Source organism: Aedes albopictus, chromosome 3 (genome assembly GCF_035046485.1).
Source record: "Aedes albopictus strain Foshan chromosome 3, AalbF5, whole genome shotgun sequence".
Lineage (NCBI taxonomy): Eukaryota > Metazoa > Arthropoda > Insecta > Diptera > Culicidae > Aedes > Aedes albopictus.
Genome location: NC_085138.1, coordinates 57420285 through 57492373, shown reverse-complemented (window position 1 = coordinate 57492373; position 72089 = coordinate 57420285). Strand labels below are relative to the sequence as shown.

The window sequence follows — 72089 nt, the reverse complement described above, 5'->3', positions numbered from 1 at the left end:
ATAATAATAATAATAATAATGCAGGGAGGGGTTCTCCTGGAATAATTCTTAATTAGGCACAAGTCATCTCCCAAGGGCGTTGATATGTAGAAACATTGAGTAACAAGCTCTGATTTTACCATGCCAGCGTTGAGCAAATCTGGCTGAGACATCAATTTTTGTGAATCGATTTGAATCAGATCAGCAGAATCGATTCACACATTTAATCAAATGCTTCAAATCGATGTTTTCACATCGATTCGATATATTAAAGTACCTATTACAAAACTATAAAATGATTCATTTGCTGCATGTAGTTCAAGTTCATGATATGTTTTACTTGTCTAAATAAATTCAATACAGTGATAGACATTCGTTTAACCGAGACCAAAAAAGTGTCAGAAAACTCATGCAAAAGATTTTATGATAAAACTTTTTTATAGTAGTGATAGTATATCTAGTACCGTAAAACGGGGTATCTTTGATAATGCGGGTAACTTTGATAGTGCGGCAGGCATTGTGTAATTTATCTTATAACTGTGATTCCTTCAACCAGTTAAGAAAAAGGTAAACGTTAATAAATTCTATACATATGAAAATTTATCTTACACGTATTTTCATTAAAATCTAGTTTATATACAACTTTTTGGACAAAAAATAGAAATTGTTGATATTTTTGTCATTTATCAATCAGTTCAAACATTCTGCAATACGACTTCGTTACAACTATTTTCTCAATGAAGGGACTCTTATTCTCGATAAATTCATCACAGTAGATTCCAAATCTGGCCTTGAATCTCTTAACGAGGTGTGTTTTTACGAAATAAAAACAATTTTGTAAATTGGGATATTAATCTCCATACATTGATAAACGCCTAAAAGTATGCAATGCCCTTGTAATTTCATGTAGATAAATATGTGTTGTTCAAAATTTGTTAATAAAACATTAAAAAACTACCCAAAAAACTAACAAACTAACCATAAATAGCATATATGTTGATGTACCGTTAAGCATTTGTTATTACAAAGATAATGATTTTTGATAGCTAAATTTATTGTGTTTTGCACTCAATACTCCACAAACTCATTTTTATATGTAGAATTTAGTAAAAAAAACAATGTTTTGATATAAAAATTCTATCTAATATATTCCACAAGCCTTCTCTCATCATGTTCATACCCCTAAGATTTCAATCTGTGATTATTTTTTTGAGATTTGATGTGTTTTAGGGCATTATCAAAGTTACCCTAAAATGAAAATCTGATTTTCGATAATATGAAAAACTAAAAGTTATCCAAAATATTTCAGATTATCGAATCTTTTAATTGCAATTGATAACTGATACCACAGTACTTGTTTTAAAAATATAAAATTCGGGGAAATATTGTTACTTGTAATAATATTGAGAAAATTCGCTGAAAAACTATCAAAGTTACCCCATTTTACGGTACTGCTTTATAAAAATGTGATACATTAAACTTACATATACCTTGAAACAAAACTGAGGGTAAAAACCCTATGTCATTTTTTTTCCTAGACATTCCTTTAGCCGAGGTAAATGAAAAATTGGTTTTCAATAGATTTTTTAAATTTCTTGAGTATATTTCGAGGATATACTCCAAGGCATTTAGTTTATGGCGTGTTAGCAAGATAATTGACCTTAAAAGTTTATTTATTTATGAAATTCAGAGAAATACTAGTATTGTAAAAAATGTCCCGATAAAGAGAAGCGACGATAAGCAAATTTATTTAAGAAAAATGATTTCTGTAAACACTCAAACGTAAGCTAGATTAGCAGTTTCGAAAATATTGCACAGAATTATTGTTAGAAATGTTCAAATTATTCTCTTCTCTTCTTGGCGTAACGTCCTCATTGGGACAAAGCCTGCTTCTCAGCTTAGTGTTCTATGAGCACTTCCACAGTTATTAACTGAGAGCTTCCTCTGCCAATGACCATTTTGCATGCGTATATCGTGTGGCAGGCACGAAGATACTCTATGCCCAAGGAAGTCAAGGAAATTTTCCTTTACGAAAAGATTCTGGACCGACCGGGAATCGAACCCGTCACCCTCAGCATGGTCATGCTGAATACCCGTGCGTTTACCGCATCGGCTATGAGGGTAAGTGTGATGTATCACATTTTTATAAAACAGTACTAGATATACTATCACTACAATAAAAAAGTTTGATCATAAAATCTTTTGTATGAGTTTCCTGACACTTTTTTGAAAATTTTTTAGCCTCGGCTAAACGAATGTCTATCACTGTATCAAAATTTGAGATTGCACATCGAACATTTCGCGATTTTGTTCGAAAATTGATATAACGTTAAGACATTGCATTCCAAAAAAAAAGAAATTTAATATTTTTGAATCGAAAGAAAAATCCTGTGGTCCTGATATTCCCTAGAACTCTGAGAAGGCTTAGTATTCCTATATAGTTCTGAGAGAAATTCCCCCAGAATCTTTAAAGAGACTCCTCCAGAATTCCGAAAGAAGTTCCTCTACAATTACGAGAGAGATTTCTTCAAAATGCTAAAAATGATTACACCAGAATCCTAAGTGACTTTATCTAGCAAAACTCTTCCGGTATCTTCGTAGAAATTCTCTCTGAATTCTTCCTATATTTCCTAGGTTTTAGTGGAAAGATTACTACATATCTATAAGACGGATTGTCTCAGACTCCCGAGAGGGATTCTCCCAAAATCATGTGATAGATTGTCTCAGAATCCTAAAAGAAGCTCCCCCTTGAAATTCTCCCAAAGTGTTCCAGAATCCTAAGATGAATTCTCCAGAATCCTGAGAGGAATTCCCAGAGCGGTTCTTTTACATTCTTGAGATAAATTCATTCATCTAGAATACTGTGGAAGATTTTCACAAAAAAAAAGATTTTCGGAGTTCTAAGATAAATTTCCCAAGACACTTAAAAGATATGACCCAGATTCCTGAAAAGAGGAGCTTAGAACCCTAAGAAGGATTACTCCAGAATCGTGAGAAAGGCTCCATTAAAATACTGGGCAGGATTTCCAAAGAAACCTGAAATAAACTCTCACAGAATTCTAGGAGATAGGATTCTCCCAATATCCTGAGAAAAATTCCTCCAGAATCCTTTTAAGTATTCTCCCAGAATTCCCTAAAATCCTGGGTAGAATCCTTCAAATGCTGAGAATAAATCTGCCAGAATCCCGAAAGGTATTCCCCAGAAGAAGGTAGTTGTAGTTAACAGCGGTCATTGAGCAAGTTGGGGGTAATTGGCATAATTGCCTCAACGGATGTCGATCACAGGTAACACATGAGACTACTATTAGAAAAATACATAGTTTGAAAAAAGCTATCTAAGCTTGAAAGTGTATTCACCGTGTACTCTGAGTTCAATACTGTGAGAGGTGCGCGATTGTTGTCGTGAGTCGGTCGGTTTTCTCGGTAGAGAGATGGGGACGCGAGTGTTGAATGCGGAATTAGAAGCGCACGATAGCTTTCGTGGGAAAGTCGGTTTTCACGGTTGTGTGGGCGATCAATGTCACCGCATTGGTATTGAACGATTGTTGACGTATGTGCATTACTCTTACTATCGCGACCAAATAAATCATAATCGGGATAAGGACCGTGTCGTCTATTTTCATATACAGGGGATAGACAAAATGATCGGGACAGTCAAAATTTCCCCTTCCAAAAAAAAATTTCAAATAGCTATAACTTTTCGAAAAGTGCATCGAATATTTTCAAATTTTTACTGTATGTTGATCAACTATTTGTGTATCAGTGAACAAAATTTGGAAAAGATCGAGCTATTCTTCACGAAATTATAAAAATTCTAAAAAAGGTATAATTATAAGACAGCCAACTTTGTGCTGTTATATCTCCGGATTCAATGAACCGAATGCAATGAAATTTTGACCATTCATGATTTATATAATGACCTTTGAAAAACATTTGACATAACTTAAAATTCTCAACACGGACGAAAATTATAACGATTAGATTATTTTTCTAATAACACACCAAATTTTTTAAAATTTCAACATCGTTTCAAAATTCAACATGCTAATTATAGTTCATTTAAATTCCCTCTGATTGTCTTGAATACAGATATGTTTTAAAGGAAAATAACAACATAGGCAGCAATTCATTGAAAAAGTAATGGGATGCATATTAAAAATAGACCAATTTACTAAAAAATCATATAATTAATGAAATCGCTATAACTTTTTCTCTTGTTAATGATTTAAAGTTGAGTCAAACGTTTTTCAGAGCTCATTATATAAGTCATAAATGGACAAAATTTCATTGCATTCGGTTCATTGAATCCGGAGATATATTGGCTCAAAGTTGGCTATCGGATAATTCTACCTTTTTCTAAAATGCTCATGGCTTAATGCAGAATAGTCCGATCTGTTCCTAATTTTGTCCACTGATACACAACTAGTTGATCAAATTACAGTGAAAATTTTAGTATATTTGATGCACTTTTTGAAAAGTTACAACTAATAGGACATTTTTTGAAAAGTGAAAATTTTGCCTGTCCCGATCATTGTGTCTATCCCCTGTGGGTGAATCATATCACCCACCAAAAATGGCTCCAAGATTCACGCCTTACCCTACCCTACTAACAAATACTCCTTCGTGAGACAACTGTGGGGATGCTGTGGATTCCACGGTTTCTAGTAACAACGGTTGTCGTAATAACATTCCTTCCCTTTCCCGATGACCGTAAGGAAGTGGCCGGCGTCGTTATTGACTTTAAATATTGAACTCTCGAATTGTGCATATTGAGAGTGTGTAGCTAGTCCCAAACACCATTCACTGGATCTCTGTGCAACTTCGATTGTTCTGGTCAATCACGGAGTAGCAACTACGATGTGTACGGTTATCTTTGCTTTGCTTTGTTTTGCTTTGCAGAATCCCGAAAGGTATTCCCCAGAATTAGACGAGAGACTTCCGCAGAATCCTGAGAGGGACCATATGAGGGTTTTCCAGATTCTTAAGACAACTATGTCTAGAAATCTAAGAAGAATTTATCCGAAAATCTAATATGGATTCTTCCAAGAACGGATTACGAAAACTTCTATAATGGACTTCCCCAGCATCCTTTGAAGGATTCTCTGGGATTCTGAGAGGCATACCCACTTAAAACAGAAAAAGTACCACAGATTCCTGAAAGACATTCCCCTACAATCTTTGAAAGGACTCCCCGAAACTCCTGAAAGAGATTGTTCCAGAACACTGAGAGTAATTCCTCCAGAATACTTTAAATTATTACACCAGAATCTCAAGAGAATCTTCCCATAATCTTGTCAGGGATTTTCCCTGATTACTAAGTGGGGCTCTCCCAGAATCCCGGGTTCTTTTAGAACCCTGAGAATTCTGATTCACTTAGTCTTCTGGGAGGGATTGACCAAGAAAACTGATATAGAGGTATGCCTCGATTTAGTGGACTTTAGATTATATAGACCCTCGATTTTATGTACTTCGATTTTCCCTCGATTTTATATATTTTTTTTAATGGTTACATTCTGCAGTGCATTCCTGAAAAAAAAATAATTTGATATTTTAGATTCGAAATAAAAATCGAGTGTAAAAAATCGATTCAGTCGATTTCGTGAGGCTTCAAAATCGATGCAAAAAATCGAATAATCGGAACAAAAACATCGATGTTACGAACATCGATTCAAAATTGCCCAACGCTTGCTTATACATGAATGTTAAATAATGTTCAACAATGAACTTCTACAGAATAGTTAAAACTTTAATTCGAATGTAACAATTTGAGCTTGTAAGCTCGAGCTTTGTTGACCGCCAGTAGTTGATAGTCCAGTATCGCCAGACCAGCGACATCCACAAAAGGAACCACTGACATCACAGTGTGACTTCTATTTTCATTTTTAATTGGCTTCTTTAACGGTGTTGAGATAATTCCATTTTCTGAATCTGTATGCAAAACTGAGCCGAAATCCAAATTTTCATGAATTTTGGTGCCCGGGAACCTATTTAAAAATCAATTTGAAGTTTGTATGGGAGCGATTTGTCGAATCACCCCTCGTCGCATTTTGTACTGGGCGGAGCTGTCAAGCAGTTGCCCAGCTGTCAAAAGGTGATTTCAAAAAATCTCTTCGAAATCGATTTTAGGTACCAAAATAAAGTTCTAAAAATCTGAAAAAAATCATAGTGGTTCAGAAAAAGGTGCTCTTTCGTATAAAATCGAAAAATCAAAACATTTTTCTTAATTTAAAAACCCAATTGCGCCTGCTACGTCAGGTTGCAGGTCAATGTGGGGATGGGGAGGGAAATGATTATTGCAATCACTTGTTGCTACAGGTCGTAGAGCCCTCAACGCCTGCACAAGGCCTTGTAGATGTCGGAGTGTTGGTGGGAAATATTAGTTTTGACATGGGGGTTCACGCATTGGTGCATGGAGGAGAGATGTTAAGTGATAGATTGTGTGAAGATCACTGTAAAACAGTACAGTTCGCTTGTTTGCATAACTTGTAGGAGTTATGTGATAAATTTACACTGTGATATGCGTTGGAAGGATCGAAAACGCATTTTTTCTTGTTCTAGCGATGGCTACGTTTGTACATGGGATGTACATGTAGAGACGAGAGCACAGAGAAACATAATAACACAACATAACATAAGATCAAAGGGACAATCCAGGGATTGAAACAAGCATCTTCTGCATGTGAATTAGAAGCGGAGGCCACTAGACTACCAAACCACGTCTGACAAAATGATGAAACAATTTGAATTCAGATGATTCTTTTTGATGTACATTTTCAATGAAAGCACAGTAAAGGATCTCTGGTATGTAAAAATATAGTCACTCTCAGAAAATTCATTTTCCTGATTTTCTTCTGTTCACAAACCAACAACCTCCCACACAATTCCTGGAAATCTCGAGTCAATCTTCATTAGCCGAGTCAACCACTGACTGCCCGCCCATGCGATGAACAAGTGGCCCTGCCGCCAATGCAAATTGCTGATGGATAAAAATGATTGTCCATGTTCCTATGCACTTGCACCGCAGCAGCCGACTTCCGACAACGTCAACTGTCTTCTGATCCCAAGGCAATATCTAACCGACCTCCTGCCCTTCCTCACCTCCGCCCACGGTCACCGAGGTGAGTCAAGTCATAATTTTGTCGCCGTCAAGAGTTCAGCTGAACGGAGCTCAGCTCCTGCACGTGACAAAAGCGGAGCGCAAAAATCCGTAACAACTTTGCTGCACTTTCTGTACGATGATGTGTCAAGTGCAATCCGCTCGGATTGCATTTTTATGTGTCAGATGGGCGAAAAAAAAAAGACGGAGCCATGCCTGGCACATCTTCAGGATGAAAGAATGCAAAGCTGCCTCAACCTCAGTGTCGATGGCTGCTGTCCGCCGCGCCGGAGTGAGACATCTCCTTGTAAGCCGATCTACGCCGGGGAGCATGCACTCGATCCACTGGATGTAATACGATTCAATTTGAACTGTACCATGGAGAAGCAGTTGGCAGCCACCGCATTGGATGGACAAGTTGAGATGAATATTTTTCTCTGCACTTGAAAAACAGTGCGCTCAGCAGGGAAAATAAAGAAAAAGCACTTTCAGTTACAATCGAAGCACGGTTATCTATTGCACAGCTGGATATTCTAGGAAACCGCCAGCGACAGTCTTTTTGCCACCTACTGTCTCGCTCTCTCTCTCTCATTCAACCCGACTTATATCTTGTCACTCAGCTCGCTCGTTCCCTATATAGCTACTAGTAGCCACTGTTGTTGGATTTGTCCTCGTCTGATTCAATTACTTCCGCTCTGATGTATTTTCAACTTGTTTCTTCTGGAGCTACCCGCGCCGGTCGGTTGGTGGTGGCTGTGCTGCTGGTGTCAACATTTACGCTTGCGGGATGCACTTTCTGCCCATCAGCCGGGTGCCATCAGCCATCCTCAACTGGAGGGCTTCTCTCGAGGGTCTCATCAGAGTCACCGCTGCTGGATTTGCGCAGGGAAGCTGGATGAGCTAAATCAACTGAGTGCCGTCCTCTCGCCGGAAGAACACAGGAACCACAGATAAACGGATGTTGCATTCAGTTATCCATCTAGCGCAGGTCAGACAGGTTCTCAGAAAAATCATGTTCTCGTGGGGTATGAGTGAGTATTCTTCTTCACGATATGCCCCTGTTTTCGTCCTATTGCAGAAACAGACGAAGGACTTTCTAGCACCATAGGCTGCTATAGATTGCAATAACTCAAAACTAATAAATTATTACTAGTAATCACTTCAAACAAACGCCATGATATGAGTAAAAAACCTCGGATTTCTGTATGAATTCCTCCAGGGACATTTTCTGGAATTCCTCGAGGTATTTCTTCAGGAGCTTCTCTCTACAGGAATCCCTTTACGAATTGCTCTAAGGACTTCTTTAATTATCCTTTCAGAAATCAGGGAAGACATGGATTCTACCAGATTTTTTTCCCAAAGATTTCTACAAAAATTCTTCCAGGAATTCGTTAGAAAGCTCTCCTGGGATTTCGTGAGAAATTCCTCTTTCCGGGATTCATCCTGGGGTTTCTTCGGGAATTTTTCCACGACTTCCTCCAGGGCTTCCCTCAAGAATTCATCTAGTGATTCCTTCATCATTTCCACTAGGGAAATGCACTCGGGAATTTTTCAGGTACAACTCCAGGGATTATTAAAAAAAATCTGCAAGGATTCTTCCAGATACTCTTTTTGGAATTCTTACTGGACTTCTCCTGGAATTCATACCGGAATTCCTCCAGGAATTCCTACAAGAATTGTCAAGGAATTCCCTTAGGAATACCTCTTGAGATTCCTCCCGGTATTCATCCTGTCTTTTTTTTTTCAAGAACTCCTTCAAGGATTTCTTCAGTAACTGCTACAGGGATTCCGCTAGCCCGAGCAGGAGAAAACAGTTGAAGAATAACTAACTCAGGTATGGAAAACCGAATACTTACAACCTGAATGAGGTATTAAGTAGCCCTGCATAAGAGGTAAAATACCTAAAATAATAACTGGTGTGTATACTGTGCATAACGCGTGAATAATGACATCAGGTATGGCAATACTTAAATAATAATTGGCGGTTTTTCCATACAAATAGCGATTTTTCCATAATTCAATAATACCTGAAGCAGTCCTCAACACCAAACCAATAACTCGTTGAGGTATTGTATCAATACCTACAAAATACCAAAATAAGTAATTTTCAATACCTGGATAACCGAGCAATACCTTGTCTTGGTATGATACCTGACTTTGGTATGATCCAGGTCTGTGGCAGTTATTCATTCCTGCTCGGGAGGAGTTCCCCCAAGAACATTTTTTAGGATTGTTTCAGGATTTTTCAAAGAACTCCTATGCGTTTTCTTCAGAAAATCTTTTTGGAATACTTCTTGGGATTCCTCCAGAAATTCTCCGAGAATTTCTGCAGGGATTCCTCTGAGAAATGCTAATCCTCCACAGATTCTTGCAAGGATTCTTCGTGGAAATCCTCTAAAGATTCATCCAGGAATTCCTCTAAATTTGAAATTCTTTTGGAATTAGGAATTCTTCTAAATAATCCTGCAAGAACTTCTCTAGAGATTCCTTCAGAAGTTTCTCAAGATATTCCTCCACGAATTCCTCCACGCATTCCTTCAGAAATTTCTAAAAGGGCTCCTTCAGGAATTCTTCCAGGAATTCCTCAAAGGATTCCCTCCAGAAATTCCTTCAGAGATTCCTCCAGGAATTCCTCTAGAGTTTCTTCCAGAAATGCCTTTAGAGATTCCTCCAGGAATTTTTACAGGTGTTTCTCCAGAAAGTTCCTCAGGAATTCCTCCAGGAATCGCTCCAGGGCTTTCTCCAAGAATACCTTCACGTATTTCTCCAGGAATTTATCCAGGGATTTTTCGTGGGATTTCTCCAAGGATTTCTCCAGAGATTCCTCTACGGTTTCCTTCGAGAATTCCTTCAGGGCTTTCTCTAGCAATTCATACAGGATTTCTTCCCAGAATTCATTTGAGAATTCCTCCAGAAATTGCTTCAGGGATTCCTCCCAAAAATTCCAACAACTATTCCGACACAAATTCATCCAAAAATACCTCCAGACATTCCTCCAAGTATTCCTCTAGGCGTTCCTCCAGGGATTTCTTCAGGCATTCCTCCAAGATTTTATCCAGGAATGCTTCCAAAGACTCCTCCCGGGACTCCTCCAGGAATTCGTTCAAGAATTCCTCCAGGAATTTCTCAAAAAAAAAAAATCCGCCAGATATTCCTCCAAGCATTCGTCCAGGCATTTCTCCAGGCATTCCTCCAGGAATCTTTTCAGGATTTTTTTTCCAATTATTTCTTCTACTATGTCTTTAGTACTTCCTCCGGCGGAATCTGCAGAAATTCCTCCATGGATTGCTACAGCAATTCCAACAGCAAATTCTCCAGGAATTTCACCAGGAAATACTCAAATTCCTTTAAAATTTTTTCCAGGGATTCCTCCAGAAATTCATCCATGAAATTCTCATTCAGAGATGTCTTCAAAATTCCTTCCAGGGATTGCGATCCCTCCAGGGATTCCTCCGGCATTTCTTCAGGAATTCCTTTGGAGAAACCCCCTGGAATTGCTTCAGGGATTCCATCAGGATTTCCTACAGAAACTTCCCCAGGATTTGCTTCAGGAATTCCTCCAGGCATTCCTTCGAGAATTCTGCCAGAAATTCCTCCAGGAATTGTGGCAGGGAATCCTCAAAGGATTTCTCCAGGAATTAACAGGATTTCCTTCAGGGATTTCTCCAGGAATTCGTTCAGAAATTCCTCCAGGCATTTCTTCAGGTTTTTCCTAAGAAATTCCTTCAGGCATTCCTCCAGGAAATCGTTCAGGAATTACTCCATGTCTTCCTCCAGGGATTTTTCCAGGAACTCCTCCAGGGTATTTTAGGAATTCTTCCAGAGATTCATTCTAAGGATTGCTCCAGGGATTTCTTTGGTGATATTTTTAGAAATTCCCCTAAAAATTTATTCAGGAATTTCAAAAAATATTCCTTCATCATCATCACCCTAGAATTTCTCCAGGGATGCCTCTAGGAATACCTGAAGACGTTTTTGTATTAGTTCAGGAATGTCTAGAGAAATTACTCCAGTGTTTTGTATTGGATTTTTTTTAAAGATAATTTTGAAAGAATGTGTACATGAGCCGGGATATTCTCCGAGAAGTCATCCATGACTTTAGAAGTCCATGAAATTCTTTAGAAGTTTATCTACGGATTTTTTCAGGAATCTATCCACATATTCTTTGAACAATACGTTCTGCAAAAGAATTCCTCCAGAAATTCGTCCTTCGATTTTTTCAGGAATATATCCATGGATTTCTTCAGGAACTCCTCCAGAGTTTCCTCTAGGGGCTATTTTCAGGTATGTCTTGGGGATGTGTCTTTAGAAACTCTTTTAGGGATTCTTCCAAAAAACTGCCTCAGGAGTTTGCTCCAACGATTGTTTTACGGCTTATCCCAGGGTTCCTTCCAGTACTTCACCAAGGATCTTCTTCTGAAACTTGTGTATGGATTTTTCCAGAAATTTATCTTGGAATTCCTCCAAGATGTTGCCTAAAATTTTAAGAGGGATTCTTCTAGGAATCCCTCCAACAGTTTTTTTTGGAGTTTACTCAAGGATTCCATCAGTAAATCTTACAATAATTTATCTAGGGATTTTTCAGACATTTTTTACGAATTCACCCTGGGAAGATTCTTTTGGAATTTTCTTCGGGATTTTTTTTGGATTTTTTCAATGCACCAGGAATTCCTTCTGAAATTTCTGTAGACATTTCTTTTTGAACTCAAGCGATTTGTCCCGGAATTCATTCAGGTGAGTTCAAGAATTTTTCCAAAATTCTCCGGAAATACCTCCAGGAAGTTCTTCAAGATATTCTCTAGGGTTTGCCTTCAGGAATTCTTCGAGGGTGTCCTACAAAAATCAAAGCTTCTACGAGATTACCTTCAATAATTCTTCCAAGGATCCTTTCGGCAATACGTCAAGAGACATTTTTTTAGTATTATTCATTGAGGTACATAAATGAGTACATTAAACTATCTTTAGGGGGGATTCCGGCAAGGATGCACTCGAAATAATAGGAAGGAAAGGGGAGGTTTATTCTTAGAGGTGTACATATCCAGGACATTCTAAAATTTTGATTAAGCTTAGACAAACTAAATGAATTACTGAAAGAACTTTTCAAAAAATCTTCGGATGAATTTCCATTCAGTTGGAGAAAATGTTGAAGGAAATCACGAAGAAAATTCGTTTTAAGATATTAACAAAAAAAAATATTATTAGCTCCAGATAAAAATATGGTACGATTTCAGAAAATACCTAATCTTCCAGAAATTTACCACCGCTATCTGCACCACGCTGATTTGTGTAGAACAGACGAGTTTTTTTAACGTGTTTTACAAAATACAACAGCGTGCTGCTGAAGAGTTAAACAATATGCTTTTAGAATATAATGTTATTACATTCAAATTCATTGTGTTCCATTTATATAGAGCAAGAAGGTAAAATTTTGCTTAAGGGTGCTAAACCCCCCCCCCCTCAAAAAAACTGCATACGCCCTTGTTTGTTTAGAACGCTTTCAAATGTTCATTTTGTGTACATCTTCTATATGTCTTCTTGAGTTGCCTTGTCTCCAGTTAGCTCGAGTACGATTCCCGTTCCGGTCGGGAAAATTTTCTCGACTCCCTCACAATATACAAATTCATGCAATGGCAGGCAAAGAACGCCCTTTAATAAATAACTGTGAAAGTGCTTAAAGAAGTTGAAGTGAGGCAGACCAAGTCCCAGTGAAAACGTAGAGCCATAAAGAAGAAGAAGAAGAAGAAGAAGAAGAAGAAGAAGAAGAAGAAGAAGAAGAAGAAGGAGAAGGAGAAGAGCAGCCTTGTATTTGCTCATTTGACGCGGATTTCCTTATATTTCACATATAATAAAAGTATATTCTCATAATTTTCAACAAGCTACCCCTGGAATCTTTGAAGACGAACATTCTCAAGATTTTTTTTTAATTGCTCAGAAGTACCGTTTTTGTTTGTTTGTTTTTTCTCTGATTTCTAAAGGTGTTCCTTATGGAATGCCTGAAGAAGTTTTATCTGGGGTTATTTCTAGATTAAAAAAAAAATATTTCATCTATTGTTCTTACAGGAATCACAAGAGGAACTTCTAGATAACCCCTAGAGGAATACCCAAGGAATTCTTGAAAAGATTCCAGAAAGTACTTCAGAATCAATTCTAGGCAAAGTTCTTGTGGAATTTGTGATGAACCTTACTGAGGAAACCCATGGTAAAAAAAATAAAATGAATTTCTGGTAAATCCCTGAAGATAGCCTACAAGAAATCTTAGAGAAAAACTATTAGAAATCTCAGAAAAATCCCAAATAAAATTTATGGAAAACCCTAAAAATATAAAAAAGGAATTCAAGCATAGATATCTGAAAACATAAAAAATCTTGAGAAGTCTGAGAAAGGGCTTCTTGAGGGATCTCAGAACGGCTTTCTGTAGGAATGCCAGAAAACAAAAACATCTTAGAAGTAACAAATGAAAACAATCTCCAAGAGTTATAGCAGAAGAAAGATCAGAGGAAATTCCAGAAAAAAAACTATTTGTGGAATCTCAGAATGATTCACTGTAGAAATCACAGAAGAAATAATACCCCCGTTGGATTGACCGCATCTAATCTGTACTTTTTAATTTGCCCCCCGCTAATTCGCTCATCGTTCAAACTAAAAATGGTTCAAACGTCATTCTGTCTATGGAACGGTACGTAGAATCAAAACAAAACAGCAAATAGGGTACCAGCAGGGTTACTAGAAGTTTAAATTTAATATGAATCCCGTTGATTTGCATGAGGTGTCGTTCAAACCAACGGGGATAGACGGTATCACAAAAACAACTCCAGAAGAAGCTCCTTGAGGAATCCCGAAAGGACCTTCTGGAGGAATCCCAAAGAAAATTTATACAAGAACCGCACAAGAAATTACTAAAAAAAAAACAGAAAGATCTTAAGCAAAAATGCCAGAAGGAACTCTTTGAGAAATCTCAGAAGGATTTTTTTTGGGAAATTCCAGGAAAAATTTCTTGAAGAAACTGAGAAGGAGCTTCTATAGAAATCCCACAAAAACATTTGAAGGAATCCCGAGAATTCCTGTGGATAATCAGAGGCATCTCTTGGAGAAATATTTGGAAAAAAGACGAAGAGAAACCTTGGAAAGAACTCCCTGAAGGTTTTTACAACAAACTTTCGGAAAAATTAAAAATCCTTGAGGCAGTCAAGAACGAACTTCTGAAAAAAAAAAATCTTGAAATAAACTGCAGGAAGTACAAAAGAACTACCAGAAATATCCTGGAAAAACTTGTAATTAGAAAGTACTAAATGGGCCCATATAGCCGAGGCGGTAAACGCACGGGTATTCAGCATGACCATGCTGAGGGTGACGGGTTCGATTCCCGGTCGGTCCAGGATCTTTTCGTAAAGGAAATTTCCTTGACTTCCTTGGGCATAGAGTATCTTCGTGCCTGCCACACGATATACGCATGCAAAATGGTCATTGGCAGAGGAAGCTCTCAGTTAATAACTGTGGAAGTGCTCATAGAACACTAAGCTGAGAAGCAGGCTTTGTCCCAATGAGGACGTTACGCCAAGAAGAGAGAGAGAAATGTTGCTAATTGACAAATTGATAGATGAAATCAATTAGCAACATTTCGTGCCTACTAAAAACAGGTTTTTCCAGGCATACTAGTAAATGTGGTGAAAAGCCAGTAAAGTGCAGTTTGTATCATTGTACCAGAAATGACCTTGTAGAATCTCTGACAGATCATCTGGAAAAATTGCAGAAGAAATTTTAGGGTGGATCTGAGAAGAGAAGTTTAGAAAAAAAAAATCCCAGCAGGCATTCCTGTTGAAATCCAAGGAGAAATATCTGGAGAACTTCTAGAAGGAAATCCTGAAAAAGCATCAGAAGTGTCTTTAAGAACCTTATCTTTAAGGATTCTTATGAGTAATTTTCGATTGTTAGCAAAAGTTGTCTTGCATGTTTAGGAATTCCAGGAGAATAGAAAATGCTGCAAAACTGCGAGTTGATAAAGAGAGCGTACAACATAGCTCTGGTCCTCAAAATTTCCTACCTCATGTTTCCACGGGTCATGCGATGACAAAGACCGTCAGCTAAGAGTTGTGTGCTTAGCTGGTAGTGCAGCCTGGGCACTGTTGTCCTTTTGACTTTGAGCTAGAATGAGGAGGTACAACCCGAGCGTCTGTTCACCAAGAAGGTTCGGCTAAAATGGCGTCTTTTCTGGCATCCAGCGACTGAGTAAGAAACGCTGCATCACACCCAGCTAGATCCACCGTGGTCGTCCCAGTGTTGGGTGGGACGTTAAACAGAACTGGCTCGATGGCCCTCCGGCGAGATAGGAGTGTTGGCGTAGGCCCGATGAATAACCAGTTAGTATTGAACTGTTGTGGCTTTCTCAGTCTAAGAGCATTGAAACGGCTAGTTTGGCATAGCCCGACGTTTCGGTCCCGTGTATTGGACCTTTTTCAAGGGATAAGCAGTCAACCGTCTCTCGTTATGCGGTTGACTGCTTATCCCTTGAAAAAGGTCCAATACACGGGACCGAAACGTCGGGCTATGCCAAACTAGCCGTTTCAATGCTCTTAGACTGAGAAAGACACAACAGTTCAACATTTCCTCCCAGTCGTATACCTCCTCCAGTTAGTATTGTAGAAGTCTTTTTTTTAAATCCATCATAAAACCTAATACCTTTTATTTGGTTCCATGGTGGTTTTAAGAACCTCTTCTAGTCTATTTGACTGAAAAATGTTACTTGGGATGAAGCCACCCGTAAAAATCCCCATTACGCTACAATGGGCCAGGTGTTGTAGAAATGCCGCGAATACAACGTGCCCACACTTCAATTGTTCGTCGATTCCTAATCGGCGTATGATACAATCGATCGAGACCAGTCCTGGTAGATTTTGCACATTATTTTTAAAGATTCATCCGGGCTTTAACGTTGAACCTTAAATTTTTGAAGCAACTTGGATAAAACAGACGCTATAACTCGCTTGAGAACTATTTTCCGTACACGAATTAGTCTCCAATCAATTCTTCAGGAAATTTTGCTTACGAGACAAAAAAAAGTTTCCCTGTAAAACTATGCATCTCTGTTTGTCTGTACCGGAACTATTCCTGAAGAGGGGGCGTACAATTGGATGAGAAAGCTGCATGCATGCCGATGGAAGCGGAAAATAAAGTGACAGCCACTCTATCACTTAGCACATTTGTGTCATCGAGTCGGGGGTGTGTGTGTGTGTGGGTATGTTCTCATTGGGTACAATTCGTTCCGTCCTCCAAGAAGGGTAGGAATCCACCCAGTCAGAGTGCCAAAGCAGTTGTACCTACTACTACTGCACACTATAATGAGACTTATGTATTGTGGGTGGGTGGTCTGACGAAAACTCCTTCAAGTGAATGACGGAATGTGGTGAACGGTTCATTATCCGCACTGAGACATGGTTCGTGCCGCCTGAATCGGTTGGTGGGGTGCGGTACGGCGGATATCTGCCGAGTCGGACGGAATAATCCATGTGGGTGTGATGAGTGTCTTTTCTTCTTACCGACCGGATCAAGGGGATTTCTTCTTACTGGCGGCAGCAGCGGTTGAATTGAAAGTGATATCGTTGTTGTGAGGATTTGTGCGTGACGGTTTGGAAAGTACTTCAGGGCTTTCCGATAATAATGATGATGAGAATTCGAGGTATGCATCCAATACTACATTACAGTTTGAAAGTGGGTGGGTGAGGAAGTATCGATGGCTTTATTCCGATGACCCTCCAAATTAATTTTAATAAAAGCAATTACTTCACAAAGAACTCATGTCCTACAGCAAAACCAGGCCGGAGTACCTGGGTTCAATTTCCGGTTTGCCTGGGAACTTTTCCTTATAGAAAGTTCTAGATATCCTTGGGCTCAGAGTATCTATCTGAAGCTTTCAGCCAATAATTGTGGAGGAAGGGGCTTATGAAAAACTAGACTGAGCAGAAAGCTTAGTCACCAGGAACATGAGACATGAAGAAGAAGAATGAATTTTCAGGATAAATCTGATGACAAAGATTAAAATGAACACTTCAGTAAAATCTCAAAAGAGCAGGGTTAGTGTCAATCAATGCATGCTTTGAGCTGACTTGAGAAAAAGTTTGCGATGGCGTTGGAAATTGAGCCCGACCATCTACTTACAGAACTGTTAAGCCTACCATGCATCGGTAAACGTCAATCTTGTAGTGTCACACATTTTTTGCCTTTCTCGTACACTTAGTGTACTGGAAAGGCTATATGTTCACTCCAAAAATTACTTTTTGATAGAAGGCCCAGAGAGTTGAGTCACATATACCAATCGACTCAGCTCGACGAATTGAGGTGATGTCTGTGTGTGTGTATGTGTGTATGTGTGTGTACAAAAAACTCACATCACTTTTTGACAGTAAACCTCAACCGATTTTAATGATCGACGGATCATTCGACGCGGCATATAGTCCCATTGTTTCCTATTAAAAATGGTTCGGATCGGTCCAGCCGTTCCGGAGTTATGGCCATTTAGGTGTTCCGGACCGGTACCCCTGGGAGGGGTCAGGCATGAAAATGCAACAAACCCATGCATGCGACATATCAAACCACGGCATTTTTGATGATATGATGAACGGTAAGCAGGAAACTAGTCTCAGGCCATATCAGAACCGGTAGCGTTCCGGAACCGGTTCCGGATGTCCCGCCGGAGGTTGCCAAACATAAAAGAGAACCAAACCTATGAATGCGACACATCAAACAGCGGCATTTTCGATAGCCTGATGAACGGTTAGCAGAAAAACAGTATAAGACCATATCTAAACCGGTAGTGTTCCGGAACCGGTTGTGGGTGTCCCGCCGGAAGAGGCCAAATATGAAATTGAAAATAACTCATTCATGCGACACATCAAACAGCGACATTTTCGGTAACCCGATGAACGGTTAGTAGGAAAATAGTATCAGACCATATCTGAACCGGTAGTGTTCCGGAACCGGTTCCGGATGTCCCGACGGAAATGGCCAAATATAAAAGAGAACCAAACCCATGCATGCGACACATCAAACAGCTGCATTTTCGATAACCTGATGAAAGATAAGCAGGAAAATAGTATCAGACCATATCTGTTCCGGAACCGGTTCTGGATGTCCCGCCGGAAGTGGTCAAATATAAAAGAGAACCAAACTATGCATGCGCCATATCAAACCAAGGCCTTTTGATAATCTGATGAACGGTAAGCAGGAAAACAGTATCAGACCATATCAGAACCGATGGTATTCCGGAACCGGTTCCGGGGGTCCCGATGGATGAATGCAAACTTTTTAAGGAGTGATAGAGGATCATTAATGGTGAAAAAAAATGTGTACGCATATGGTCAAATCTCAACCGTTACGTAGTAATTGAACTTTACTTTTTTTGTTTCGGATTATAGCGAGGCGTAGCGGAGTTATGGCCATTTCAGTAATTCGGACCACCACCGGTGGAACTGGCCGTAGGGTATATGTACCATTCCTTGGCCTAATTTGCAAGCCGCATTGACAATTTTGACCATAACTCATGAAATAATAGCACTAGAAATAATATGTTGACCCTATTACACACTCTAGGCAGTGCATGTTTCACCTATTGAAAGTAAACTAACATAAATATTCAAGAATTTACTTAATTAAGTTGAAAAGATTCGATGCGATGGTATGCAACGTTGGTCTATGGTACACAAATTGGCCTTTTAGTGGATACAACGTTGGCCTATTGCTGTCCATGCACTAAAACCACTTATTATCTCATTTTTTCAATATTCCTGCTGAAGTATTATCTCTGTTTGTTCACCATTCTTACTTGTATATTACATTTTCGGAGCCAAATTTTCAAAAAACTGTAAATAAATTACTTAAACTTAAGTTCTTTCTTTATTTATTAACGAAAACAACGCAATCCTATTATTGTGTTATATTTTTACAGTCACCGTACACAAAACCTTTCTTCCTGTTCGTTCTTTCTGGTTCTTACGTAAACAATGTTGTTGACGTCACTTTATCGGTGTTGTTGACATCGCTTTACTGATGGCCCAAGATTTGGGTACATAATGAAAAAAAATTCCTCAATATTCGGCCCACATTCAATTTGTAACATATTTATTATTCTTTGAAAACAAATATACAAGTTCAAAATAGCGTCTTTGACCGTCGCATCAAATGTTCAGATATTGAAAAGTCAGTTCGAAATGTTTTGGAATAATGCCATTTATGATCATATGTATAGACTGCCCACTAAGCTGAAGAATCATGGCGTCTACAAAAGTTGAACAAAGTGACATTTTCATATAATTTTAATGCTCCAAAGTGCTAAAATTGAAACGAAATGTTACAGTTGTTTGCCGCATAGCTTTTCCGAAATCTAGTTATGCGTGTTTGTTTGAGTATTTAGTTAAAGTTGAGATAGGCCAAACGAGGGGACTATGCCAACGAAGCATCCCGATACCCTATATAAAACTGAACCAAGCCCCATCACACATCAAACTGCGGCGATTTTTGTAACCTTTAGCATGGTTTACGAATTTTATGCGGAAACGAACACTGGAGACCAGAAATTCCACGATTTCGGTCCAAAATTCAAGATGACAGCCTGATATTCAAGATGGCGGCTCCAAATTCAAGAAGGCGAATGTTTAATGGAGTTGAAGGCCTGACATCATACAATATGGGTATATTTGCTATGGGAAGAAGTCTGGACTCCAAAAATGGCGACCAGAATATCCAAGATGGCGGTTCAACATTCAATATGGACGGCTGTTTAATGGAGTTTCAGGCTCTAAAACCATGCAATATATGTATATTTGATATTGGAAAGATGTCTAAAGTCCAAAAATGACGATTAAAATATCCAAGATGGCGACCAAAATATCTGAGATTGCGTCTCAAAATTCAAGATGGCGACTATTTGATGAGGTTTTAGGACTTGAAACCATGCAATATGGGTATATCTGGTATTGGGACGAAGCCTGGAGTAAAAAAATAAAGATTAAAATATTCAAGATGGCGTCTCAAAATTCATTATGGCAGTATAAACTTCAAGATGGCAGCTGTTTAGGCTTAGGTTTAGGTTCTAAAACCGTTCAATATGGGTATATTTGGTATGGTGAAGACAACCGGAGAACAAAAATAGCTACCAGAATATCCAAGAAGGCGTCTCAACAATCAAAATGACGGCTGTTTAATGGAGTTTTGGGCTCAAAATATCGACCAGAATTTCCAAGCTGTCGGACTTTAATCCTAAATGGCGGCTTAAACATCAAGATTGCGGCTCAAAAATCAAAAACCAGATAAGCGATATGATCTTTGATGCCATGAAATTGATTTCTGTTATACGTATGAAAGTGCGATTATCATCAACATGTCAGTTGAGTTGTGTTGAAATGTGTTTTCGAAGTCACGAGAAAGGCGCCATCACCGCTAGGTGGATTCATTAAGGTTTTTTTTTTTAATAAAATGGATAGGAATTAGGCATTGAGGGCCCATATAGCCGAGGCGGTAAACGCACGGGTATTCAGCATGACCATGCTGAGGGTGACGGGTTCGATTCCCGGTCGGTCCAGGATCTTTTCGTAAAGGAAATTTCCTTGACTTCCTTGGGCATAGAGTATATTCGTGCCTGCCACACGATATACGCATGCAAAATGTTCATTGGCAGAGGAAGCTCTCAGTTAATAACTGTGGAAGTGCTCATAGAACACTAAGCTGAGAAGCAGGCTTTGTCGCAGTGAGGACGTTACGCCAAGAAGAGGAAGAAGAAGAGGAGGAATTAGGCAATTTCTGGGACTGTAATTTCAAAATTATGTACAGTGGTGATGATAAATGTTACCTGGCTTAATTCAACTTGACTTCAATATTTTTCTGTCAATGTGTGAGAAAAAAATATCTTCTCTCAGAACGAATCAGAAAACAAATTCAAATAAAATAAAGACATGGAAAATTACCCAATAACGGATTCCATCACGATTTTTATTCCGCAAAATTCTAGCATCATCGAAACCGCAGTCCTCCATTGTCATTTCACTGCTGCTAATGGATCTCACTTTCCGCCGCCGTATCCGTATTAAGTGTTTCATCGAAATGGGGGGAGTCTGCCAGCAAGCGACTACAGCCAGTGCCAGTCAGCGAAGTCAGTAGTGGTTGATTTTCCAGCAGTGGTGTGCTTATGATGCTCGCTCCAAGCTCTGGATCTGACAGTATAAAAATCCATAAAACCGCAGCATATCCATTACGGTTGCCTTCGACTACTGGAGCGTCGTCGTCATCGTCGTCGCCGTCATAGCATCGTGGTGGCCACCATCGGGCCATCAATCTCAAGTACCCACTACAGACACTGGATTCTATTTACGCTTTACGTTCGCTCTATGAAGTGGGTTCCATTAGAATGCTGCTAGGAATATACCGTGCTTTGGGGTTAGGTTGAGCCAAAAGAACGCCAGTTCGTAGTTCATATCGTACTCTCGTGATTAGCAATCGATTACCCGGACCCGATGGATACTTCCGTTTAATCCTGAAAAGATTATCTAATTCCCGTATATATAAGTACCGGCAAATAATGATCTAATTTATTCTTACACCTCACCTAACGCTCATGACCAATTTGATTTCAATTACTAATTTATAACTTATTTTTCGTTTCACCGTAGATATCTATTAAGAAATTCGGTCAAATTCTTCGCAATCCAAATCAAATCATGTGTTCAAAGTACGATTGAGCAGAAATATTCAAAATAACGACCACATTATTTCAATTATGATGTTTGCCTACCAGATATTAATACGCGATCACAGTGCAACGAAGAAATCTTTCTCTGTTGTTGTACGATGTTTCGTATGCAGAAAATCCACGGTATCGCGCCACTTGGACGGTGATTCTATATTCGTCTGTTCGCTACTATAACTCAGTCAATTTTGATCCAATCGACTTGAAATGTTGTACACGGGAAGATACTATACCTATCTCACCACATTCCAAAAGTTGTGCCAATTGGTTCAAATTTGACTGAGTTATAGTGGAAAACAGACGAATATAGAATCACCGCCCAAGTGGCGCGATTCCCTACACATTTGCTTCTATTCTTCCTAGGAAAAGACAACTGTAAACATTTTACTGATGGGAAAAACGAAAAGCCACAGAGCTTTTGTGGGATGTGAATTGAAGAAGGGTTCAGCAAGTGAATCTGGAGAAGTAAAAATTCAACGGTGATGTAGAACAATTCGGTTAGCTGCTGCTTTGGTGCGGTTGCCTTCGTCGTATGCAAAACGAGAAAAATTGTCAATTCGTAAGTGGAGTGAAATTGAAACGTGAAATTTTTCGTAATCATTCGATTTCCAGTGCTATGGGGGCTGATTATTGATAGTCTATATATTTTTGCTTCCATCTGATGAGCCGTTGGCAAAGGTAAGTAAGTAGCAATATCTGCAATTATTGGGTATTTGCGCATATGCCGAAGTAGATTTCTACCCTACCGTCAGATTTTAAAACACAAATACTCAACATCATAAGGGCACTGCCTTCTACTGTGTTTTGAAGTTTATCAAACTCAAGGAGATTGACAGTTTTTACTTTTTAATTGAGAAAATGTGGAGCTGTAAAGCAGTAAAGCGATCAAAGAGTTCCTTCAAGAATTCATTAAAAAATTTGGGAATTTAGGACTTCGTCTATGAGTTCTTTCAGGGATACTTTCATGAAATTCATGAAAATCCTTCAGGATTTGTTCATTTTGTTTTGATAACAGCTATCGTAAATTTTCTTTTAGAAAAAAAAATCTGAAATCTCTTCAATGATTATTTAGAAACACTTCTGAGAATTTGACCAGGGTTTGGTGTTAGCTTTTCGAAAAATACTGCATACATTTATTTGATCAACATCACATTTAAGACAAGACAAAATCAACAATAGTACGCCACACCACTCGGTTTGTGGCTGCCGCTCTCCATCCTCGGTCGCGCCCAATGCTCGCCAGGTCACGCTCCACCTGGTCCGCCCATCGTGCTCTCTGCTCTCCACGCCTTCTTGTGCAGACCGGAACAGTTGCAAACACCAGCTTTGCAGGGTTGCTGTCCGGCATTCTTGCAATATGCACTGCTCACCGCATCCTTCCGGCTTTGGCCACGTTCTGGATGCTGGGTTCGCCGTAAAGTGCAGCGAGCTCGTGGTTCATCCTTCTCCGCCACACACCGTTCTTCTGCACACCACCGAAGATCGTCCTTAGCACGCGTCGCCCGAAAACTCCGTGTGCTTGCAGATCCTCCTCGAGCATGGTCCATGTCTCGTGCCCGTAGAGGACCACCGGTCTTATTAGCGTTTTGCACATGGTGCATTTGGTGCGTGGGTGAATTTTTTAGATCGCAGCGCCTTCTGGAGCCCGTAGTAGGCCCGACTTCCGCTGATGATGCGCCTCCGAATTTCATGGCTCACGTTGTTGTCAGCCGTCAGTAAGGATTCGAGGAAGACGAATTCCTTCACCATCTCGGAAGTATCCCCGTCTATCGTAACACTACTACCCAGACGGATCCGGTCGTGTTCGGTTCCGCCTACCAGCATGTACTTTGAGGCATTCACCACCAGTCCGACCTTTGCCGCTTCGCGTTTCAGGCGGGTGTACAGCTCTGCCACCGTTCTAAATGTTCTGGCAATAATGTCCATGTCATCCGCAAAGCACACAAACTGACCGGATTTTGTGAAATCGTTCCCCGGCTGTTGAGCCCGACTCGTCGCATCACACCTTCCAGAGCGATGTTGAAGAGCACCTAGGCATGAGAGTCCATCACCTTGTCGCAGTCCCTGGCGAAATTCGAATGAACTGGATAGTTCACCCGAAGTCCTTACGCAGTTTTGCACACCGTCCATGGTTGCTTTAATCAGTCTAGTCAGCTTACCAGGAAAGCCGATTTCGTCCATGATTCTTCATAGCCCTGCGCGGTCGATACTGTCGTATGCCATTTTGAAGTCGATGAACAAGTGATGTCAGGTCCCAAGTATTCACGGCATTTCTGGAGGATTTGCCGTACGGTAGAGATCCGTTGTCGACCGGCCGTCGATGAAGCCGGCTTGATAACTTCCCACGAACTCATTCGTTTTAGGTGACAGACGACGGAAGATGATCTGGGATAGCACTTTGTAGGCAGCATTCAAAACAGTGATCGCCCTGAAGTTCTCACATTCCAAATGGTCGCCTTTTTTGTGAATGGGGCAGATTACCTCTTCCTTCCACTCCTCCGGTAGCTGTTCGGTTTCCCAGATCCTGACTAAAAGCCGATGCAGACAGGTGGCCAACTTTTCTGGGCCCATCTTGATGAGTTCAGCTGCGATACCATCCTTACCAGCTGCTTTGTTGGTTTTGAGCTGGTGAATGGCATCCTTAACTTCCCTCAGCGTGGGAGTTGGTTCATTTCCGTCCTCCGCTGCACTGGCGTCGTCGTTTCTTCCGTTGCCGTGGGCTCCCGTGCCTACGTTCTCCACGCCGTTCAGGTGCTGATCGAAGTGCTGCTTCCACCTTTCGATCACCTCACGTCCGTCCGTCAAGAGGCCTCCGTCTTTATCCCTGCATATTTCGGCTCGCGGCACGAAGCCATTGCGGGATGCGTTGAGCTTCTGATAGAACTTCCGTGTTTCTTGGGAACGGCACAGCAGTTCAATTTCTTCACACTCCGTTTTTTCCAGGCGGCGCTTTTTCCCGAAAAAGGCGGGTCTGTTGTTTCCGCTTCTGTTTGTTACGTTCCACGTTCTGTCGAGTTCCTTGCTGCAGCATTACCATCCTTGCTGCGTTCTTCTCCTCCAAAACCGCTCTGCACTCTTCGTCGAACCATTTGTTCCGTCGATTCCGTTCCACGTACCCGATGGTACTGTCGGCCGCGTCGTTGATGGCTGCTTTCATTGTACTCCTGCAGTCCTCTAGAGGGACCCGCTCATCGAGCTCGCCCTCGTCTGGCAACGTGGCCTCGAGATTCTGCGTGTACACTGAGGCGACATCCAGTTGTTTCAGTCGCTCTAGGTTGTGCCGTGGCGGTCGCCGGTACCGTACATTGTTGATGACGGAGAGTTTTGGGCGCAGTTTGACCATCACCAGATAGTGGTCGGAGTCGATGTTAGCGCCTCGATAGATCTGACGTCGATAATGTCGGAGAAGTGCCGTCCGTCAATCAGAACGTGATCGATTTGAGATTCCGTCTGCTGTGGTGATCTCCAGGTGTAACGATAAGGGAGGCTGTGTTGGAAAAAGTTGCTACGAATGGCCATATTTTCGGAGGCGGCGAAATCAATGAGTCGTAGGCCGTTTTCGTTCGTCTGCTGGTGGGCGCTGAACTTACCAATCGTCGGTCTGAATTTTCCCTCCTGGCCTACCTGAGCGTTCAAATCTCCTATGATGATCTTGACGTCGTGGCTTGTGCAGCGATCGTACTCGCGTTCGAGCTGCGCGTCAAATGCGTCTTTGTCATCATCAGTACTTCCGGAGTGTGGGCTGTGCACGTTTATTATGCTGAAGTTGAAGAATCGGCCCTTGATCCTCAACCTGCACATTATTTCGTCGATCGGCCACCAACCGATCACGCGCCTCTGCATATCACCCATCACGATGAAAGCTGTTCCCAGCTCGCGTGTGTTGCCGCAGCTCTGGTAGATGTTATGATTACCTCTAAACGTTCGCACCATGGATCCCGTCCAACACACCTCCTGCAGCGCTACGATGCCGAACTCGCGGTCCTTCAGTAGATCGGCGAGTATGCGGGTGCTCCCAATAAGGTTGAGAGATCGGCAGTTCCACGTACCGAGTTTCCAATCGCAAGTCCTTTTTGTTCGCTGGGGTCGTTGCCGTTGGTCTCGGTTCGTTCCAGGAGCTCATTTAGCTCATTTTCGTAGGAGTTTCTTTGGTGATTTCTCTAGAGGTCTTTTCAGAAACTACTTTACGACTTTATTCATGAATTCCTCTAAGAGTTTATTCAGAAATTCCTGCTTTAGGATTTCTTTCAGAACTGTTAAAGCAGCCATGACAATAATTCTTTAAGGATTTTATTCATGATTTTTTTCAGCAGTTTCTACTAAAATTCCTCTAGCTTATTTCCTCTTTTCTTAAAAGCGATAGAAGTTCCTTCAAGAATTCCTTAAAGAATTTAGAGGTTTTCAAATTAGTCTAGGTATTCTTTCAGGAATACTTTCGTTAAATCCATGGAAATACTTCAGGATTTACTCATTTCGTTTCAATAACAATATTCTTAATGTTATTTCCTCCTAGGAGAATTTCTGATGATTCTTGAATGATTTTTTTTAAACTTCTACGAATTTTGTCAAGATTTTTCCAAATTTCCTAATGAACTTTTTTGCGACTTCCGACAAGGGTTCCCGAGGGTGCTCCTTGAGGTCTAAAGGATTTCTTTAGAAATTGCTCCTTGGATTTGATCAGGAATATCATTGGGATACTTTCAGATATTCCTCAAGCAATTCTTCCAAGAATGCCTCTAATGAATTCAAAAGGAATTCAACTGGAGTTTTCTTCCGAAATTTCGTCAAGAAACATTTAAAAAATTCAACGTGTTCGTATTTTTTTAGGAATTCCTTCAGAAATATATCCAGAAACTTTTGTAATGTTTGAGCAATTTCAGTAAGGAATTCTTCAATAGTTCTTTCATTATTTCTTACCCAGAAATTCATTTATGAATTACCTCAAAAATCTATCAGGGTTCATGCAGATATTCTTAGAAAAATGATTTTAAATTGCTGCTGTGGTTTCGTCAAAATATCTCCTGGAATTCTTTCTAAGCTTTCTGCAGCTTTTTCAGTTTTTGCTGAAAAAAAAACACAAAAAATACTGAAGGGCGTTTTGAAAAAAAAAAAAAACGGATCAGTAGACAAAAATCCCAGAACCATTTCTGCAGTTTAACCAGAAAAACTAACTTAAACAACCCTGTGGATATTTCTGAATAGATTTTTTTTCAAGGGATCTCTAAAAGAATTCCTGAAAGAAAATTAACTGAGAACCCCTCAGTAGCTATTTCTATGAAAGTTTATTGAAAAGATTATGGAGTAAGGCCAAAAAATTAATCATCAAGTTATTTGTGAAGAATTTCCTGAGACATTCTCAGGACTGAGATGAACCAGCCTGAGGTGAACCAGCCTCGGGATGAAAATCTCATAAATAAAGATATAAAAAAAAGAAAAAAAAAAACATTCTCAGGAGATATTCTTGAAGGATTACCGAAACAATTCCTAAAAAAAAACCCCAGGATTACATGAAGTGATCCCTCAAGAACTTCTGGAGAAACTTACACAAGTATTATTTGAGAATTTTCTAGAGGGAGAAATGCCGAAGAATAATTCCTGAATGTATTCTTGGAAGAGTATTGTAAGGAATGCCAGTAGGAATTTCAACAAGAATTCTGGGAAAAATATGATTTTATGAAGCAAAAATCCCTAATTCTATAATTTAATAATCAATTATTACTATTTTTTTAATACTTTCATTGATAGATCTGAGAAACAATATACAAAAGTTAAACCTGCAGGAACCTCAGAAAGAAGCCCTGCAAGAAACTATGCAGAAATTTCCACTGACATTGCATTTAAAAAAGCTCTTGAGTTAAAATTCACAAATATAAAGAAATTTAAATAATAAAAATGAGTAAACCAATAGACTAGTTCCAAGCAGAATATTTTGACATATTTCTTGGAAAAGTTATAAAGAAAACCCTGGCATACCTCTCGGAGGAATTTCAGAAAGAATCTCTATGGTAATCTTTTCAATAATCTCTGAAGAAATATGAAATAATCGTGATTCTTTAAAAAGAGTCACTGTGGGATTTCCTGAAAAAAAAATACAGGAATTTCTTAGGATAACAGTGTATTATTTTCTAGTATAATATATTGAGTAATTTCTCGAGAAACTTTTGAAAAAGCAAAAGAAAACTGTTGGTGAAACTTCTCAAGGAAACTCTGGATGATCATTACTCTTCCAATGATTTCTTCAGGTTTTTGCTGAAATCATTTAAGGAATCCTGGCAAGAATTTTGTGTCTGAAAAAAAAAATCGATAAATTTGGAAAGATCCTGTGCCGGTATTTCTGGAGGTTTTCTAGTAGGTTATCGAGTAGAATTTGGGCTTCTTTTTTAATTTTTTTACTGAAGAACTATCATGAGGATAAGGAAAAGTCTTCAAAATTATATGCCTAAGGCACACTATTGAAGTCATGGAAGTCATTGGCTGGTGGTGCTAGGTCTAACGGATGAAGGAAAGTTTTTTTTTCGTTGTGCTTGTGAATGATTAGACCCGCAATTGAAGTGCTGGTGAAGGAAGAAACTGGAGGAGTGTTATTGAGGGAAGATTCTGGATTTAGTCACAATTAGTTATTGTTACACACCAAAAATCGATTGAAGGTTTCAGCAAAATTTTGTTGAATTTTGCCGAGCTGAAGGCTTCAGCAAAAGTTTTGCTGAAATTCAGCAAAATTTTGCTGATTTGTTCAGTAAAATCTGCTGATCACCAGTAAAGTTTTGCTGAAATTCAGCAAATTTTGCTGTAAGTTCAGCAAAAAGTTTTGCTGGACCCTTCAGCTCGGCAAAATTCAGCAAAATATTGCTGAAAGCGTTTAGTGTGTATAGTTGCTTCTATTTGCCGTTGGCACACTGAAAAAATAATCACATTTCCAATGGAAAATTTCCATTGGATTGGCTCTATGAATGATATTGGATTTTCCAATATAAAATTTCTTTGGAAATATTAAATGAAATTAATACGATGGTGGTTGGAAAATATTTTGAAATCACATATCTTTTATTGAAAAATCACAAAAATTTGCAAAACCTGTTTTCCATGTGAAAATCAGATGGAAACAATCAGGACTGTGCACAGAGAAGATGACAACGGAAGGGTTTTTCCTAATTTTGGCCAAGGACGGAGGGGCCAGGGATGGGATCATTCATTTGCAAAGAATTACATTCACTTGCTATTATCTCAGTTTAGAAGCATGCAAACAAAAAACAAAGTATGAATGAATTTACCCTTGTGGTTTTATCTGAAAGTTTGCCGAATGACATTAGGGACGCACACGTATACCTGAGTAGTGAGCGGGCTATGAAGGCAACTCTCCACGTGGTGAATGTAAATAACATTCACGCCGTGAAGAGTTGCGTTTGCTGCCTTCTGTTGACTTAATTACGCTAGTACATTGGTCTACAAAGTTTTAGATAAAACAAAATTGAAAATGGGTCCATACATTGATTTTTGCTACGATGTATCTGAAGCGAGTTAACAGCGAAGTGAATGTGACTGATTGCAAATGAATGATCCCATCCTTGGGAGGGGCCCATAGAAATTGCAGTAACTGGTGGCTTTTGACTGTTATTTGTCATAACCGTGATATCTGCCTTTGCAACTGGCACGTGTATATTCTCTCTCTCTCTTTTTCTTCTACACGGAGAGACGAAACTACCCAAAAGTGAGTTCTTTCCACCCAACTTCGGGGTTGCGTGCGTCAAGCCAATTTTGAGTTGATGGAATCGATGTTTTTGTTGGGTTGTTCCCGCTTGCTTCCATGTGGAAAAAATACCTAATTTTAAGTTTTTTCCACCCAACCGAAAATTTGACTAGGTTGTATTCACTCAAATTTGAGTACTGTGCTAGAAACTCAGTTTTGGCTTGACGCACGGAACTGCAAAAGTTGGGTTGTTTCTCTCTTCACTCTCTGACAACAATAGAAAGAGCGCATGAAAAGGGAGATGAAAAAGAACTCAAAATTGAGTTTAAAAGTACCTAATTTTGAGTTTTTCAGTTTCTCCGTGTAGGTGTGGTACAGAATCCAGTGTGACTGTAGATAACTATGAGGTAGCTGCATTGGCTGTTGCGAACAAACACTGCTATTGTTTCCACCATCGGTATACTCCTCGGGTGTAGTCTATTTGAGCAGTTCGACACTGAAGACATTCTTGATTATAGCTTCTAACCTAGCTTCTAACTTTATAACGATCCGCTCTCGCCGACATAGTCGCTGCTCAAGATTAATAACCTTCTGGTCCAATTTCGATTAACTGCGGTGCGCGGTGGGAAGTATATCCCGGTTGAGCCCCCAGAAAGGTCTCGATATGAAATAAGAAGCACTTTAAACTGACGTTTTCAACTGATTCGTTAGCAGATTGGAGTTTCGCGGTTCAAGCCAACACTCAAAATAACAAACAATGATTCAATTAAAAAACTGAAACTGGTCACTGTTGAAAATGCTTTGACATCCATGTGCACAACAGAAACATGTGCTCGATGAACAAATTGAGATTTGAATTATAAAAAGAAATTCACATACTTCGGTGAGACTCGAACTCACGACTTCCAATTCACTCGACGGGTGCTGCTATTCCTTCAAGCTACGGAATCACTCGACTATCTAAGTCGCCAGTAGGCATAAAACTGAACTCGATTCCACAGTTGGACATGGTTAGCTTCTTTTCACAATCCAAACATCCTTCGGATGGGATTAGATAAACAACACATACACTGTTGTGCACAGGGCCTGCCAATAAACTACGTAGACTCTGAGGGGGGGAGAGGGGGTTCAGGTCAAAGTCTACGCCCTATACAAATTTTCAAATTTTTCTATGAACAAAAGTCTACGGAGATGCGGGGGTATGTCTAAGATGGTCAAAAATGAGTCTACGTAGTCCATATGGCTTGGTCATCCAAAGCAAAATCAAGAAAATGACAAATGAAATAGATGGAAACTGATCAATTTCACCCAAAATGACGGTTCCATAGAAAAGACCGCCTTTTCTCCCGCTCCCAGACTGACAGTCCACCACAAAACCATCCGACGGACGGTGCCGGAACGCGACAAAAAGCACATCCGCAAAAGCTTCCGCCATCCGCCAAGCGGAAACTAAAATCAATCAATAATTCAATCAACCAAACATTGAGGCAGGACGACGATGGTCAACCGACGACGGCGGCGGAGGACTGGACCATACGGACCGGGCAGGAAGGAGGCCCCGGTCCGGCACTTGATTCCTGCTGGCTGACCGTTCGATGGCTATGGGCGGAGCGAAATGAAGTGAACGTGTGGCAGCCACAGACTATTACCTACAGAATCGACGTCGTCGACGACGACGGCGATGCTGGCTGGTCGATAATGATGGATGTGTCGGACTGTGAGCTGGATGAGTAAGCATGTAACAATGAAGCACAGCTGGATTGATGGAATACAAAGTCTGGCTGCTGGTTGGGCGTGAGTGGTTGCGTTGCAAGCGTTTATGAGAGGCGTTTTCCTGGCAGGTGATGCAACCAATGCGTGGTCGTCGGAGTCCGAAGCCGGATTTTAAGTACCTTTTATAGTTCGTGTGAGTACTCTAAGCAACTTTAAGCATTTGGAATGCAAAAGCATTATACAACATTTTCGAATAACATTGAATATGTTTGTTAGGTCATATAGCCGAAGCAGAAAACGCACGGGTATTTAGCAGCTAAGTATTTTTGGGTTTGTGTGGAAGTTCTTAAATAACACTAAGCTACTCCAATTACGTCTGGAAATAGAACAAATCTAAATTTTATGAGGTCACAATTTGGGAATAATTGATAATTCATGAGCTTGAAATTAAAATGCCGTGTTGGAATCAAATCATGATTTTTGCTTCTTCTTCTGACCCCTACCACACTGCATGTAATCTACAATGGGAGGATTTTGTGAGCTGATTACTTATGTGGGATGAGAACCAGCATGGATTCTCATTGAGACATCATTGTGCTCCAGGATTTCCATGTCTGCACTCGGTTATGCCCGCAGCACCAGTTCCAGGCGGATCTTCATCAAGGTCAGCAGTTTTATCTTCGGTGCACTACGGCAATATGACCCACAATGTGATCCGAATACAGGTTGTGTGGAAGAATGCACGAGGTGTGCAATGTGTTTGTGTGCCGGTTGGAATTGCTTTGATTAAATTCTTCGGAATTGACCTCCAGTGGACTAACTGTGTGATCACAGAGAACAGACATCCAAGATGGGACAAAAATACCTCGAAAGCTGCTTCCTTATACAAGTATTGGAACTGGACTTGGATGTTTGTTGTCTGTGGTGTGATGTATATAGATTAGATATATGTAACCTCCACAGATGATACCAGATTTTGAGAAACCTCATTTGTGTTCAGTCGGTCAGTAGAATGCACCGAGATTAGCTTTAGAAGAATCATAATATTTGTATAATATAGCTGGGAAGTAATTTTCCACATGACATGCTGAAAGGTTTCGCCCTGACTGATTCGACACATGGTGTGACTTCGGCAGGGAAAATTCGTCAAGAAAAATTATAATGGTATTTGTTTTGAAGTCACACAAATATTTACTTTTTTCTGCATAGTTTGAATCAATTGCAACGGTATAAATACAAGGTCAATGTTAATGATTGGAGGGGTCTCCAGTTAGCCTAGTGGTTAAGGTTATGGATCGCCAATCCGGAGACAGCGGGTTCGATTCCCGTTCCAGTCGGGAAAGTTTTCTCGACTCCCTGGGCATAGCGTATCATTGTACTTGCCACACAATGTACAAATCCATGCAATGGCAGGCAAAGAAAGCCCTTCAATTAATAATTATGGAAGTGCTCTAAGAACACTAAGTTGAAGAGAGGCAGGCCAAGTTCCAATGCGAACGTCGAGCCACAAAGAAGAAGAAGAAGAAGTTAATGATTGGAAATCAAAAGAAAGGCAAAACAATATATGTTCTTGCTTTACCATGAAGTTGCAGTAACATATGGTTGAAATGACTATTATTGTACTAAACATTACATTTCTTGCATGAAAATACATGGTGTATGTAGATCTTTTGGAAAGTTTGTAGTTCAGTCCTGTAACAACTTAACATTTTTCAACCTGTTCAACGTCCTTCAAAACGTTCGCATATAACCAATAAAATTATTTTTCCATCAGTCTAGTTATGCAAAATTTAGCTAAATGTTGGATATTTGTTTCAGAATAAAGTTCAGAAAATCAAATGCTTGATCTGAAAATTATTATTATTATTTTCATTTTTTATCTTTATTAACGAGATTTTTAGCCCTAGGCTAGTTCATCTCGGGACCCACGTTTTACTTCCCTTCCGAAGGAAGAACTCACATTTTGCGAGTTTGTCGGGAGTGGGATTCGATCCCAGGTCCTCGGCGTGATAGTCACGTGTTTTAATTATCTGATTTTTGGTGATCTGAATTGGTGATTTGTGGAAACATCACCACCAAAGTGCAAATTCTATTCAAACTATCCTCGAAGGTATGCACTATGCAGATAGACCAAAAGTTTGTAATAGTTTGACATAATTTATATCACATCACATTTCTATAATTTTTTTACAATTGGATTTATTTTTTTTAATACTGTCATTTCCTTTAAAATTCTGTCAGAAATTTCCTCGGGGGTATTCTCAGCAATTTATTTGTGAAAAGCTTTGAAATTAGTTAGGCAGCTTTTTGGAAATTTCTCAGGCAATTCCTTTTGATAACACCTTCGTAAATTTATCCAGCAATGACTATAAGAACGCCACAAACAAGCATGAATACTGAATTGTTTATTTATTTTTATTCATTTATTTATTTATTGTTTCTCTTCATCTGATCTGCCTCAATCAGGCATAAAAACCCGCATCTTTTGAAGTAATACATGACAAACAAGAACAACTGTTGCTTCATAATAGTAATGATATTTAAACTAAAATTATGCTGTGCGCATTACTGTCAATTGACATGTAAAGTCAGTCTAAGCTAAGCTTAAAATGTACGAAATGGAAACTAGCCTTAAAATAAGTAGCTTTGTAATGAAGATTTTTGAAAAAAAAAATGGAAAAAGTGGTAAACCACTTGTAACGCCTCTAAAATTCCCTGAAATGCCTCTGGGATGATTCTGAAATGCCTTGAAACGCCTCTGAAATTCCTTTTACACTTTTGAAACTCATAAAATTCTCCTTAAACGTCAATAAAACCTAACGGAACGCCCTTAAAATGCTTTTGAGGTTTTGAGCTTTTGGGTTTTTTTTATTAATTATGATGATTTCAAGGACGTTTCAATGGAATTACGGAAGCTTCAGGGGCGTTTCGAGGCATTTCAAATGGATTTTGGAGATTTCAAGGGCATTTCAATGAGATTATGGAGATTTTCTTTAGACACGAACGTCAACTTATTTGGTAAAGTGTCTTTAATAAAATGTAATAATAATAATAATGGAGGTTCAGGGGCACTTTAAGGCGTTTCAAGGGATTTCGTGAAGAGGTCTCTGAAACGCCTCTGAAATCCACCTAAAACCCCCATGGACCCCATGTAACTCACCTGAGACCAGCGATGCCAGATGGTTTTCTGTATCACTCGTTCAAAAATCTGTATCCCATACAAAATTTAGGTGAAAAATCTGTATTCCATACTAATGAAAAATCTGTATTTCATATAAACGTAATCTGTACAGATGCTCAAAAATCTGTATAATACAGATAAATCTGTATATATGGCATCCCTGCCTAAGACCCTCTAGAAGCACTGAATACGCCTATGTAACGCCTATTTTTTTGTTTTTATTTATTTGTATTTTAACACAACGCTAATTTTACACTTTGTAACGCCTATATAACCTGTCTAAAATCCTTTAAAACTACTTGAAATCCCTCCGAAATTCCCCTAAAACGTCCATGAACCCCATGTAACGCTCCTGAGACCCTCCGAACCCCCTTAAACGCCTGCGTTACCAATCTATTAACCTTTCAGTGCAAACCGGCTTTTGGTTCTTCAGATTTGTGCTCTTGAAAATTCGAAATGTTGCTTCGTCATATCTTCACTTGAAATGCACCCGGAAACGCCCCTAAAACCTGCTCCGAAAATCAATGTCCCCGACCTGACTGCCAGGTACCTGCCCTGAAACCCTTTTGGATACCATGAAGCGCCTCTAAGACTTCCTTAACTGCCTCTGGGACCCCCTTAAATGCCCCCGAAATCCCCTGAATCCCCCTGAATCCCATGAAACGCCCATGAGACCCCTTGGAATACCTTGAGACCCCCTTAAACGCCCCTAAGATCTCCTTGTTCACCCTGGAGCCCCTTGGAATTCCCCTGAAACTAGCTGAGGTCTCCTGGAATCCCCTTGAGACTGCCTGAAACTCCCCTGAGACCCCCTGAGGCACTCCTGAGACTTCCTACAAACCCTGAAGCCCCCTGAGAGAACCCTGAAACCCTATCAAGCGCTCCTAAGATCCGCTGGTACCCCCTTGAAACACTCCTGAAATCGCTTGGCACCCCGGAAAAATCCCCAAAGGAATTCCTGAAGAAGTCACTCAAGAAATTCAAAAAAAAAACTCTAGAAAGTGATGAAAAATCCCCAAAAGCTTTGCTGAATGAATTTCTTGAAAATTCTTCCAAAGAAGTTCTGGATGAATCATAGAATTTCTGAAATAGCTCTTGCAGAAATCCACGAAGGAGTTCCTGGAGAAATCTTTAATTGAATTTGAGAAGAAATCCCCGAAGGCGCTCCTGAAGAAATCTCTCTAACAATTCCAGTATATATTCTTCAAATAATTCCAGGAAGGAACTAATGAAAAAAAATTCCCGCATATTCAGGAAACATCTCTTAGAGAGCTCCAGGAATAACTCTGAAGGATTTCAAGAAGAAATTTCTGCAGCACATACTTCATCCTTGAATAAGCTCCTGGGTTATACCCTATAGGAGTTCCAGGAAGAATTCCTTTGGAGCCGGAGGGGTTGTATATGAACCCAACATGAAAACGGCTGTTTAAATTCACACATTAAATAAAAGAAAACACTGTCTTCGGCGTATCCTCTATTAAGGAAAAATTAGATTATTTGTATTTGATACTTATTTGACAACCTAGAACATCCTGAACACCATGAAGTTTGGAGAAACGAAATAAGTGACATACCAGTTGTTCTAAAAGCTGATATGTGTTACGTTTATCTATATTCATTGAACCATTGTCAAAAACATCTAAAGGTGTTTTGTAATCTGGGATATTCTAGGTCTTTCAAAATGTCCTTCAAATCTACAAATATAATATTATGTGGTTTCGTCATAAATAATAGCAATGCATAATCTAATGAGATCCGTGAAGTTCTTGAAGACTATACTGCTACTTATAGATACTATTATAAGGATATTCCAGGTCAGCCAAACTACCTTAGGGTTCAGGTTTACACTCGTTACAGTAACTTTACTGCTATGCTGAGCAACGTTGCGTAATCAACCGCGGTTACTGGACCAATATGAAGTATACTAGATATAATTACATATAAACCTTCACTCAGAGCCGTCCAAACTGTCCTATAGTTGAGTCCTTGAAATCTACAAGAATAATAGTATGTGGTTTTGCCATAAGCAATAGAATTGCATAATCTACTGGGATCTGTGGAACTCATGAAATCTAAAATGTCAGTTAGAGACTCTTTGAGGATATTCCAGGTCAGCCAAACTACTTTGGAATTCAGAACTTCAGGTCTACACTCGTAACAGCTGCCATATCTGTTATACTGAGTAACGTTGCATAATCAACCGCAGCCATAAACAACAGCATTTCATAATCTATTGGGATCCGTGAAGCTCTTGAAATCTAAAGGTCATTTTAAGAGACAATATATGTATATTTCAGGTCAGCCAAACTACCTTGGAGTTCAGTTCAGTTCAGGTCTACACTCGTAACAGTAGCCATATCTGATATACTGAGTAACGTTGCATAATCAATCGCGGTTACTGGACCAACCTGAAGTCAACTAGATATTATCATAAACTTTTGGGACATTTAATTCAACTCTTGACAGTAACAATTATTATTCTCTAAATAAACTGTAACATTACGCATGCAACTGTAATCTGTAATCCCCCTGCTCTTTCATGAGTCATTCCAAGATACTTTTGAGGTATTCCAAATTATCAATCAAACTACTCCGGAGACCATTATTTTCCTCCCCTGTTGGAGAAATTAAGCCACTGCGTCCAATAAGTTGAACTTTTGTGGAGACCATAGCTTCAGGTCTATAGGGTGTCCCAGAAAGTATGGGCACAACTTTGCAGCTCTGCCATTTGGGAATGGGTGCATAAACAAACTTTATTTTCACACATATCCTACCTTAATATATTAACATCAAATGCCAATCATTGAAATTTGCATTTCATACTTCGTTTGAAAGCGGTAGAACATTCCCTAAAAGACCTTTTAAAGCTTCTGCACAAATTGCTATATTTTTCAATAACATCGCTTAACAAATTGTTTCCTACTCATGAAATTAAGTTCGGTAAAAATTTCAAAAAATATTTCTGTGTATTTCAATATGCGTATCTATTATACAACCCTTAGTTTGATTTGAAATCATATACTTTTGAACCTGAAAAATGAATGTAAACACTAAAATCGATATTTTTGAAAACCCGATTTTCTAATAGATGAAAACAAGCTTCTGAATATAAATCACAACATGCATAAAATCAAATTTTAATTTCACTATAAGTAAAATAAATGCTCCAGCTTTATAAAATGTAGATTGAATTATTTCTATTCTTGTTAAAACATGTTTAAAAACTCGAATGTCTGTGGGCATGTCTTATCCAGAAATAGAAAAGGCGAATTTTCCAGTTTTCTCAAAACTCTGAAAGACCCGTACGCACAGGCAAAACATATTTTAATTAAAAATTTCAATCAACCATCTGAGGAAACATGTTTTTGAATATATCATGTGAAAAAAAATCGAAAAAAATGTTTCGAATTTGGATATTCGGCCAAACCGTAAAAATGTAGTTTGTGCAGAAGTTTTGAAAGATGTTTTTTCATTTTAAACATTCTGCATACAAAAACCCGTTTTAATGCATAAACTCTTTACAGGTATCAATTAAAATACCTTGAATTAAAATACAAAAATATAAAAATTGTTGTTTGTTACGAAAATAATTGTATTTTCGCTATACAAAGTTGTGCCCATACTTTCTGGGACACCCTATATACATGTGATAGTATCTTTTGCCACTACGTACAGGGGATGGCCAAAATGTTTGGGATAGGCAACTTTTTTTCTCTCACAAAAAAGTTCAGCATGCTATAACTTTTCATAGAGCGCATCAAAAAATCTCAAATTTTGACTGTTTGTCAACCTATTATATGTGCATCATTGGTACAAATTTGGGCTTGATTGATTAATATTTCGCAAAGTTAGAACCGTTCGGGTAAAACACCTTTTTTTAGACAACGCATTTTTGAGCTGTCATATCTCGGAAACCAGTGAACCGAATTGAATGAAATTTTGAACGTACACTAACAATATGTAAATGCTTCAAAAACTATTAAAACATAGATACTTTTTAAACGTTGAAAAAAGTTATCATGGATTGACACTTTTTGGACTTTTCTCGAAAAAATGTATTTTTTTACATTAATGTGAATAAATCTTAGTGTTGATATCCAAAGATTTTCCACTTCTGTTCTCAAACTATCTATAATCAGATATATTAGAGCCTATTTAGATTGAAGGAAAAACACATTTAATAATTTTTGTGTGGTATTGTTAATTTTACTTATTTTCCTCTGTATGGGTAAAAATTTCAACCCGATATAACTTAATTCGCCGTGAGAAAATATTACATTTTATAACGTCGTATTGAGTATCAATATATTGTTGATAAACGTTAAAAAATTCATTCAATTTGGTTCACTGGTTTCCGAGTTATGACAGCTCAAAAATGAGTTGTCTAAAAAATAGTGTTTTACGCGAATGATTCTAACTTCGCGAAAAATTAATCAATCGAGCCCAAATTTGTACCAATGATGCACACATAATAGATTGACAAACAGTCAAAATTTGAGATTTTTTGATGCACTCTATGAAAAGTTATAGCATGTTGATTTTTTTTGTGGGAGAAAAAAAGTTGCCTATCCCAAACATTTTGGCCATCCCCTGTATAATAGTGTTACATAATCAACTGTATTTATCAAAGTAGTTCGAGGAACAATAAACGTTGTTGTATTTTTTTGGGACATTATGGGTATTCTAACTGTTATGAAGCATTGTTGACTAAAACAACCACTGGTGCTTTCAGTTTATATAGTAACGTTATTACACCAAATAGGATCCATGAACCTCATAACCAGAGTTGCGCAATATTTTTCAGTCTTGTCAGGTGACTACTGATATTGCACCATCATCACTATCACTCCAGTCCGTTCAATATCAAAACGACAATGGCAGGCAACGCCGTGATATTGACCCGCACTCTAGATCACAATCATTGCAATTGATGTGATATTTTAGTGGTTTTCGCCATAACTTAAACTTTTTTATGACCAACATGTAAAACTTGCTATTTTGTACACATTAAAATATCATCTTGGTAAATCTTCATTTGGATTTTTAAACGAATTTAAAAGATGACCTATCAGTGATACATATCCGCACACTATCACAATCAGTCCAGTTCTGATCAAACAAGGGAAGGACGGTGACTCAACAGAGCGCACGCTGACTTGGACCACAGTCGGCCTATCAAAATCAGCGATACCACTGACTGTGACAGAGTGCAACTCTGCTCATAACTCTCAAACCAGTCCATTATAGTTTTGTGATACTGGTTCCGGCTCTGCTCCTAGAGTGCAGTGCGGTCGCAGAAGTCATTATATGTGTGTGTTAACGCCAGTTTTAGACAAATGCGACTGTAATTTAGGCTCACAGTTCTATTCGAGTAGATAGTATCCAAATCTTATCAGTACGGAATTCTAATAGGATGAACATAACTGGAAAACCATAGATCATGACCATTTTATGATATTTCGGGAACATTTCGGGTTTCCCGCCAAATTGTATGACCTTTCAGACTATAAAAGCCTACAAGATGCCCCAGTAGAGGACAATTTGTTCGTAAATTAGCTAGTTACTTGACCGAAATATACCGTTTGTGAATATAAAGTGTTCAGTACATACCGCTTGACAATAAAATATGTGTTTCGTGTATTAAACTGACCTCGTTTTCTGTCCGCGTATTCGTGAAGACGTTACCCTGTGTACCTTGACCAACCTGTCCAGCATTCGTAGCAAGGAACCACCAGATTCACGGCATCGACCCTACAGACGTTGGAATGTGCGTCAACAGTGTGTTTAAAATAATTTTTATAACAGCAAAATTGTTTATGAGAATCTCGGCTCCTTAAAGTTTCTGAATAAATGCAGAGCCTTTGATAAACGAACTAAATAAAAAATTAGTTTTGTGATAATTTAGGTCATCCAATCTGTCATGGAGTACAAAAACTTATATCTGCACTCAAAAAGCTACCCTGCTACATAGAATAATCATGCTCACTTCATAATCAATCATGTTCACTAAATAGTTGAAGAACATAAGGCATTCTTAGAATTTTTTGAGTTTACTGGAGCTTCAGTGTTTTAGAGTTTTGTTCTCAAAAATCTATGGCTATGACAGTAGTTTCTCAAGCACGGGACAGTAGTTTCTCAAGCAATAGGAAGTGGGCACCTGGACTCGAGGTGCAGGCAGGTGTGCAGGAGAAAAGTGTGTCGCGGCGATGAATGAACCAAGACTTTTATGTGCTCTACGACGAACCTAGCATCCAGAAGGAAGGCTAAATAAATGAATAAGATACAATCATGCCGATTGGTAATTGTGTGTAACTCAAAACATAAAAAAAATGCTGTCGATGCTAGATTTCAACCATCATAATAGTTAGGATGACCCCAGCTGATCTGCAGATGTCTATTGAACATTCAGAAGACTTACTGGACATGATAGATTACAAGCTGTAGCTTTGTATAATGAAAAAAGTTACCGTGATTTCGGGTGAAATTGATCGACGCGAGATCCATTTTTATTTGCTAAAAATAATGCTTTAAACTTAAAATTAGATGGGAAAACACACCATCATCTGACTCAAGGGTTATTGAATGATGAGTTAACGAATTATACAGCAAATATATTTAATAAATTTCAAAATATCAAAGAAAATTTTAACATTTTCTCTTACAATGTGTTTTGCGATTGTGTAAGACACCTTCGAACTTCCATTGCCATAAAGGTATTGCACATACAATTAACATTCGAATCATTGTTTCTAGCTCTAAAGTCATCGCTAAATCCGATTTTGTAATCAAAATGTACTTAATCATTACCGTTTATGCAGAAAAGTGAACTTTTCGTAACTAAAAGCATATTTTTCAAAAGCATTGCATACTTTCAGGCGTTTTCGCCAAGTTAATCAATAATTATCAAAACTTCAAACTTGAATAATAAAACATTTAGTGAGCTTGTAAGAGTGCGAACCTTTTCGCATACTGGGATATCAAATTCAATTAGAAAAAATAAGTTGAGCTCTTACAGAGCCACTTCACTGACTGATCAATTTCACCCCGAAAGCAAAATTATTGATTTTTTATTTCAAATATTATTTAGGGTATTGGTTCCCTTCTTAAGCATGTGGCTCCCATTTTCATCCTACGAAAAACAAAGGATTGAAGCGCTGTTTGTTTTGTTTCTTATTTTTATATTTTTTGTTAGAAGTGAGCACCCACGAAAACAAAAGGAACGGAATCAATCGGTGCCGTAATCGCTTGTTGTCGAATAGGATGAATATGGGAGCGTGAGATTAATGATGGAACACATAACCTATTACAATAAAAAAAAATTCGCTGTTGGCTAATGAACCCCATGATACACTCTTAAAAAATTAGGAATTTACACGTGACGTAAGCCATCAACGTACGTAAACATTTCATGACTGAATGGCAAATTTGACTCAATTTTACATCCATCATGTAAGTTCGAGTTAGTTGCACAAGATGTAAACAAACCTATCTAACCAGATAGGTAGAAACAGTTTTACATTTATCGTTTGTCTCACAACTCGGTGATACAGCCGAGAGGCATAGTACGTGCCTCTCAATCAGCGGATCAGATTTCGAATTCTGTTCGTTATTTTACTTACATATGTTTTATCTCGCGCTTCGGCTCTAGTGATTGCTAGCTCGACTTCATTTGTGATAGAAGACGTAAATTTGTGTCAAACGGGCCGCTCCTTTTATGTCCATCCAAGTGAACTTAAATTTACATGATTTTTTTCTAAGAGTGTAGTACTAGTACTTGTTTTAAGTCATTGAGTTTGATATTATCGACAAGTGTTTTAAAAATTGAACGCTAAAAACTGTGACAAGTGATCAATTTCACCCAAAATCACGGTACCGTTACACTCGTGCAATTTAGGATCTAAACTCAAGAACAGTTCGGATGACTTAGGATATCCAGGAAAAAAAATCTGTATCATATTCTACCTTTTTTACGCTGTTGAGCATCAAAATTACAGAAAAACGTAGTAGAAACTCTATAATAACACTTGAAAAACTACTTCAAAGAGTTCTTGGAGAAATCTCTGAAGGAGTTCCTTGAAGAGTCCTGTGATATCCTAGACACAACAAACGATGATTATTCGGCTGGTCCACCATCAGCCAACTGCTATTTTAGAGCACTTATAGCAAGTAACAACCGTCCGTTACAACGAGTCCCTGAAGGGGTTCCTTTAGAAGTCCATGAAAGACTCTTTGAAGAAATCCATAAAGCAGTTCTTGGTGAATTTCCTGAAAAAGTTCCTAGATAAATCCCTGAAGCTATTCCTGGAGGAATTCAAGACGACATTCTTGGAAGAATCTTAAAAAATCGCTGAAGAAATCACCACAGGAGTTTCTGAGCGAATCAATGAAGAAATTCCTCAAGAAAGTCCAGGAAAATCCCGTAATATTTTTTTGCAGAAATTCGTGAAGGAATCTCAGGAATCCCTGAAGAGTCGCTGAAGAAATTCCTGGAGAAGTCTAAAGAAGTTCCTGGAGAAATCCCTCAAGGGATTCCAAAAAAAAAAATAAATCAAGGAATTCAAAGAGGAATTCTTGAAAAAAATTCTGGAGGAATCCCAGAAGGAGTTCCAGGAGATATCTCTAAAGAAATTTCAAGATACTTAATGAACTTTTACAGAAATACCTTAAAGAATTCCAAGAGAAGTCTTTTAGGAAATCCCTAGCAAAATTCCTTGACGAATCCCTGAAGGAACTAATTTTTGAAGCAGTTCCACTCCTGCAAACGATAGTAAATTTGGCGTCGCTGATCCTCGTGAAGCGATGATTCTGGAAGATAGAATTGAGAGGGTTTGAACCAAAGGGGTGTATGTGACAAAACCCCACTTTCGAGTAAATGAGGTTTATAGTTTTTCACCAATTTTTTACCCCTACAAAATGTTTGGAGTTTCAAAATCAACCCAATTTTCTCCCGTTAATTGTAATTTTTCTAATCATCATAAAAAGAATCCTCAAAAAGTTCCTGAAAGCTTGAATAATGAAAAATTGTATGATATGCTCAGCTCGATATTGGGGCCTGTTGTTAGAGATGTGCGCCGCCGCGCCACGCCGGCGCCGCCGCCGATTTTCGGTTCACGCCGCCGCCGCCGATTATTTTTCGGCGCGCCGCCGCACTTCAATTTTCTACGCCGATCTCAAAAACGCATTGATAAATGAAATTATTTCTTTATTTTTTTTTTTCATTACAATGTTTAGGGCAATGGAGTCATCTGCATACCGTATGCGTGATAATGTTTGCAACAACGTTAAATAAAATTACAGTTTTACTTGTGAAGACAATGTATTGGTTTTATTTGCAGGCATTTAAGCTATAACTCATATCATAGTAGGCTGTGAATAAAAAGTGTTGATCTTCTTAGTTTAACACTTGCATAATGACTAAGTGGCAACCTAGCTCGTGATTTGTCCACGCGCAAATGTCGAAAAGTATCCGTGGTAGTGTCAAAGTCAAGATTAACAATTTTTTATTTTATTTTTTCATTTTGATATTGCCTAATGTTGTAGACATTGACACACAAACAAAAGTTATAATAACTATTGATTCTGGAATTTGGTACGGATCGATAGTTTTTCGGAAATCGAAAAAAACGGAGGTTGCGTTCGGGCAAATTCAAGACTTTCTTATATGGCGCTACTCGTAGCTCCTGGATGCCATTTGTAATAATGTAAGTTTTTTTTCTATGGTCGAAGGATCATAAAGGCCATCGTTATTTTCCTTTTCGATATGCCATGCGGTTAAGTCGCTGATTTCGCGTTTCTTTGCCATTTTTCTCATTGAGCACATATAATTCACTCAAATCTTAATTTTGGTGGCAGCGATAGCTTTCTTAATCCATGTTAACCTTGGACGACCAGTGGACACCTTCAGGAATAGTTGCCTTTGCTTTGTTTCGGTCTAAGACTGTTTTACGGTTCTCCTGAACACTCCTGAAATGTCTTTTTTAACATTTGCGCATGGACAAGCCCCGACTACCGCTGCTACCCCTTCATGGTGCAAATTTTAAACTTAAGAAATCGGATTTTTTTACCAGCAACCGGGGTGATACACAAATTATGTCACGTAAAAATCGACCTTTTTCAACCCCCCCCCCTCCCCCCTATGTCACACTTTTTGTATATTTTTTGTATGGGTCGTCACGTTCTGCAAACCCCCCCCCCCTCCCCCCTAAAAGCGTGACGTAATTTGTGCACGACCCCCTACTGTGATATGAGTTAGAGTTTACGTGCATGCAATAAAAACCAAGACATTGTGTGTACAGGTGGTATGGGTACCTTATTTGTACGATGGTGCAAACATTATCACGCATACGGTACATAGCATTTGTAAGGACTAAAAGTGAAAGAGTTTGTGCTTCGAATTAAAATGAGTTTACAAAGATACCAGAGATTCCTGAAGATAACTGATGGCTAAAAAAAGAATCTAGGGATTCCGAAGATTGAAGAAAATGCTGGTGATTCAGAAAAAAAAAAATGTTGTTGTCGTGTTCATCTCCAGAAGAGATGAAATTTCACCAGCAGCTCTTTTGAGGATTCTTCCAGCAGTTTCGCCAAGCATTTCGTTAAGAGTTTCTCCGGGAACTCTAGAAGGTCCTGCGGAAAATCTGAGGGTTTCCTCCGAGACATTCTCTAGGAGTTTCTTCGGGCATTACTACAGAAGTTTCACTGAGGCTTTTTGTAGTACTTCCTCTAGAAACTCCTCTAAAAGTTACTCCGGGTATTCTTTTAGGAGATCCTCCAGGAATTCATCTAGAAGTCTAGAAGTTTTTCCTGGGAATTCCTTAAGGAGATCATCCGGCAAATCCACGCGGATAGAGGGACGAATGCCCACTAGGTAAAAGTTCCTCTTCAAAACCAAATACACACACAATTCCTCAAGGAGCACCTCCGGGAATTCCTCCACGAGTTCTTCAACGAGCTCATCCGGGAATTCCTTAACGAATTTCTACGAGAATTCCTTTAAGAGTTCATAGAAACTGCACCAGAAGTTTCCTCCGATAACTCTAGGAGTTTCTCTTGTAGTTCCTCTAGAAGTTCTTCCGATAATTCTTCTGGGAGTTCTTCCGGTAAGTTCTGTAGCAGTTCCTCCTGGAATTCTTCCAGGAGTTTCGTTGAGAGTTCGCCCGGAAATTCATCCATAAATTTCGCCGAACATTCCTCTAGAAGTTCCTGTAGGGGGCTGTCCATAAACCACGTGGTCATTTTTTTGGACTTTTAACCACCCCCCCCCCCCCGCGTGGTCATTGGTCCATACAAATTTTTTTATTTGTTCATACAAAATGGTCATTGGCCGAACCCCCCCCCCCCCCCTCTCATGACCACGTGGTTTATGGACAGCCCCTAGGAATTTCTCTAGGAATTCCTTCCCTTCAGAGTTCTTTCGGGGATTCCTCACCATTTTTTTCCGAGAATTACACTAAGAGTTTCACCGTGACTTTCTCTAAAAGTTCTTCCAGGAATTCTTCTAGTAGTGCTTCAGGGAGTTCGAATATCTTTGGAAACACCTTTACGAGTTTCACCGGGAAGAAGTTCCCCAGGCAATTTCACTTTGAGCTGCTATATATTTTTTTTCTAGAACTTGTACTGGGGTATGCCAGTAGATTCCTTCGAAAAGTCCCTTAAGCATTTCCCCGAACGTTCGTCTAGGGGTTCTCCCAGGAATGTCTCTAGAATTATCTGAGTTCATCCGGGAATTTTTCTACGAGTTCTTCCGGGAATTTCTTTTGAATTCTTCTAGAAGTCCTATCGGGAGTTGCTCTAGAAATCCGGCTGGGAATTCCTCAAGAAATTATTTCAGGAAATCCATTAAGAGTTCATCCGAGAACTCAACTATGAATAGCTCTGGTAATTTCTCTGCGAGTTCCTCCTTGAATTCCTCTTCGATTTTCTTCGGCAATTTCTCTACGAGTTCCTCCGAAAATTCCTCCGAAAATTCCTCTGGCAATTACTTTACTAGTTGCTCTGAAAATATTTCTAAGAGATGCACGAGGAATGCCCGGAATTTCCTCCGAGAATTCTTCTATGAGTTCCACCGGCAATTCCCCTAAGAATTCCTCCGGAAATTCCTCTAAGAGCTCCTCTGGCAATTTCTTTAAGAGTTCTTCTAAGATTTGTTTCCGGAATTCTACCAGGAGTTTCCTCAAACGTTCCTCTGAAAGTTTACCAGGGAATTCTTTTAGATTGACCGGGGTTGATAACCGTGAACGATTATTATGTGGTTTTATTGGCAATTATCGGTGAAACATAATTTCACCGATAATTGCCAATGAAACCACATAATATTTCTTTTAGATGCTCTTTTATAAATTCGTTTGGAAGTTCATCCGGGACCTGGTGTACCTAGAGGAATGCCTCTACGAGCTCCTCCGGGAATTCTTTAAATAGTTTATTCGGAAATTCCTCTAGAATTTCTTCCGGGAATTCCTTTAGAAGGTCATTCTGGATATTTTTTTGGGCAGTCGATTCACCATAACAATTATTTCTATAAATAAAAAAAAACATGTGAAAATAAAAAAAAAAACAAACCGTAACTATTAACATGTCATTGCATCTTCAAAATGCTGAGTTACTAAAAAATAAAACACTGATATTGATTAACGGAATTGACAAAAAAGTGGAAAACGCCGCCGCCGACAGATTTCAAATCGGCGCACACCTCTACCTGTTGTGATGAATTGAAAATTATTTAATTTCATTAGGGTGACCAAATTTAAAATAGGGTGGTCCGAAAGTTTTGCTAAGCTGTAGGGTATGTGTACCATTCCTTGACCTAATTTGCAAGCCGCCTTGACAATTTTGACCATAACTCATGAAATAATAGCACTAGAAATAATATGTTGACCCTATTACACACTCTAGGCAATGCATGTTTCTCCAATTGGAAGTTAACTTACGTAAATATTCAAGAGTTTACTTAATTAAGCTGAAAAGATTCGATGCGATGGTATGCAACGTTGGTCTATGGTACAAAAATTGGCCTATTAGTGGATACAACGTTGGCCTATTGCTTTCCATGCACTAGAACCACTTTTATCTTATTTTTTCAATATTTCTGCTGAAGTATTATCTCTCCTTGTTCACCAATCTTACTTTTAAACTACATTTTTGGAGCCAAATTTTCAAAAAACTATAAATAAATCATTTTAACTAAAGTTCTTTCTTAATCTAGTAACGAAAACAATGCAACCCTATTATTATGTTATATTTTTACAGTCACCGTACACAAAATCTTTCTTCCTGTTCGTTCTTTCTGGTTCTTACGCAAGAAATATTGTTGACGCCTTTTTATCGTTGTTTTTGTCGTCACTTTACTGATGGGCCAAGATTTGGGTACATAGTGAAAAAAATGTCCTCAATATTCGGCCCACATTCAATTTGTAAAATAGTTATTATTCGTTGAAAACAAATACACAAGTTCAAAATAGTGTCTTTACCCGTCGCATCAAATGTTCAGTTATTGAAAAGTCAATTCGAAATGTTCCAGAATCATGCCATTTATGATCATGTGTATAGACTACCCACTAAGCCGAAGAATCATGGCGTCTACAAAAGTTAAACAAAGTGACATTTTCATTCAATTTTAATGCTCCAAAGTGCTAAAATTGAAACGAAATGTTACAGTTGTTTGGCGCATAGCTTTTCCGATATCCAGTTAGGCGTGTTTGTTTGAGTTTTTGGTTTACATTGAGATCAGTGCTGGGAAAATTCGCGAAGATCATCCTGCGGAGTCCAAACTACGTAAATCACAGCTACCCATGGTTACTACTGCAAAAGGACCCGCTACTGTAGTCTAGTTTGTTGAAATTCATTAGTAACCATATGTTGCTACGGTAGCTCGCTCCTGTAGGTCCCTACTTCTGTTCAAATGGGAGTTTGTGTATGTATCGGGGTATTCAGGGACAAGGCTTCAATACATATGGTGCTCCGTTGACTGTTTGTGTTGGTCTTCGCTAAAGAGATCGGTTGGATTACTGGGAACGAGACGACTGGAGGAGTGATGTCTTGATGAAGTGACGGGAGGGTATAGTTGACAGAATTGAACGAGAAATCGGGGACGTGACTTCTTAAAGAACGGTAGAAACAGAACGGCGTAGTCAACTTCTGTCGAAACACGGATAATGCATCATGACATGAAGGTCTAACGGGAAAGGTGTGTTTGCTGCAATACCTAATAAGATGGACTATGGGGAATGGATTCTTGGGGAGTACGGTGGTACGGTGCTTCGAATGCGATGATCCTAATAAAACACTCCTGTACTGTCGCACCAATTCGCTGGTTAGATCACGAATGCCGAATAGCGATCGAATTCGCTTATTGGCATTCGACGTCAAATATGCCACAGTATTCGTTTGTTGGGACCTAGGTTGGGACTATCTACTTGCAACTTATTCAAATGCACTAGAATCACGTAAATGACCAAATATTATGTACTAACCAAACACACTCATAATTGCACATAGGAGTAGAATCATCGACGTGACAGCGGTCAGACGCTAGTTTGACATCGATTTTTGAGAATCGAATAATATTTAGTTGAGTCATGTCCTAAGCTATCGAAACGCCCCAAGTATTGAGCCCAGAACAAATGAATATGTTTGGCATGGCAAGCGAATTTCTCTGACATTCATTTGGAGCTCCCGCACTGTTGCTGCTACTGTAGCAATTTTTTAGAACGCCTACTATATTGTTCCAAACAAATTGCTCCCGTATATGAAAAGACGTCGCTCTAATCATCAAATTCAAGCAAACTACTGTTACCATTCCCAGCACTGATTGAGATAGGCCGAACGAGGGGGCTATGCCAACGAAGCATCCCGATACCCTATATAATATAGCTTATATGACTTTGTGAAAATAAAAAAAGGACGTGGTTGGTTTTATAAAGCAATTCTCGCCAGAATGGCGGAATCACATACTGTAACTCAGAATCTCTATTCATCAATAATAGGTGGTCATGAGTTCAGTCGATACCAAAGTATCTCAGTGACATACATGTTACTGTGATAACTTGCGTACCTCACAGCAAAAGGGTATATCACATTTTATGAAAATAAAAGGTCCAAAACCGACCAGACACAAATAATTTTACTTCTGAGACATAAAAATGTTTGTCTGTGTTATTGATGTTTTACTGCGAATGTTTTGCAACATACAAGAGAACATGTTGATTTGAATTTGTTAAAACCTTATAAGTGAAAGCAATCAAATATGTATTACCAATCGTGCAGCTGCTATCAACCAAAATCAACACAAAACACCATTACTTAACCCTTCCAGCTGATGCTGATGGCAGCTATCATTCATTAACGTCGTAGGTAGGAGCCAGTTACGTGCAGCCTTACAAATTTTATTAACACAAATAGCTTTTGGAGTGGATTGCGTGAATGGTACCCACCTACCGTAGTTCATTTCGATTTGGAGTTTTCTCCTTCCACGCGATCCCAAAATTAATCAACTTATTGAGTCAGCACTTTTGTAAGGGTTCTTATCCTTTGCATTCCAAGTATGCTTTCAATTTAGGGTACCTGAGTAAACATATTTTGGGTTTGATGAATTTGTTATCCAACATTAGTTGAAAACATTTGAATAAATTAGCCATATTTAGGATATTTTACACATTAAAGATCGTTGAAACAGATCCATCAAATATTGTAACATGAGGCTGTTTCATCTAAAGCTCTACTTCCCTTTAAAACCACCATTTTAACGAGTTTATCGAACCAAGATCGATCATAGGTTAGAGACATGTGCTTAAACCATCACACAAAGTTATAGAATCGAATAGGTAATTGATTTTACATACATAATCAACTGTGTTTACTTGTATATTTTATTATGCAAACAATCTCCGAATCATTTTGCCTATGATCGGATACTATAAAGGCAGTCAAAATAGTAATACTGTGGACTTCCATGTTATTGAATTATCATCCAACTCAGGACGTCCATTAATACATGTCGAGAAGAAACTCATCATCAACCGCCCCCGCCCAGGCTAATGAAGTGTGTACAAACAACAACGATCCAACGGATCCAAGCGAAATCGATTTAGGCTAATAATGGAATCCCCACCAGGGGAGGAAACAGCAGGTACAAGAAGTATCGTTACGGCTTACCTTTTATCTCATCCTTTTGCGGATGTATTACTTGGCTACCCAACTCTGATGAGGCAACCTTTCCCAAATTGGATGCCGTGAACACCTGGAAGGCTGTCTTTAATTTGATTAAATTTCCACTCAGCCTAATCCATTTTCAAGGTTTCACTATCACTTCAGACCGAGAACCGACTGATGTTGTATTTGTCGTTGGAATTAACATCCACCCTGATGTTCCGGATGACATTCACTCACAGCACAGGAAGGTATGGGACCTTGGGGGGAAGTTTCCCCTCGATGTTGTTTGGTTATTTTGCACTACTCGTCACACATTTCCTCACATCGTTACCACTCGGATGATGTCCTCATCCGTTTGTAGGATAATCGTTTCCACGTTTTCCGCCCCAGTTTCACATTGCACTGTATTGCAGCAGTAGTGGAAGCACGAGAATATCTCGTATGCCTCTACACGGAACCACTGCCGTTTTTCTTTGCAAACTATCGTCACGTTTTCATTGCACCACTGACTGTGCCATTTTCTGACTGCTGCTGCTTCGCTGGGAGTAACAACTTTGAACGGAACACTCTCACCCGCATTCGCAAGGATCCAGCGAAACTTTTGCTTCGCAATTGAAATAACGCGGGTCCTGTCGATTTTGCACCTCGGAAGCACGTACTTCTCCGGAACGAACACCGGAGCCGGAAGAGTTTCGGGTCGAACAGGAACTTTTCCGTGGCGGTAGTAGTTTTAATTAAATTGGCGTTTGAACGGTTCGGATATATGGGGGCTCACAGCGACCATCCAAGATTTCCACTTATTTAAGTGCAACAAATTCCCAGCGTGATTTACATAACACAGCACAGGAATCAGCACTATTTTTGCCACTATCCTGCCGATAATCCTTTAACAAACAGTGAAACATTCTCACCAGTAGGTATCGGATGTCACCCCGCCCAAAATCCACCCAACAAACGGCCCTATCACCCCGAAATCCATTCCTCACCCGGAGAAGCGTGATAACGATGACACTCCGACGACGACAACGACGACGACGACGCCTTTTCAAACAGGACACCCACCCACCCACATGCCCACAGCTAGAGGACCGACCACCTTATCGACGCAGGTTCACATTCACGTTCACGTAACTTGACGACACACTACCGGCGCGCGGTTAGGACTCGATCTCCCAGGACGACGGTAAGCACACTCTCATTCCGGTCGAAAGTAGCGAAAAGACTGACTGGCCAAACGGTCCCAGCTGGAAAACGAGACCACCGCACACCGTCCGTGTGATCGACGTCGTTCGTCTTGGGTGGTGGGTGCGCTTTCCCGGTTGTCCTCGACCAGTCCGGCTACTAGCAACCATGCGACTCCATTCGGCATGAAGAAGACACGACGTCGCGTCGCGTCGTCGAGACGAACGATTGGTGACAGCCGGCGAAAGCCGAACAGGATACGAGTGGAAAATGCAGACTGGAAAGCAGCGGCGCTTTTGTTGGGCAAGGTCGTCGTGCAACGGGCGGCTGATTTGCTCTGTGGCGGCTCGGATGATGATTCTCGGGAAAAAGGGTTTGTTTTGATAGCCTTCGCACCGTTCGTTGGAAGCAACGCAACGGTCGGTGCTGGTTGGGTGGGAAAAGTGAAAATGCGTTGGCTTTGAGTGTGTGGGTTTTGTATGTAAACAAACACGGATGAATAAAATAAGGCAAAATGGTGTGCAATCAACCTATAACTGATATTTAGATGATTAAGGATACCAAGAAACATGGTAAAGCTAGGATAACTTAGTAATGCAACACTTTTTTCAGCCAGAGCAATAGGCTCATGCCTTACAAAATTTTTGCAGCAATCTGTTATCTGTTAACGGTCTTGTGAGATATTTGACGAAATTTCATACACTTTTTTATGCCTTAGGATGGGAGCACTTAAATTAAAAATGTACATATGTACATCTATTGGATCATTTTTTTTTCTTTGTTCGGAATATAACCACTGCGACCAATATTTGATCCATTGTGGTATATTGTGGTAAAATATGCTGCTCTTAGTTGGAAGCAGTAAAGACTAGGGTTCGGTTTGGTACATCTTTTACCGTAACGCTACCCAAAAAGGTGATCTATCAACGCTTCGATAATGTTTGAGCATATTTTACACCCCCTCAACCATTCATCCTTCAGCACGGGTCGCCTGAAACCTTGGATTGAAGTAACCTGTTTATTGGACTTTCACCCCCGGAACAGGTGGTCCGTAGGGGGCTGTCCATAAACCACGTGGTCATGAGGGGGGGGGGGGGGGGTTCGGCCAATGACCATTTTGTATGGACAAATAAAAAAAATTGTATGGACTAATGACCACGCGGGGGGGGGGGGGGGAGGGTTTTGAAAAGTCCCAAAAAATGACCACGTGGTTTATGGACAGCCCCTTAGTGCTATTCTAAGCCTGCAGCTACACGGGCAATAGAAAGACGAGATTTAATTCGTTTGAGTTGGGACCAAGCTCGTTTTCGAGAAGTGCCCAGAGAACCCAAAACAAAGGGCGTTCCAAGAGGCTTCAAAAGTGTTTCAGTAGGTTTCAGGAGCCTTTAAATATATTCCTACAGAGACCCTCTGGAATACCCTTTAGACACCCTGAAACACCCTGAGACAGTGCCGAAAAAATCATTTCATCATATCTAAATTCAATCGCCTACAGTTCATTTTAGAAGCTGAACTTGAGAATATGGTATATGAAAAACTTGTGCGGCTTGACCAGTTCTGCAAGAAAGTCACGAAAAAAACTGCTATTTTTCGAATATTTAAGGTACGTAAATAACACGGCAACGTACAAACGGTGAACTTCGGTTCACTAGAACAGAATAAAAACTACTGAAGCACGGTTCAAAAGAACTAGTTCTTTCTCAGGAACTGTTCAATAGAAAATGGCGCCATTAACCCTTTAACGCTCATGGTGTCTGTAGAGCACCATCACTTTTTGGCGAATCCGACCTAAACCAGTTCATATGTTATAAGAGCGTTTGGGAAGAGGTTATAAGCATATTAGAGTACTTGTACACTCTCATTATTGGTTCAATAGTGAAACTATTGATAAAAAATCAATAACTATTGATGAACAATTGAACACTTTTTTTACGATTTCGATAAATTTAAGTGATCCCTAACAACTTTTGTTCGAGCACTTTTTGTTCATAGCATTTTTGAGCATTCAAAAGTTTGAAAGAAGTCGTGGGTGGAAAGGCGTTAAAAGAACTGTTTTGCTCACCTCTACTATTTAGGTCCCTCCATTTAGGTAACGTTACCAAAATGAAATCTGATTGTGTTCAGAGTTACATTGTGTTCAGTTACAGTGTTTTAGACTAGGGATAAGTAGTGAGAGGGCTAAAGTGAGCTCAGGGCGTGCTCATGGGGGAGCGATGACAGGGGGGGGGGTCTTTCACCTGAGACCCTCCGAAATCCCTGAAAACGTTTGCGTAATGCCTCTGAAACCTGCCAAAAATCCTCTGAAGCTTTCTGAAATGCCTTTGAAATGCCCCTAAAACTCCCTCGGACCCCATGTAACGCATCTGAGATCCTCAAAAACCAAAGAAAACGCCTGAGTAACGCCTCTGAAACTCACGAAAAAAATCTCTAAAGCTTTCTGAAATGCCTTCGAAATTCCCCTAAAACCCCCTCGGACCACATGCAACGCACCTAATACCCTCAGAAATCAGCAAAAACGCTTTACTTAACGCCTGCGTAACGCCTCTGACACTGACACACACCTATAATCCTCTGAAGCATTTAGAAATGCCTTTGAAATCTCCTCAAAACCCCCATCGGATCCCATGTAACGCAACTGACACCCTACGAAGCCTCCCGAAAACGTCACTGGAGCAGGGATTGGCGGCATGCACCGTGCGGTGCGAAAAAAGCATGTGCTTCACACAATCTCAAGTGCTTGTCTCCCGTTTTGCCTAAGAGACAAGAGACGTATGAGTGAGAGCTTTCGTAGTTGTGCGAGAGACAATCGCAGCACTAGCTCAACGGCGCAGGGAGTAATGCTCGGTGCTTGGGACTGTGCTTGTCACCAAACAGAAAAAAAATCACTTAATAAATTAATTGAAGAGTTTGTGTTTTTGGCAAAGTTGTTAAGCTTGTAAAGGGTTGACAAGTGATGGGTCGTTTGATTCGAAATTTTTCCAATCATGCGTAGTATCAAGCCAAGTGCAAAGCACGGAGACAAGCACCGAGAGAGTGCATACGACAGAGCGTGAGAGACAGGAGAGCTCCAGCGCGCGGCAAAGTAAGCGAGCAACACACAACCGATTGCGCGTACTCGTCTCCTTCTAGTTTGTTGTGTTGTCTCGTAGCAGCGTGTGCGGCACGCAAAGAGTTTTGAGTCGCACCCTATCCCTGCACTGGGAGCCCCCATGCAACATCTCTGAACCCCTCCCCCCTCTCTCTCCATGACATTTCCTTAAAATCCCTCTGAAACCCCGCATGACCTCTTCAAACCTCCAGGCCACTCGCCCTTCTTAAACTTTTTTTTGCAATCTTCAAATCCATTTAGGTATTGAACTAAATCAAGACTCATTACCTTCTTCTTCTTTTCTTCTTCTTCTTTATGGCTACATCCCCACTCGGACTTGGCCTGCCTCGCTTCAACGTAGTGTTCTTTGAGCACTTCCACAGTTATTAATTGAAGGGCTTTCTTTGCCTGCCATTGCATGAATTTGTATATTGTGAGGCAAGTACAATGACACACTATGCGCAGGGATTCGAGAAAATTGTCTCGGCCAGACGGGAATCGAACCCGGCATCTCCGGATTGGCGATCCATAGCCTTAACCATTAGACTAACTGGAAACCCCATAACCTAAATGGACGTTTTGGTGTATGATGAAAAAAAATCAGTGGTTTCCAATCTATGGTCACGGGCCACGTGCATATCTCAAAATCGTAAGTGTGACGACGAAATGAAATGAAAACACGGGAGAGAGCGCGAGAGTAAAGCGCGCGAAAGAGTGAGTCACACTCGATGCCAGGCGAACGGGCAAGAGCACACACTAGCGTTTGATCTGGAGAAACTGTATTCTTGGTGTGGCGAAAATGTTTAAATCCCCAGTGTGGTCGATAAACTGACGCCCCATTGAATCGTTACGGTGAAATGCCATCTCCAAGTAGTGCAAATATTTTTCATGCTGTAAATCTCAAGGAGCATTGACTAATACATATGCATTTCAAAAATCAAGGGTTTCCAATTTGCGAAATTCTCAAAACTATATATTTTTTTTTTCACGCCTCATGTGTTTCTGATTGATCATCTCAAGAAGGTGTATCTTCAATATGTGTGTGTTGCAAAAATCAGTGGTTTTCAATTTATGATCAAAGGCTACGAATCAGGTTATTTTTCGGAACTTTTCACTGAGGGGTCTTAGGACCCCCTGGGAACCCCTGCATCTCAGGGGATTCCAGGAGGCCTCAGTGGTACTTCAGAGGGTCTAAGTGTCATTTCAGGGGTTCTCAGGGGATTCGAGGGGGGCACAGGGGCGTTTCAGGGGCTCTCAAAGGGTTTCTACAAGGACTCCTGGGGTCTCGGAGGTGTTTTAGGGGTTTGAGACGCAGAAACTTAAAAAGATTCACACCTTCTCCTCGGACTTTCCGTTCTTGGGAAATCAGCATGGCCCGTGATAACAGCTTGAGAACCAGTAAGTTTTGCAATGCCACTTCTTTGTAGTAATTGCTTTCTGAGACGCAGAATCTGAAAACCTTTTTCACTTTCTAATCGCACTTTCGATACTTGGGTAATTAGCATGGCCCATGGCCTCTTCTTGAGAACCACTGATCTGTACAGCACCACTTTATTGTAATACATATAATGTACATGCGCCTTGAGAAGCAGAATCCGAAAAAAAACTCACCCTCTCCTAAAACTTTCGGACCTTGATAAGTTTGCGTGGCACGTCACTCTAGAATAGGAACCACTAAATTTTGCGACACTGCTGGTGCCCTGGTGGTGGTGCTCCTTGAGACGAACAATTTCAGAAACAACTTCAAATTTTCATCGCATTATGTTCGCTATCATTTTCGTTGAATTGCTCTCAGTCACATACAATTTTTTTAAGGTTTATGATTAAAATTGGTAAATGTTCCTATGTAATTATTGAATTGTATAAATGCGTGGTTTATCGATTGGAAACAGGTGAACAATGTCTTCGAAAACTTTCGCATTTTTCTTATGGGCCATACTGTAGGTCAGAACAGGAAATCCATAAATGATGATGCATTTGTTTTATCAAATTTTAAGATTCTTCTACTACTTGTAGCATATTACACTATCGAGGAGAAGTGCTCCCCAGGAAAATTATCTGGAGGAATCCAGTCTCAAGAAAAATCCTAAGAGGAATATCGGAAGGTATCTCTGAAATAATCTTGAAGTAATCCCTTAAAAAAAACATTTACAGAAGAGTCCCAGATTTACCCAACGAGAAAGTTGGGAAGGAATCCCAAAAGAATTCCTGGAGAAATCAATTCGGAAAGATTTCCTTTAAAATCTCAGGAGGAATCCCTGGATGAATCCTGGGAGAAATGAATTGGAAAAAATGGAACTATCACTCGAAATTTACTGAAAGAATTCAGATAAAACCCTCACAGGATTTCTCGAATAAATCTTCGAAAACAATACAAAGCTATTCCCAGGATTTCTCATTGATGGAATCCTGGAAGAAATCCATAAAGAATCCCCTTAAAATGTCCATGGAAATATCCTGGAAATATTTTCGGGAGAAATTTTGCGAAGAATTGATGAAGGAATCCTGGCAAGAATTCTTTAATGAACTTCGGAAGTGAGCCAGGTAATAACCATGAAGGAATCCCCGGAGATAACCCAGGAATAATTCTAAAGGAGTGCTAAAGCAATCCCTAAAAGAATGTTGTTGTAATCTGTAAATAAACCTCAAAAAGAGTCCCTATGAATTTCCTGCGGAAATCCCTGGAAGAACTATAGGATGGATTTCTGAAGCGATCCTTGAAGAAAAACTACGTCAAATCATTGTTCGATTTTCACCATGCAAGAAGTATGGATATTCTTAACAACTTCCCAAAAGACAGTATTCAGAAATATTAGATAATTCTCAAGATATTCACTTCAAAAATACTGTCCTTTAAATAAGACGCTGAGCATTCGGAATATCTGCCCTATAAACTGGACACTGGGTTAGGATTATGATAGCTAGTACCATTTGGCAAAGCTATCATTTCCACCGATGAACTGAGTTTTCGTTAGGTAATACCTTTGGATCTAGTATGTATGGTAGTATGAAGGTCGCAAGAAATTTCTTGACATATGTCGATGTGTGGAAAATTCAGACAAAGAATCCCTCAAGAAATAATCAAACGTTGAATTTTCTTGATCCCAAAACATAACTGAAAAGAAACATCAAATAATATGGAAAGGAGAGCAGCAATCTGTGGATAATTACCTACCATTATTTTCTCATTCGTGCTCATACTCTGCACTAGTAGCATTCAATTGAAAATGGCCAAAACTCAATTTCACATATCTAAAAAACGGCGAAAGTCCTTGAAATTTTAGAAGTATTTGAAGATTCCACATAAAATACACATCTGAAATATTCTAGCAAAGCAAAAAAAAAAACTCTCTTTGTCCCATTTGATGACAAACACTTCCAAGCTTGTCAGCACCGAATGTAAGAAAATTCTTGTCTTTGGAATTACACCTTAAATATTATCATGAATAAGAATTTTTCGCCTCGTGCGCTTGTCAAATCATTTCAAACCTTGTAAAATTGTTCCTTCCGAAAAGCAGATCCGGGTAGAGGTCAAGTACTGACGATCAAAACGTGATATTGGTTTGATTGAGATACGAGGTATAAGTACTGAAAATAACATCAAAAATTAATTCTTGAACCACCTGATCAAAAGCAATATTTGATATTGAAGATCAATCAAATAGCTCACTGCTATTGGTTAGATCTTACTAAGAGTTAAACGTGCTATGAGGACGATGTTCATGGAGTAAATTTGACATATTATTTTCAGTACTTCTACCTTTTGTCTAAAACAAACGAATATCACTTTCTGATGTCCATATGTACATTTGCTATTATTCTTATTTCCTTTGCTCAGGTAATCTTGGAAACTCTTCACTCCACAGCTATGCAAATAAATGACAATTTGAGAGTTCATGTACCAACACCATCAATTCATATTCCCATTAAAGCAAACTAAACTACTTGGGCTGATGACATTTTACCTATCACTGGTTCAAACAAGATTCTGTTTAGCTTGTGATACGGCTATGAGGTACCGGGCGGACAAAATTAGTGTTGCTTGTTTGGGACAAACAATCAGAAGATGGCATATTTATTACTTACTGAAGATGTGACGTCCGTGTTCGGATGTTATTTCACAATGAATGTCTATTTCAAAAAATAATCCGCACGATGTTGATAGGTTACCACGTACCTTATCTCTAGAATGGTAGTAATTTGCCACTCTTAAGTGATAGAAAATATTGACAATATGTTTTCTTGTATTACTTTTAAGTAAATTGTTTGTTTTTTTTTTATATATGGATGACAATACAGGCAAAGGGAATTTCCATAACAAATAAACAAAATAAGTTTTCACCCCTACAAGAAATATTGACACCATCTAATGTAGTTTATTTCAAGAAAAAGTCGCGTATTACGATCACCGACTGTTCCACAATCTCCCGCGTGTTATTTGTTTACTTGACCTCTTCGGAGATAGATGTTCAACTCAACACCGAACGACCGGTGGAAGCGATAAGCGTTGGGTACGGGACCCAACAACCGTTTTGAAATCAACCGCTCATCTGTCTCCGCCTCAGTACGCGATCGGAAGTGAAAGTGATCACATCTCAGAGTTGGTGACACAGTGTAGTGTGATAAGACGAAAGAAAGAAAATCAGCTAACGGCGGGCGTAAGAATGTTGTCGGTACTTTCGAGAGTGACTCAGCGGGGGAGGGCCGTGTCGGCATTGTCTGCGGTACAGCATCGCCACGCATCTACGGGAGGAAAAGAACCGAGCAAGACGGCGCTGTACGATTTCCATCAGAGCCACGGTGGAAAGCTGGTTGACTTCGCTGGTTACTGGCTGCCCGTACAGTACAGCGATCAGAGTATTATCAAATCGCATCACTATACTCGAAAGTATGGATCCATTTTCGACGTTTCGCACATGCTGCAAACGTATTTGAGAGGTTAGCGGATTTGTCGATTATTGATAAGCTGTTGGAAATGTCAGCTAGCAGTCTCTAACCAACTTCTACCATCTTCAGGCAAGGACGTCATCAGCTGCTTCGAGTCGGTTTGTACTGCCGACATCAAGGGACTCAAAAATGGGACTGGAACGTTGACCGTGTTCACCAATGGCAAGGGAGGAATTTTGGATGATTTGATTGTGAATCGAGTGTCGGAGGATACGTTGTACGTCGTATCCAATGCTTCGAGGAAGGATACTGACATGGCTGTCATGAGTGATGCAGTGGTAAGTATAGATAAAGATTATGTTAAGATACCGTCAAGGCACCATTCACCGTGGATCTAAGAGGATTCGGGGCAGTCTTATAAACATTGTTGGTGCCGCTTTTAATTGCCTTCATTATAGGTTAAAATTAAAGCAATATCCATAGAAGTAGAACATTTTTCACAAAATTTGGTGATATAGTACAATTAGTAAAGGGTAGTAGGGTCGCCTAATTCCGTGGTAGGTCACCATTCACCGTGGTAGTAGGGACCCATTCACCGTGTTTGAGAAATTGTATTCTACTTTGTTTAAAAATGATCCCAACCCAGCCAAGGGAATTTTCTTCGTTTAAATTCATTTCAAGTAATAACTTGCAAGATTTTATTAGAAAAACGAATGTTCAAATTTTCGATTTTTTCTAGATATATGGGACAGTATGGGGCACGGTGAATGGGGACTATTGATTTTTAGGGTACCCATTTACCGTGCCTTTTTGTTTCAAATCAAAAGTACGAGTAATCGTACTTTCTTGTTAAACTTACTTCGGTAATGCAAAATACATATCTGATTTGTGAATTTAATTGCTTCTTGGTGGAATAAAAACGTTACTACATTTAGTTTATCGCTTAAATCACCTTAGCGCAGTGTTCGTTTTTTTACTATGAATGCAGTGAACGAGCAGAAACCCGCTTCATGTAAACACACTTTAGTGTCAAAATGATACTTCTAAATGTTTCTAATGAGCGTTTTGACATGGTAACAATACATTAGTGTTGTATTGGTGAAATTGAAGGGAAATTGTCATATCATTCAATCATAATATGGAAATAATGAAAGAATATTCGAAGGCACACGGTGAATGGAGCCTTGACGGTACACCAACACCGGATAACTTCTATAATTCATTGGAAAGAATCCGTGACCAATGTTATACAGTACAGGATTGCAAGTTTCGACTGGGTAATTGTTGACTTTCTGGAATTTTCGACTCTCAGTCTAACAAATTGCGTTGATTAATCTTATATCGTCATAAACGTTTCGGTTCGGTTATTGAACCAACTTCAGGGCACGATAACAAATCAACAGGTCACAAATTTTGCAAATTGTTAAACAGTCGGGTTGTAAAGGGTCACGCTATCTGGTACACTTTTGAACCATTCGTTCCAGTTCGGTTTAGGGATTCCCTGGCTGGTGTAACTGGCGTCATCAGCTTTTGTCGTTGATGCCATAGCAGGATTACACGCATCAGGTATTCCTTCATTGATTCTTTAAAAAACTTTTCCGAGGATTTATTACAAAATTATCTTCAGTTTTAAAAATTCCTACGGATAGTTCTACAAAACAATTAGAGTGATTTTTTTTAAACATTTTTCATTGATTGTATCAAAAAATCCTCCAGGGATTCTAACCAATTGCCTATAGAATTGTATCCAGAGAATCCGTCATCTACATATTTATTCGAACATTTCTCCAAGGATTCTTTTACCATATTTTTTCATATTTTTTTCCGGGAATATTTCAGAAAGTCTTTCAAAACTTTTGTTCCTTTAGGAATTTCTGAACGATTAAATAACTCCCGTATTCATGCAGAAATTTTGTTGAGGATATGCCACAGAAACGCTTTCAAGAATTAATTCAGAGGTTCCATTACATTTTTTTTCAGAACTTTCACATATAGAACTTTAGAAAGTCTTGCATGGATTGTTTCGGTAGATTTTCCAATGTTTCCCCCAGAAATTTTCTCATAAATTTCCCAAAGAACTTTTCAAAAAAATGTTACATGGATTGCTTCAGAAATTTCTAAACATTTTTTCAATGATTTTTTTAGAAATTCTTCAGGAAATTCCAACAAACATTCCTTTAAATGTGCTTCCGGAGATTTATTTAAAAGAAATCACCAAGGGATAAAAGTATTTAGGGTTTCATCATAAATTTATACAGAAACTCTTCTATAATTTTCTTCAAGAGCTAATTTAGAAAATCTTTCATGGGGTGCTTCCGAAATTGCTGTATAAATACCTTTTGGAAACTTTCTAGTGATTTTGTTCCGAAAATTATCCATAGATTTTTTCTTAAGATTTTCTTTCAAATTCCTCTAGAGATTTCTCCGGAAATTTAATTGAAACATTCTATAGGAAACATGCCATGAACTTCTTTAGGAATTTCTTCGAAGGCTCTATAGAAAAATCTTCCACGGATTCCAACAGAAATTATTCAGCAGATTCTTTGAACAATCAGAGTGTCAGTATTATGTTGGAAGTTATTCCAAAGCTTCTTCAGAAACTCATTGAGATTCCATAAGGAAATCTTTTAAAGTTGCTTCTGAAATTCCTCCAGAAATTTCTTCAAAAATTTCCTCAGATAACTGTTAATAAATTCCTTCCAAAATTACCAATGAATTCTACAAAAAAAAATCCTATAATTCCTTCATGAACTTCTCTAGGGAGTCTTCTAGTTTTTTCATAGATTTTTCATTTTGTTTTCTTTAAAAATTCTTCTGCGGATTCTTTCAGGAACTCATACGGCTGTTTCTTCACAAACCCCCCACGGATTCCTTCAGAAGTTTATCCAGAAATTTTGTCTGCGATTTCACTGAAAATTTCCGAAGGGATGTCTTCCGAAAGTTCTTCAAGATTTCTCAAGCGATTCTTGCGTAATATCTTCCAGCAATAACTTCTCCAGGTATTTCTCAATGTATTTTCTCAGAAATTCCTCCAGGATTTTCTCCAAGGACACATTTTGCCATTGTCGTTCCTCCCAGTGTTCCTTCGGAAAAATTCTCGAAGAACTCTGTTAGAAAATCTTACATGGATTGATTCAGATGTTTATGAATTTCCATGAATTGCCTAAGAAATTTCTCCAGGGATCAACCAATTCTTCGAGAAAATTGTTGTGAAAATTTTTGAATGACTCCTTCAAAAACTTCTGTGGGAGCTTTTTAGTAAATCATCCGAATGTTTCTAAAAAAACACGGGATTTTTTTTTGAAATCCTATCAAAATTATCTTCCTAGTAGTGGAAGTACCGTACAGGTTTTCTTCCAAGTATTCCTACAAAAAAAAAAAATCTGAAAGAGCTCTTTAAGAAAATCTTGCATGGATTGCTTCGGAAATTTCTCAACGAATTTTTAGAAATTTCGCCATTAATTTCTTCAGAAATATATCCAGCGATTTCTCCAGAAATTCTTCTGAAAATTGCAAATATGCTTTTAAGAGCTTTTCCGCAGATTTTTTTTAAATCTCCAAGATTATTTTCATAAAATCATCTAAGAATTTCTTCTAGACGTTCTCCGAGAATTCTCAAGAAAATCTTAAACTGAATTGTTTTGTAAATTACAACAAAATCACCTTTCGAAAAACCTTTACTGTTTCTTATAGACAGTTATCCTTCAGAAAGTCAATTGTTAATTTATTCAGTTATTTTTCCAAATTATTCAACTCCAAATTATCCAAGCTCCACTTGAGATCCCTCCAGAAATTCCTCCAAAAATCCTATAGAAAACATTCCGTGAACTCCTCGAAAAATTTCTCCGGAAATTCTCTAGGAATATCCTTCACGGATTCCTGAAGAAATGTATCCACTGATTGATTTGAAAACAAATGGAAATTCAGAATTTCTCCAGAAGTTTCTTCAAAGCTTCCTTTTGATTCCATTAGCAAATCTTCAAGGGTTGTCTCTGGCATTCTTCCTGCAGGAAAATCGTTTAATGAATTCCTTAAGAACTTCTGAAGAACCTTCAGATTTTTTCATAGATTTTTCCAAATTATTCGGAGTTTTTAGGCGATTTCTTTAGAAATTCTTCAGGCATTTCTTCGGTGAATGTTTCTGAGATTCCATTGGAAATTTTCTATGGAATGTCTTCAGGAATTTCTTCAAGAATTCTTCAAATGATTCTTGTATAATTTCTTCCAATGGTTTCAGCAAGAATTCTTCCAGATATTCCTCAACGTATTTTTTCAGAAATTCCTACAGGGTTTTCTGCATGGATATATTTATCAATTACTTCTCGTTCCTCCCAGTTGTACTTTGGAAAACTACTCAAAGAATTCTTTTAGAAAAAGTTACATGGATTTATGAACGGATTTTCGAGGAATTGTTTATGAAAATTGTTGAATGATTCCCTCAGATATTTGTTGGGGTTTTTTTTAGTAAATCATCCGAAAATTCCAAGAATTCCACAGGATTTCCTTTGCGAATCTTCCCAGAAAATCTTACCAGTAGTGGAAGTCTTCTTCAAAAATGTTCTAAGATTTTCTCCCAATGATTCTTCGAGAAAACCTTAATGGATTGCTTCGAAAATTTTGCAATGAATTTCTTCAGGAATTTATCCAGAAATTCATTAAGAAATTCTTCAGAAACTCCTATAAAATTTCATTTAAAAGTTCCTCAGATTGCTACAGAAAGTCCTCCGTAGGATTTTGTTTAAACTTTTTTCTAAATTCTCCTTTTGAAATTCCAGTAAAGATTCCTCTCGTAATTTCTTAAAAAAAAGTATGGGAAACATTGCGTGGACTTCTTTAGATTTTTTTTCGGGAATTCTTTAGGAAAATCTTCCACGGATTTCTTCAGTAATTTATTCACTGTTTCTACAAAAAAAAAACAGAAATTCCAATTTTTTCAAAAGTTTCTTCAAACATTTTTGATAAGTTCCTTCTGATTTCATTAGTAAATCATCTAGGATTTCTTGGGAACTTTCCGAAGATTTATCTGGAATTCCATTTGAAATTCCCGAATAAATGTCTTCAAGAATTTCTTAAAAGATTCCTTAAGTGATCACTGCTTGACTTCTTCCAACGATGTAAATAAGAATTCCTCATTTTTTTTCAGAAATTCATCCAGGTTTGTCTCTTTCAGGAATTCGTCTAATATTTCTTAAAATTTGTACTGGATTTTTTTTATTTCTCAAGATATTTTTCAAGGAAAATCTACTCATTTGTTTTTCCTAATATTCCTTAAAGAATTCTATTGGGAGTGAAATAAAAGAAGCAAACTGAAATTAAATAAAACAAATTCTCCTGGAAGTGGTCTAAAATATCTAAAAAAATAGTCTTACAAATTCCACCAACTATTTTTTCGATTTTTATTTTTCGTCGAATTTCAAAACAAGCAAAAGCAAACAATTTTGTCCGTTAAAAAAAACGATGAAAAATAAAAAATCGCGATAGAAATCGTTAGAAGCGTTGACCATCCTGTGCTTCCAGGCAAGTTTTTGAGGATGGAAGTAAGCTTTTCACAGAAAAATTAAAAAAAAAGTCGAAGGAGAAGGTTTTTGGAAAATTTAAATTATATGACATCTAACATAGATCTGTGATGAATAATACTCTCAGTGTATTTTTAAAGTCCTTCAAATATCCTCAAACATCTTCGAGGACATTATTTCAATCCAACAAACCTTTTTTGAGTTCTTTTTTTGTAAAAGATTATTACTTTTTTTTCGTACGTCCTTTTCAAAATTTAGATGACGAATATTGCCAAACAAGTAACATGATAAACATTTTCAGATAGGGTCCAATGGACCCCAGGTATCCCTTTTAGGGTTAAACTGAATACGAATCTGCGAGACGCCTATGGTACAAGAGCATACCACTTCTATAAATTGGTCACTAGGATAACATTTGAATCTAATTTGGAATGCATGAATTGCAATCCCTGAACTTCCCTTTCTTTATTTTGACAGGCATCCTTCAAAGCCCAAGGCAAAGACGTCTCGGTGCAGTTCCTCTCCAGTGACGAACAATCGCTCCTGGCGGTCCAAGGCCCACATGCCGTTTCGGATCTCCAGAAGCTGTGCACCAAGGACCTTTCGAGGCTGTATTTCATGAACAGCACCACCGATACCATTGCCGGAGTGGAAAACTGTCGCATCACCCGGTGCGGATACACCGGCGAAGACGGAGTGGAAATCTCAATTCCTTCCAACAAAGCCGCCGACATCGCGTCGGCTCTCCTGGAGCAGAAAGTTGGCAATCTCAAACTGGCAGGTCTTGGTGCTCGCGATTCACTCCGACTGGAAGCCGGCTTGTGCCTGTACGGTAACGACATCGATGAAACTACGACTCCCGTGGAAGCCGGACTTCTCTGGTTGGTGGCCAAACAGCGCCGAGTGGAGAACAACTTCCCCGGGTCGGACAAAATCAACAATCAAATTAAAAACGGAGTCACTCGACGCCGGGTCGGATTCAAGATGTCCGCGGGATCGGCCCCCGCTCGGCAGCACGTGGAAATTTTCGACAACGAACATCACAAAATCGGCGAAATCACCAGCGGCTGCCCGAGTCCGTGCTTGCAGCAGAACATCGCCATGGGATACATCCGGGAGGAATCGAAGAAGGTGGGCACCGAGGTGACGCTGAAAATCCGAGACAAGTTCTACCACAGCCAGGTCGCCAAAATGCCGTTCGTTGCGACGCACTATTATCAACCCCCGAAATGAGACGGTTGTTTGCTATTAGGATGTTGAATAATGTATGTTGTGCTGCTACCAGTGCATGTTTGTTTTAGCGCGTGTATTATTTAATGCTTGCTCGGCTTATCGGTTGACCCCGGTTGGGCAGGATGAATCGTTTTAAAGTTTACGGCTTGACATTTGATAAGCAATCAATACATTTCACAGCGAATGGGCAGTGTTTTGAGTTCTGTGAAAGAAATGCCATACATTAGTGTGCAATTTGACTTAAATTGGCTCAATCTTAAAAAATAATTCCTGTTATTAGTATTAGTGCTAGGTCTCCAGTATTAGTATTAATATTAGGTCTCCAGTTAGTGTATCATTGTACTTGCCTCACAATATACAAATTCATGCTATGGCAAGCAAAGAAAGCCCTTCAATTAATAACTGTGGAAGTGCTCAAAGAACATTAAGTTGAAGCGAGGCAGGCCAAGTCCCAGTAAGGACGTCGAGCCATAAAGAAGAAGAAGAAGTATTAGTGCTGTCATGGTAAAATCAGAGCTGTTTACTCATAGTTTTCAAATTTCAGCGCCCCCTATACTGGTATGCCCCTATGCTAATAACTTGAAAGCATGATCAGATGGCGCTAGTTTGTAGTATTCATGAAAAGTATCATGCCACAAAAGTTCATCTTATTGGACACAGTGGCTTAATTATTATTATTATTATTATTATTATTATTATTCACCGTCTTCGAAAAAAAAAATCGTACAGACTGAACAACTTAATACTAATTTACAACCACTTAAAACTAAACAATTCTTCTTATTCGATTTTTAAAAACAGTTCTGGACATACCGAAGTCGAATTCGTCAGAAACAACATTGAATGCGCGAATACAAGAAACAATCGGATTATTATAACCATAATTAGAGTGGTGGAAAGTAGACCTGTGCGCCGACTATATTTTGCTCGGCGGCGGCGTGAGGGCCATTTTTGACCGGCGGCGGCGGCGTCATCGGCGTGACGCCGGTGGCAGTTTTCGGCGGCGGCGGCGGCGTGAATCGGCGTGACCAAAATTTGACCATAATTTCAACATTCACGAAACAAAGAAGTTGTTATTGCGCTCTTGAATTTGTAGTTTGAGCTTTTTCATGGCCATTAATGACATAAACTTTTACGTTAGAACCCAAGTTACCTTTGAAACAAAACTAGTTGAATAACAGTTTCTTAAACTAAAATTTGCTCAAGAGTCATTTTTGTTCCACTCCTGTACAGCTAAAATGTTTGTTGGGTTGGGCATAAATGAGCCGAAATAATAGGTATATTTTTGTTTTTACGTTGTTTACATTTTTTCAAATTTTTAACTGCCTTAACACTATATTAGTTTGGAAAGCCGAAGTACTCGCGGCTGTTTCGAGGTTAGGGATAACAAATATTTATAATTTGAAAGGGCTATTAACTATTGATTTTGCTACAGTTTTTTTGTTTTGTTTTCTCAGAATCTTCAGAAGCTATCAAACTTTATAATATAGTTACACTAATTACACTAAGGAATCTCCTAATGATTTCAGGGAGGAATCTCAGAAGGAATCCCAGGAGGAGCCTAAAAGAAGAAAATTCTGGACTAATCTCTGTAAGAACTGCTGTATGGAACCCTAAAGAAACTTCTGCAGGAATCTCTGGCGGTTCAAGAATCTCTTTTAGAAATCCCTGCAGAAAATTCTGAAGTAATCCTAATTCTAAAAGGAAACCGCGAAATTACTCTAGGAGGAATCTCCGAAGGAATTCCAGGAGAAATTCTCGAGAGAATTCTAGGAAGAATCTCCGAAGGAATTCCAGGAAGAAATCCGGCAGGAATTCTAGGAGGACTCCCGAAGGAATTCCAGCAGGAATCTCCAAAAGAATTCCAGCAGGAATCTCCAAAAGAATTCCAGCAGGAATCTCCAAAAGAATTCCAGCAGGAATCTCCGAACGAATTGAAGAGAAATTACCAAAGGAATTCCATGAGAAAACCCCGAAGGAATTCCAGGAGTAATTCTCGACAAAATATCAGGAGGAATCCCCGAATGAATTTTAGAAGGAAATAAGTCTGGAAAGTCGCAAAATAAGTCTGGAAAGAATCCCCAAAGAAATTACAGGATAAATGACTGCAGGAACCCCAGAGGTCACCTCCGAAGGAATTCCGTGAGGAATCTCCGAAGGAATCACAAGCGGATTCCTCAAAGAGGATACCCCAAAGACGAATCCTCATAGAAAGTGGAGGAGGAATCTCCTAAGAAATTAAAGAAGGAATCCTCGAAGGAACTCTAGAAAGAATCTTCGAATACTAGGAGAAATTCCCAAAGGAATTCTAGGAGAAATCTCCGTAGAAAACCAAGAAAGAAATCCCGAAGGAATTCTAGGAGGAATGATTCCATGAGGATTTTTTGAAAGAATGAAAGGAAGAATATTCGAAGGGACGAATCACCAAAGGAATTCCAGGAGGAAACCCCGAAGTAATTCCAGGAGGAATCCACGAAAAAAATACCAGGAGGATTTAATGAAGGAAGTCCAGGAGGAATCTCCAAAGAAATTCCAGATTTTTTTGAAGGAATTTGAGAAGAAATCCTCAAAGTATTTCTGGGAGGAGCCATCGAAAAATATCCAGGAGAAATCCTCGTAGAAATTCCATAAGAAACCCCTGACATAATTTCAGGTTCCCGCATGAATTCCTAGAGAAAACCCCGAAAGAATTCCAGGAGAAATCTCCGAAAAAAATCGAAGAGGAATCCCCGACGGAATATCAGAAGAAATCCCCTAACAAATTTCAGGAGAAATCCCCGAATGAACTCTAGAAGGCAATCTTCGAATTAATTCCAGGAGGAATCCCTAAAGGAATTCCAGGAGGAATCCCCGAAGGAAGTCCAGAAGAATTCCCTGAAGGAGGTCCAGCAGGAATATCCGACGATATTCCTGGAAGAATTCCTGAAGCAATTCCTATAGAAATCCCCGAAGAAATGAAAGGAGAAATCCCTGCAAGAATCCCAAGGGAAACCCCTGAAGGAATTGTGGGAGGATTCTCCCAAGGGTTTCCAAGCGGAATACTCGAAGGATTTTCAAGAGGAATTCCCACAGGAAGTCTCAGAGAAATCCCTGAAGCAATTCTAGGAGAAATCACTGAAGCAATTCCAGAAGGAAATCCCAAAGGAATTTCAGAAGGATTCCTGAAGGAATTCCATGAGGAATCACTGAAGAAAATACAGGAAGAATCTCCGAAGGAATTCTAAGAGAAATCATCAAAGAAATTCCAGGAGGAAACCCCTAAAAAATTTCATAAGAAATCCCCGTTAGAATTACAAGAGAAAGCGACGAAAGAATTTCAGGAAGAATCCATGAAGGATGTCTAGGAGGAATACCCGAAGGAATTCCAAAAGGAATCCCCAAAGGAATTCCAGGGGACATTGCAGAATGAATTCTAGGAGGAATCCCCGATGGAAATACAAGAAGAATATCTAAATGAAATGCAGAAGAAATCCCTGGAGGTATTGCGAATCTTTTCTGAAATCCGCATACCGGTCAACAACTCGTGCGCCGACAACCCATGCGCCGGGTTGTGCGCCATACAAAATGTAAATAAACAAATGTCAAAATAGTTCGCGCCAAGAGCTCTATCTCGCTTAGGGTTCAGTTCCATTTTTTGTCTAAAACATTGAACTTCCTGATATCTGGAAATAATGTACAACAAAGATATTATTGACGATAACAACGCTTTTACTTTATTAAACAACTGATTAAAAGTGATTTGGTTAGTGAAAAACTTGGCGCATAGGCAGTCGGCGCGCAAATTGTGCGCTGGTGTGCGGATTTGAGTTAATCGTCGCAAAGTGTCCAACACACATTATACCCTGGCGCGCAACCTAGAGGTCGAAGAGAAACTTGTCGAAATGCTAAAAATTCTCGAGAAGCACAATATTCCAGGTGTGATCTCAGAAAGAATTCTAAGAGAAACCACCAAAGAAATTTCATGGATGGATGAAACTCCATGAAAGATCCCTCAAAAATATCCTGATTATAATCCTAAGGGATTTATTGAAGGAACTCCTACAAGATTCCCTGAAGGAACTCCTGTAGGAAGACCTGAATGAGCTTCTGGAGAAATCTCTGAGGTAACTCCTGAAGGCATCCGTGAGTCTTCCTGAAAAAATATCAATCTACAATTTGAAAGAACCCCAAGAATCCCTGAAATTCCTGGAGGAATCTCTGATGGAACTCCTAGAAAGAACTGCTGTAGGAATTTCTAATGGTGCTTCAGAAGGAATCCCTGCAGGAACACCTAGACTTATTTCTAAACACCTTCCTGGAATTCCTGAAGAAACTTCTCACGGGCTTTATTTATTTATTTATTTAATACCAATATTCATCTGACTATGTCTTAATGATGTAAAAAAAACACATATGTACATAGATAAAAGCAAGGGGCCCATATAGCCGAGGCGGTAAACGCCCGGGTATTCAGCATGACCATGCTGAGGGTGACGGGTTCGATTCCCGGTCGGTCCAGGATCTTTTCGTAAAGGAAATTTCCTTGACTTCCTTTGGCATAGAGTATCTTTGTGCCTGCCACACGATATACGCATGCAAAATGGTCATTGGCAGAGGAAGCTCTCAGTTAAAAACTGTGGAAGTGCTCATTGAACACTAAGCTGAGAAGCAGGCTTTGTCCCAATGAGGACGTTACGCCAAGAAGACAGAGAGATAAAAGCAAATTACAAAACAAAAGAGGAAAAACAACAATCATCAAAATTAAAACTAAACATGTAACTTAAAGCTGATGGTTCACTTGGGTTAGGTTTCGGAAGTGCATCGTCAAGTGTTGCTGCTGGATTCTTGATGGATCTTCAGGTGGCATTTATGAATCCTCCTGAAAGAATATTTAAAGGGACTTCTGGAAGGATACCTTATGAACACATGGAGGCATCCCTGAATCCTCCTGGAGCTATTAGGGAGACCCCTGAGCGAACTCCTGGAGAGATCACCGAAGGAACTTCTGGAGCAATCCTTGAAGAACTCCTGAAAGAATCTCTGCAATTTTTTCTTGAGGCATCCCGAAGTAATTCCAACAGGAATCCCCAAAGTAATTTCAGGAGGGATTCTTGAACAAGTTCCAGGAATTTCTGATGGATCTCCTGGAGAAATCTCTGAGGAAACTCCTGGACTAGATCCTAGAGAAACTTCTGAAGCAACTTCTGAAGGAATTAATGATTTTTTTTTTGTTTTTATTTATGTGTATTTTAACTAGTTGCTAATTCTACACTAGGAATTAATGAAGGAACTCTCTGGCTATTCTCTGAAGGACCTCCTATGAGCATTCCTGAAGGATCTTCTGGATGAATCTCTGATGTATCTCTAGTATGCATCCCTGAATTCTCCTGAAATAATTTTTGAAAGTACTCCTGTCGAGATGTTCCTGTGAGTTTTTTTGAAAAAAAAAAATCATCCTGGAGACATCCCTGAACATTTTTCTGGAGGAATCCGAGGTGGATCTCCAGGAGGCATCACTGAATCCTTGTTCCGCTGAAGACTTTTGGAAGATTCTCTGAAGAAACTTCTGGAGAGATGTGAATGTGTATTCTGAGAAATTAATTATTGTGATCAATCTCTTACGATAGTGATCGTGAGATTTTTTTTTATCTCAATTTTATTTATATAAACT

General features: G+C 39.2%; 1 protein-coding gene across 1 annotated transcript; it reads left to right on the top strand.

Annotated features, from left to right (window-relative positions):
* The first annotated feature begins 59353 nt into the window (after nucleotides 1-59353).
* LOC115265558 (aminomethyltransferase, mitochondrial) lies at nucleotides 59354-66623 on the top strand. The gene is made up of 3 exons (XM_029871150.2): nucleotides 59354-59741; nucleotides 59820-60028; nucleotides 65684-66623. The coding sequence occupies exons 1-3, from the start codon at nucleotides 59468-59470 to the stop codon at nucleotides 66437-66439; spliced, it is 1239 nt and encodes a 412-aa protein (XP_029727010.1). The 5' UTR covers nucleotides 59354-59467; the 3' UTR covers nucleotides 66440-66623.
* Nucleotides 66624-72089: the final 5466 nt, after the last annotated feature.

Bases quoted from the DNA above. Each gene is read 5' to 3' on its own strand.
- LOC115265558 (XM_029871150.2), top strand. From the start codon at position 59,468: ATGTTGTCGGTACTTTCGAGAGTGACTCAGCGGGGGAGGGCCGTGTCG. The intron at 59,742-59,819 runs GTTAGCGGATTT...TACCATCTTCAG, and splicing joins GCTGCAAACGTATTTGAGAG to GCAAGGACGTCATCAGCTGC. The intron at 60,029-65,683 runs GTAAGTATAGAT...TTATTTTGACAG, and splicing joins CTGTCATGAGTGATGCAGTG to GCATCCTTCAAAGCCCAAGG.